This window comes from Malania oleifera, chromosome 9 (assembly GCF_029873635.1).
Source record: "Malania oleifera isolate guangnan ecotype guangnan chromosome 9, ASM2987363v1, whole genome shotgun sequence".
Taxonomy (NCBI): domain Eukaryota; kingdom Viridiplantae; phylum Streptophyta; class Magnoliopsida; order Santalales; family Ximeniaceae; genus Malania; species Malania oleifera.
In genome coordinates, this window is record NC_080425.1 from 94,138,375 (window position 1) to 94,198,292 (window position 59,918).

At 34.9% G+C, this 59,918-nt stretch overlaps 2 protein-coding genes across 2 annotated transcripts; one reads left to right on the forward strand and one right to left on the reverse strand.

Annotated features, from left to right (window-relative positions):
- The first annotated feature begins 23,667 nt into the window (after positions 1–23,667).
- Positions 23,668–38,609, forward strand: LOC131164390 (glutamine--fructose-6-phosphate aminotransferase [isomerizing] 1). Its single transcript, XM_058121532.1, has 11 exons — positions 23,668–24,180; positions 26,273–26,445; positions 28,685–28,796; positions 31,264–31,409; positions 33,299–33,463; positions 35,825–36,185; positions 36,274–36,524; positions 36,604–36,718; positions 36,846–37,101; positions 37,190–37,358; positions 38,355–38,609. Exons 1-11 carry the CDS (start codon positions 23,934–23,936, stop codon positions 38,436–38,438), a joined length of 2,079 nt encoding a protein of 692 aa, XP_057977515.1. The 5' UTR covers positions 23,668–23,933; the 3' UTR covers positions 38,439–38,609.
- A 1,612-nt stretch (positions 38,610–40,221) lies between these two features.
- Positions 40,222–42,299, reverse strand: LOC131164391 (7-deoxyloganetic acid glucosyl transferase-like). Its single transcript, XM_058121533.1, has 2 exons — positions 41,703–42,299; positions 40,222–41,353 (listed from the first exon to the last, which is right to left on the reverse strand). Exons 1-2 carry the CDS (start codon positions 42,217–42,219, stop codon positions 40,419–40,421), a joined length of 1,452 nt encoding a protein of 483 aa, XP_057977516.1. The 5' UTR covers positions 42,220–42,299; the 3' UTR covers positions 40,222–40,418.
- Between the last annotated feature and the right edge of the window lie 17,619 nt (positions 42,300–59,918).

A 59,918-nucleotide genomic window follows, 5' to 3' on the forward strand; every position in this document is an offset into this window, starting at 1 on the left:
ATTGTTAAAGTTCTGTCTGTTCGTTTTTCCCGTATTGTCATGTATTTATTACTATTATAATATGTGTTGATTATTTTTCGTTTAGGGTTTTTGTCAGAATTAAGGTTCACATGTGGGGTTATTATTATGTTGTATATTTAGTGTTTATATCATATGTACATTTATTTTTGATTTGATTTATTTCCATAATTTCCCATTTGATGGTCATATTGGATATTTACATATTAGTATTAGCTTTAAATTGTTTCAATAATTTCACAGCTTGCTTACCCTTTGTATAATTACCTGCTAGTCTTAGGGTTACTTGATTTAATTTGATGAGTAGATTGTTTCCTTAGTTTTGGTAATTTTGTTTATGTATTGATTGTGTGTTCCCATTAGGTAAGCTGCTATTATAATATATAGAATATTATGGTATTACTATTATACTTATATTAGGTATTATCTATTAAGATATTCTTTTTTTTATTTCTAATATATATGGTATTACCTCTTATGATGTCTTTAGTATCTTGATACATATATTATCTTATGATAATTTGTTACTTATTATCCTATTACTATATATTAAAATCTCCCATACTAGTATTTTCCTATAAAAAAATTTAATACAATTTCAAAATTTGGGAGTGTATTTTCTTAATTTTTTATCCCTATGATTTTAATGCTGGGGTATGAGCGTTTGGACTTCACATACCTTTGGTTCTGAGGGAATATGTAAATATTTATATTTTATATATATTTTTGTAATATTTATTTACTTATTTATTTATTTATTCACTTTGCACGTGTATTAATAAATTTACTAGAGGAGTAATTTTAAAGACTTTTTAGATTAACTTAGGGATAATTCTAAATTAATTAGGTACCGTTTGTAAGAACGGACGCGTAGAGGGTGCTCGTACCTTCCCCCCGCGTAACCGAACTCCCGACCCTAGCTCTAGTAACGTAGACCCATTCTACCCCTAACGAGATAGTAATCATCTGTTATAACCACACTAAAAGGTTAGTGGCGACTCCAACATTCCCCATTTTTTCTTGAAAATTAAAACTGATTTTTATTTCGCCGCCCGGGGCACACGCGCTCTTGGACGTCGCGATAACATCATTACGACCTCGTGCCGAAAACATAGATACAGTCTCGTGCCGAAATCATAAATACATGGCCTCGCGCCAAAATCGTAAATACAGCCTTGTGCCGATAATATAAATACATGGCCTCGCGCCAACATCGTAAATACGACCTCGTGTCGATAATATAAATATAGCCTTGTGCCACATTTCAGGTATTTACATTCTAAAAATAACTCATTTATCATATATTCGTCAAACTCAGTATAGCGTAACTCGTATTTCAATATACCTGAAAATATGCTTCGATCGTAAAATCTTTCATATCATGATTCACTTCACATAAAAATAATGTTCATGCCACACATATGCCGTTTAAAGTCATGCTTCATATTCTAAAATCATCATTTCTGACATCTCATACATACATATACATTTTCATCATAATAATAGTATTTTCCAAACATACATTTCATATGTAATATACAAAGATAGCATAAGCTTTTCTGAAAATAAATGTGCTCATAATTAATAATAACATGCATGGAAAATAACTTTTTTAGTTTATTCCCTTACCTGGCTACTGAGAAAGCCCCCAAAATATCCTAGGCTAACCCCCGTACGACTTCCTGATCAATACCCTGAAACTCAAAACTCCCAGTATTAAACATCAGTATTTTCATGCGTACATCAATTTCTATAACTACCATAAAGTCTAATTGGATTTAAAAAGTCTTATCTCAACTTAGGGATGATTTCCAACTCGCTTTCCCCAACGATCCGCTCTAACAAACTTGTAGAGAACTACGCCAGGAGCGTCGTAGTAGCTTCGGATCATCGATCTGGCAACTGGTGGGGCCGAAATCGGAGAGAGAAGGGAGAGGATTCGTAGAGAGAGAGAGAGAGGAGCGAGAGTGGAGTGCTGAAAATGATTAAAAATCCCAATTTTTAGATATTTATACTGTCAGATTCATCGACGAGACACGTCACCTCGTCGACGAGTCTTTCATTAAATTTGTAGACGAGTCCCTATATTCGTCGATGAAATTCAGGCTGCTCCATACCCCCTCTTGGTATTTTCTCGTCGACGAACACAGGGCTTCTTCGATGAAATCCTTAAAGCCTTCGTCGACAAAACCCTGTGCTCGTCGACAAAGCTTGGCAGCTCCCCTTCTGTTTTTGTTTCCATTTTTCCTCTCTCTTTATTTTCTAAATCCCATTTTATTCAGGTCGTTACAACTCACCTTTCTCAGTAAGCCCTCATATTATGTATTCAGGTAAAGCCACCGAGAATAGGGAAGGTCACCTACCCATACAAGTGGTTTCCCTTTATTCTGGTATCCACAAATATTTATCAGAGTACTCGCCTTCCTCAGTAAGCCCTCGGGTGGAGTAATCTACTTTACCCAAGATACCTAATTAATTAAAGTCACACGCAAGCCAACCATATTTGTTTCACAAAACTCCACAAATATAAACATATCACAATCAATCCACACAGAATAAACATATAGTCTTCAATCATACCCACACAGGGTCTAGATCCACATAACATGTTATCGTCCACACAGGACTACTAGCACACACATCATACACATCCACACAGGACTGTTAGTTACAACATACCTGTCCACACAGGTTTGGTCCACATAAGACAAACCAATCATACAACATATATGTCCACACAGGACAAACCAATCATATAGGATATATGTCTACACAAGACTGGCCCACATAAGACTAATCAATCATACAACATATATGTCTACACAAGACTAATCAATCCACACAGGTTACAAAATAAACACTCCGTTCATGGTAAATAGGTAAACAACCTCCTCATACCACTGCCAATGTTTACCTCCCAATATAAACGTCCATATAATGACTTCCTCATACCACTGCCAACGTTATATGTCAGTTATACCAGGTATGATATAACGACCTCCTCATACCATTGCCAACGTTATATCGTAATTTACATGAACCACAACACAAATCAATAACCAACCTGACCAATTAATCACATCCACACAATTACCACAGTATACACAATCATCCAGTATCTGCAATTAACCAGCAAAAACAACCAGACAAAAATCACAACCAAACACTATTCACAATCTTAAGGATTCAACTTTCCACAATGCTCACAATCATTTAATTAACAAGCATGGTTTCAACCACACAATTTTTCCAATACAATATATATAAAATCAATATTTTCAATACTAGCATGTTTCAGAAAAACTATACCTGAATATGTGAAAATTATACTTGAAATTAGTTGTTTAAAATTATTAAAAAGCTATTATAAAATATTTCCCCTTACCTGCTCATTAGGATTCGCCCTAAAATCAACAAAATGAGACCTTGTAATCTAAAAATTCCAAATTCCTCAAATCTTCGTAAAACACCCTTATAATACTTCCTAGGCTCCACATACCTCAAAATAATAATAATACCTTAAATTATTTCACTTACCCTGATTTTGGGATGTTTCCTAAACTTCTCAAATCAAAGATCCGCTCTGCCTATATTGCAGATAATTTTCCTAGGAGTCTCGTGGTAGCTTCTGATTATCGAACCGAGCTAAATTTGGCCTGGAATCGAAGACAGAAGGTATTAGGGCCGAAATTCTAGAGAGAGAGAGGATGCATGCGAAAAATTTCACGCTGAAATGAAAGAACTCGCTATTTATAGGCAGGGGTTCGTCAATGAGACACGTGGACTCGTTAACGAGTCCTAGTACATAGTTCGGTGACGAAACAACAAACTCGTCAATGAATTTCAGTCATGTGAAAACCCCTCTCAGTAATTCCTCGTCGATGAGACATGTGCCCCCGTTGATGAGTGCCGTCGACGAGCTAAGACAGAACACTCATCGACGAGACCAGTTGGTTCGTCGACAATTGATCGCTGTCACCTTTACAAATTCCTTCTTCCTTCCCATTCTATCCTTCTTATTAGTTTAAATAGTTTAAAATTTTCTGGGTTGTTACACTTTGCACTTTGCATTTTAGTTATTCATTTCAAGTCCTCATTCTCTCTTGCTCTCTAATCTTGTGTGATTCAATCCTTGAGAGAATTGTGTGAGGTTTGTTTTGTATTTAATATTTGCTTATTTGAAGAGCATCGTATTGTATTTCCATCATCTTTTTGTAAGGTTCTTTGTGAACCGTTTGGTAAAGGCTCTTGGTGAGCATGGTATGGATTTGTTCCCAAGTGTAGGGATTTTTTCCCGAGTTGTAAGACTTCTCTGCTAATAAAGGAGTATCCTTCGTAGACTGTGGAATCCTTGACTTGGTGCTAAGGCGTGGACATAGGCTTGGTGTTGAACCATGCAAAAATCCCGGTGTTGATCTTTCTCTACCCTTCTCTTTATTTGTCTTGTGCTTGATTTACATTATATCTTGTGATATGATTGCTTGCAATCTTACCAAGAGTTTTAACTTTTGTTAGAAAAGTTCAAAATGGACGATATTTGTGTCTATGGAAAGTTAAGAAAAAACCCCACAACTTTCATGTTGATGACTTTTTCTGATCCGGGGCACTCATTGACGATTGTATGCATCGACGAATCCAGGGAGAATGTTAACGATTGCTGGCAAAGTGCTACTAGTTAGCGAATGGGGGGCCACTAGTCGACGAATGGGGGGCACTAGTCAACAAGTGGGGCTCAATAGTTGACGAGTGACGTCGGGATTCACTCCCCAATGGCTAGAAAATGGCTAGTTCTTAAGCCAATCAAAGGGGGATCACTCCCAACGATTAGATAACGCCTATAATGGCTTTTTGGTTATAAATACAAGTTCTTAGACTTATTTAGTATTGGTTTTAATCATTTTTGTGAAATGTATCTTTTGAATACCAAAACCTAAGTACTTTGTGTAACGCCCCGGATGTCACAACCTGAATAAAAATGGAAATAGTAACAGAAGGAAGAAGTCGACTTCGTCGATGACATCGCACTTTGGAAGGAAAAATCAAGGGAAATCATCAGGAATTCGTCGATGAATACAGGGGATTCGTCGATGAGAGCTTAAGAGAATTCGTCGACGAAGACTGAATTTCGTCAATGAAGAAATACTGAGAGAGTTTTGATCCGACTGAATTTCGTCGACGAGAACTGAATTTCGTCGACGAAATTATTGAAGGATTCATCGACAAATGACATGACTCATCGACAAATTTAGTTCAATAAATATCAAAAATCCGAATTTTTAACTTCACCTTTAAGCAAACTCTCTCCTCTCTCTCTCTCTCCCCTTTGGCCCTCTCTCTCTCTCTCTTATCATTTTTGGACCAGATTTACGTCGGATCGACAATCCAAAGTCACCACGACGCTCCTGGGGAAGTTTTCTCCAAATCTGCCGAAGCGGATTGTAGGTGAAAGTAAGTTGGAAATCATCCCTAAGTTAAGGTAAGGCTTTTTAAGCCAAATTTGGTCTTACGACAGTTATAGGAAATGATATACACGTAGAAATACTGAAAATTTTCAGTTTCAGGGTATTGATCAGAAAATCCTACGGGGGTTAGATCAGGATATTTAGGGGCTTTCTCAGTAGTCAGGTAAGGGAATAAACTAAAGCAGTTACTTTTCACTCAAATTACTATTATTTATGAGCAAACTAATTTTATGGAAATATGTATGATATTTGAATATTATGGAATTAATGCACGTTTTGGGAAAAATACAGTTATTATGTTGAAACGTGTATATATGTATGAGATGCCAGAAATCATGATTTTCAAATGCAATGTATGGTATTATACAGCAAAAGTGTGGCATGAATATTATTTTACGTGGAGAAATATTATGATATGATAATTATATGAATGCCGTACGATTTGAAAAGTTATGGAAATATACAGTATATTATGATTTCGGCACAAGGCCGTATTTATGTATGATTTTGGCGCGAGGCCGTAGTTACGTATGTTCGGCACAAGACCGTATTTAAGAAATATTCGGCACAAGGCCGTATTTATGAAATTATGAAAGATGCTATACTATCATGTACTATATGTTATTAGAACCCGGATGTTAGTTTAGTTCAGTTCAGGAGCTCGGTACCGTAGCTTATAGATAAGATGTTTATGATCAGATTAGTGCTAACCACCCCACGAGGGGGTGGGAGATGGATAGTCGATGTGACTTTCAGTAGAGTGTGGACATCCACTTGGCAGTCCGGACCAGGGTGTGGCGAGCTTATCGTACTTACACACATATTTGACTCGACAATGATCGACCAGCCATTGTTGGGTCCCGCCTTCGGGCTGCACAACCTGTCATGGGGGGTAATATATGACATTAGCTAGCTATTCATCCTGCTAGCTATTCATCCTGAGTATGTTTTCAATATTATCAGTTATAACAGATGTTTTATGTACGATATGACTTATTAGAAATATGAAAGCATGTGATTATTCAGTATGATATGATGAATGTTTATGAAAATATGAAATGTACTGTATATGTATAATTGCATTAAATGTTCATATTGTCACACAGTTGTATTTAGTTTATTTTCCCTTACTAAGAAGTGTCTCACCCCCGAACTAAAAATATTTTTCAGGAGACCCTAAGTGACCAGCGAGTCATAGCCGCCGTGGAGTCACTGATATTACCTCGCTAGGAGGGTGAGTTTTTGTACTAGGGTCAGAATCATTTTGTCTTTGACCCTAGAGTTATTTTGATGTTTATGGGGATGTATATAAATACAGTTATATGATGTTGTAGTAAACTCTGGTATTACATTTTATGGATGGATGATTTAGTTTTATGATTGCTGCTGCTTAGATTTCCGCTGTGATTGACAGGTGTCCCCATTACCCACGGGATCGGGTTGACTTTTCCATTCATCATATTACATTTTATGTTAAGGAATTTAGGGTCTTTACACCGGACCCACCATGTGGAGCCTGGAGTGTTATGAGACTAACATGCGTCTCTGATACCATTCACACAGCGAAAAATAAAATAACCTTAACGAAATATATCAGAGTTCTATATTTACACATGCAATTCCATAATAACTACAACCACATTCTTCATGTTACAAAAACTTGATTAAAATATATAAAACATAAAACTAAAAACATAACTATTTTGGTACCACTCACAAACTACCCTGCCCTGGAGCTATCTAAGCTTGATCGCCTGGATAACCTGAAAAGTTTAAATCATAGACGGGGTGAGACACGTCTCAGTAAGGAAGAAATAGTTTATAAGTGTGTGGCTGAAGTGTTTAATATATAATTAAAATATCCATGCAAACAAGTTCACAATCCACTAGTAGCCAAAAATATCACGCCCATAATCATACTATGGTCAACGTTTTTGTCATCCAATCAGATTCCCACATACATAAATATTTTACTGACAATTCCCAAGAATAGGGAAGTCTACCCGCCCATACAAGTAGATTCCCTCTGCTCTAGTGCTGACACCAGGGCACTCATGTAACGACCCTCAATTTCTAAATATAAAATGTCACATAATAGATAAAATGATCAACCCAAACCCGTTGGTAGCAGGGATATCTGTCAAACACAGCGGAAAACCTAGCAACAGTAAACATAAAATCTCAATATCCAATCATAAAACATAATACCAGAGTTTACTACATCATCAATATACTGTTTATATGTACAATCTCCAAAAAGTCAAACACAACACTAGGACCATACAATAAAATTCTCCTAATCCTAGTTCAACGCTTACTCTTCTAGTAGGGAAGCTCCACTCACTCAACGGCGGCCTTGACCCGCCAGTTTCTCTGGGTTTCCTAAAAATTAATTAAGTTTGGGGGTGTGACATTTCTCAGTAAGGGAAAATAAACTAAATACAGCTGTGTGACAACATGAACATTTAAGGCATTTATACATATATAGTGGATTTCATATTTTCATAAAAAATTCATCATATCATACTGAATATTCACATGCTTTCATATTTTCTAATAAGTCATATCATACATAAATCATCTGTTATAGCTGAATAGTACTGAAAATATACGCAAGATGAATAACTAGCTGGTATCATGTATTACCCCCCCATGACGGGTTGTGCAGCCCGAAGGTGGGACCCGACAATGGCTAGCCGACCACTGTCGAATCAAATATGTCTGTAAGTACGATGGGCTCGCCACACCCTGGTCCGGACTGCCAAGTGGACGTCCACACTCTACTGAAAGCCACATCGACTATCCATCTCCCATCCCCTCGTGGGATGGTTAGCACTAATCTGACGTACATATCTGATCTACAATGTATAGCTACGGTACCGAGCCCTGAACTAAACTAAACTAACATCCTGGTTGTAATAACATATAATACATGAACATACATAACATCTGTAGACACCCTATTTTTGCCCTAGCCAGATAGAACAAGGGGTATATTATTATTATTATTATTATTATTACTTTATTAATATTTTTATTATTTTGCTATTATTATTATTATTATTATTAATTATTGTTTTTAATATTAGTATTATTACTTTATTTACTAATTATTATTATTTTTATGATCATTATTACCATATCTATTATTATCATAAAAATATAAAAAATAAAGAAAAAGAAGAAATGAAAAAGGAAAAGAAGGGGGCGCTAGGGTTGGCAAAAATTTTATAAAGAGGGCGGGTGGCGCACAGCAAAAGGACATAGGGAGAGCCGGGGGGAAGCACAGACCAAAAAAAAAACCTTTCCTTGCAATCTCGTGTTGCAGCAATGGAGTCGTCGGCGTTTGCGCAGTCAACTAGATGAAACCAATCGAGCAGCGATTTCTTATCCGATCAATGTGAAACTTTACGAGATCTTTTCTAACCCTTTCATCTTAATTGTCACCATTCAGATTCTTCTTTTGAGTTTTCCTCCTTCGTGTTAATTTCTTGCACAACCGTATCACCGCCGCAGTAGTGGAGTCATCGGCGTCTACACATTCAACTGGATGAAGCCAATCGAGCGGCGATTTCTTATCCGATCAATGCGAAACTTTACGAGGTCGTTTCTAACCCTTTCTTCTTAATTTTCACCATTCATATTCGTCTTTTGAGTTTTTACCCTTTGTGTTAATTTCTTGCACAGCCGTATCACCGCCACAGCAGTGGAGTCATCGGCGTTGCGCATTCAACTGGATGAAGCCAATTGAGCGGCGATTTCTTATCCGATCAATGCAAAATTTCACCAGGTCATTTTTGACCCTTTCGTCTTAATTTTCACCGTTCAGATTATTATTTTGAGTTTTACGACTTCATTTTAATTTATTGCACAGCCGTCTCACCGCCGCAGCAGTGGAATCGTCGGCGTCTGCGCATTCAACTAGATGAAGCCAATCGAGCGGCGATTTCTTATTTGATCGATCTGAAACCTTACTCGGTTGTTTCTGACTCTCCCTTGTTAATATTTACTAGTTTGATTAATTTCTTTGAGCTTCGTAATTTTATCTTCATCTCTTGGACAGTTTGTCCACACACCCACTACACACACTCAGCACACTGCCTACACGTACACTACACACGCTAAATATAGGCTGTATATTATTATATTTATTATAATATTGTCAAGTTCTTATATTTCTATTATATGATATTATTCATAAGATCTTTTAAGGTGTATATGTTAGTAAGTTAATTGCTTTTTAGTCATAGCATCACTATATATATTTATCTTGAGTTTAGGGTTTTTATTATTGTGGTATTTATTGTAGACATTAACTAGCCTATTCTCGTTATGGTAGGATTTTAATAATTTTCTTGTTTACATATATTTGTTGTAGATGTTAATTGATTTATTGTTATTCTCGTTATTTGTTTTATTATTTATTGTTAAAGTTCTGTCTGTTCGTTTTTCCCGTATTGTCATGTATTTATTACTATTATAATATGTGTTGATTATTTTTCGTTTAGGGTTTTTGTCATAATTAAGGTTCACATGTGGGGTTATTATTATTTTGTATATTTAGTGTTTATATCATATGTACATTTATTTTTGATTTGATTTATTTCCATAATTTCCCATTTGATGGTCATATTGGATATTTACATATTAGTATTAGCTTTAAATTGTTTCAATAATTTCACAGCTTGCTTACCCTTTGTATAATTACCTGCTAGTCTTAGGGTTACTTGATTTAATTTGATGAGTAGATTGTTTCCTTAGTTTTGGTAATTTTGTTTATGTATTGATTGTGTGTTCCCATTAGGTAAGCTGCTATTATAATATATAGAATATTATGGTATTACTATTATACTTATATTAGGTATTATCTATTAAGATATTCTTTTTTTTATTTCTAATATATATGGTATTACCTCTTATGATGTCTTTAGTATCTTGATACATATATTATCTTATGATAATTTGTTACTTATTATCCTATTACTATATATTAAAATCTCCCATACTAGTATTTTCCTATAAAAAAATTTAATACAATTTCAAAATTTGGGAGTGTATTTTCTTAATTTTTTATCCCTATGATTTTAATGCTGGGGTATGAGCGTTTGGACTTCACATACCTTTGGTTCTGAGGGAATATGTAAATATTTATATTTTATATATATTTTTGTAATATTTATTTACTTATTTATTTATTTATTCACTTTGCACGTGTATTAATAAATTTACTAGAGGAGTAATTTTAAAGACTTTTTAGATTAACTTAGGGATAATTCTAAATTAATTAGGTACCGTTTGTAAGAACGGACGCGTAGGGGGTGCTCGTACCTTCCCCTCACGTAACCGAACTCCCGACCCTAGCTCTGGTAACGTAGACCCATTCTACCCCTAACGGGATAGTAATCATGTGTTATAACCACACTAAAAGGTTAGTGGTGACTCCAACATTCCCCATTTTTTCTTGAAATTTAAAATTGATTTTTATTTCGCCGCCCGGGGCACACGCGCTCTTGGACGTCGCGATAACATCATTACGGCCTCGTGCCGAAAACACAGATACGGTCTCGTGCCGAAATCATAAATACATGGCCTCGCGCCAAAATCGTAAATACGGCCTTGTGCCGATAATATAAATACATGGTCTCGCGCCAACATCGTAAATACGACCTCGTGCCGATAATATAAATATAGCCTTGTGCCACATTTCAGGTATTTACATTCTAAAAATAACTCATTTATCATATATTCGTCAAACTCAGTATAGCGTAACTCGTATTTCAATATACCTGAAAATATGCTTCGATCGTAAAATCTTTCATATCATGATTCACTTCACATAAAAATAATGTTCATGCCACACATATGCCGTTTAAAGTCATGCTTCATATTCTAAAATCATCATTTCTGACATCTCATACATACATATACATTTTCATCATAATAATAGTATTTTCCAAACATACATTTCATATGTAATATACAAAGATAGCATAAGCTTTTCTGAAAATAAATGTGCTCATAATTAATAATAACATGCATGGAAAATAACTGTTTTAGTTTATTCCCTTACCTGACTACTAAGAAAGCCCCCAAAATATCCTAGGCTAACCCCCGTACGACTTCCTGATCAATACCCTGAAACTCAAAACTCCCAGTATTAAACATCAGTATTTTCATGCGTACATCAATTTCTATAACTACCATAAAGTCTAATTGGGTTTAAAAAGTCTTATCTCAACTTAGGGATGATTTCCAACTCGCTTTCCCCAACGATCCGCTCTAACAAACTTGTAGAGAACTACGCCAGGAGCGTCGTAGTAGCTTCGGATCATCGATCTGGCAACTGGTGGGGCCGAAATCGGAGAGAGAAGGGAGAGGATTCGTAGAGAGAGAGAGAGGAGCGAGAGTGGAGTGCTGAAAATGATTAAAAATCCCGATTTTTAGATATTTATACTGTCAGATTCATCGACGAGACACGTCACCTCGTCGACGAGTCTTTCATTAAATTTGTAGACGAGTCCCTATATTCGTCGATGAAATTCAGGCTGCTCCATACCCCCTCTTGGTATTTTCTCGTCGACGAACACAGGGCTTCTTCGATGAAATCCTTAAAGCCTTCGTCGACAAAACCCTGTGCTCGTCGACAAAGCTTGGCAGCTCCCCTTCTGTTTTTGTTTCCATTTTTCCTCTCTCTTTATTTTCTAAATCCCATTTTATTCAGGTCGTTACAACTCACCTTTCTCAGTAAGCCCTCATATTATGTATTCAGGTAAAGCCACCGAGAATAGGGAAGGTCACCTACCCATACAAGTGGTTTCCCTTTATTCTGGTATCCACAAATATTTATCAGAGTACTCGCCTTCCTCAGTAAGCCCTCGGGTGGAGTAATCTACTTTACCCAAGATACCTAATTAATTAAAGTCACACGCAAGCCAACCATATTTGTTTCACAAAACTCCACAAATATAAACATATCACAATCAATCCACACAGAATAAACATATAGTCTTCAATCATACCCACACAGGGTCTAGATCCACATAACATGTTATCGTCCACACAGGACTACTAGCACACACATCATACACATCCACACAGGACTGTTAGTTACAACATACCTGTCCACACAGGTTTGGTCCACATAAGACAAACCAATCATACAACATATATGTCCACACAGGACAAACCAATCATATAGGATATATGTCCACACAAGACTGGCCCACATAAGACTAATCAATCATACAACATATATGTCTACACAAGACTAATCAATCCACACAGGTTACAAAATAAACACTCCGTTCATGGTAAATAGGTAAACAACCTCCTCATACCACTGCCAATGTTTACCTCCCAATATAAACGTCCATATAATGACTTCCTCATACCACTGCCAACGTTATATGTCAGTTATACCAGGTATGATATAACGACCTCCTCATACCATTGCCAACGTTATATCGTAATTTACATGAACCACAAAAATCAATAACCAACCTGACCAATTAATCACATCCACACAATTACCACAGTATACACAATCATCCAGTATCTGCAATTAACCAGCAAAAACAACCAGACAAAAATCACAACCAAACACTATTCACAATCTTAAGGATTCAACTTTCCACAATGCTCACAATCATTTAATTAACAAGCATGGTTTCAACCACACAATTTTTCCAATACAATATATATAAAATCAATATTTTCAATACTAGCATGTTTCAGAAAAACTATACCTGAATATGTGAAAATTATACTTGAAATTAGTTGTTTAAAATTATTAAAAAGCTATTATAAAATATTTTCCCTTACCTGCTCATTAGGATTCGCCCTAAAATCAACAAAACGAGACCTTGTAATCTAAAAATTCCAAATTCCTCAAATCTTCGTAAAACACCCTTATAATACTTCCTAGGCTCCACATACCTCAAAATAATAATAATACCTTAAATTATTTCACTTACCCTGATTTTGGGATGTTTCCTAAACTTCTCAAATCAAAGATCCGCTCTGCCTATATTGCAGATAATTTTCCTAGGAGTCTCGTGGTAGCTTCTGATTATCGAACCGAGCTAAATTTGGCCTGGAATCGAAGACAGAAGGTATTAGGGCCGAAATTCTAGAGAGAGAGAGGATGCATGCGAAAAATTTCACGCTGAAATGAAAGAACTCGCTATTTATAGGCAGGGGTTCGTCAATGAGACACGTGGACTCGTTAACGAGTCCTAGTACATAGTTCGGTGACGAAACAACAAACTCGTCAATGAATTTCAGTCATGTGAAAACCCCTCTCAGTAATTCCTCGTCGATGAGACATGTGCCCCCGTTGATGAGTGCCGTCGACGAGCCAAGACAGAACACTCATCGACGAGACCAGTTGGTTCGTCGACAATTGATCGCTGTCACCTTTACAAATTCCTTCTTCCTTCCCATTCTATCCTTCTTATTAGTTTAAATAGTTTAAAATTTTCTGGGTTGTTACACTTTGCACTTTGCATTTTAGTTATTCATTTCAAGTCCTCATTCTCTCTTGCTCTCTAATCTTGTGTGATTCAATCCTTGAGAGAATTGTGTGAGGTTTGTTTTGTATTTAATATTTGCTTATTTGAAGAGCATCGTATTGTATTTCCATCATCTTGTTGTAAGGTTCTTTTTGAACCGTTTGGTGAAGGCTCTTGGTGAGCATGGTATGGATTTGTTCCCAAGTGTAGGGATTTTTTCCCGAGTTGTAAGACTTCTCTGCTAATAAAGGAGTATCCTTAGTAGACTGTGGAATCCTTGACTTGGTGCTAAGGCGTGGACATAGGCTTGGTGTTGAACCATGCAAAAATCCCGGTGTTGATCTTTCTCTACCCTTCTCTTTATTTGTCTTGTGCTTGATTTACATTATATCCTGTGATATGATTGCTTGCAATCTTACCAAGAGTTTTATTTTGTAGAGTAAAATTTAAATACGCGAAAAGAGTCCATTCACCCCCCTGACTTTAAATACTCTTGGGTTGGGGCAATTATCAAAAAGTCTTTGGATTATTGATGATGCCATGAGATGTTTTCATTTTAATGCATTCTCTAATAAATGACTTTTGCTTTTAACGATTAGAGTGTGTATTAAAAAAATAAAGGTACCTTGCTAGAGCCTAGTGGTTTTCTTTATATATTTTTCAATTTATTAAAATATATTATTGCAAAATTGGTGTAGGATGGGAATGGTCGACCTATGTCTTACGGTTCAACCTTTACAAGCACATACACTCGATGCACTGTAAATTAAGAATTTAATTTGTAGTGACCCAAAGAATAATAGCATTTTATTAATAAGAGGGAGAGAAAATAGAACCAGAAACAGAAGGAGACCGTAGACTTCATTGACGAACGCTCCGCGTTCGTCGACAACATTGCATTGTGGAGATAATATTAAATAATAAAAAATATAGGAAACTGCCAAGCTTCGTCGACGAACACAGGGTTTCGTCGATGAAGGCCTTCAGAATTTCGTCGATGAACACAGGGCTTCATCGACGAGAAAGTACCGAGAGGCGGTTCGAGCTGCTCTGAATTTCATTGACGAACATAGGGCCTCGTCGACGAATTTTGTGAAGGGCTCGTCAACGAACCTGGCCCTATAAAAGGCGGGAAACCAAGATATTTTTCATTTTCTCTCGCCGCTCTCTCTCTCTTCTCTCTCTCTCTCTCTCTCTACTATGACTCTCTCTCCCTTCTCTCTTCATTTCCGGCCCCACCAGTCGTCGGATTGACGATCCAAAGCTACCACGACGCTCTAGGCGAAGTTCTCTACAGATCTACCGAGCGGATCGTCGGGGAATCGGAGTTGGAAATCATCCCAAATTCATGGTAAGCCCTTTTAGCCACTTTTTGGTCTCATGACAGTTATAGGAAATAATGTAGGTAGGAAAATACTGATGTTTAGTTCTGACAAATATTGGTTTCAGGATGATTTATAGGAAGCCCTGCGGGTATCAGGCTAGAGTACAGTAGGGGCTTTTCAGAGTTAAGGTAAGGGATATATGCTATGCTAGGAAATTTCTAAATATTATGCAGTGTATTTATTTACGAAAATTATGTATTACAATATGGTGTAGCTTGAGTATACGTATGTAATATGGGAGTATGTTTTATGAACCGTAGTTTCATGATTTTATGTATTTCAGTGCTATGATTACGTGAATTATAGTACCATGATTTTACGGATTTTATTACCATGATTATACGAATTACGGATATAGTATTATGATTATGTAATTCCAGTACTATAATTTATAGAGTTTAAAGCATGCCATGTTTTCTATTACCATAACATACAGAGTATACAGACAGAGCATTTACAGAGTATATATATAGACAGTTATACCGAGGTAGCATTAAGATGCTACAGTTAGAGTATTTACAGAACAGAAAGAAAGCATTATGGTAATTTTGAAAACATGATGGAAACAGTGAAAGAGTATATATGAATATGTATATAGTATCAGACCCTGTTGGACCATACAGTTTACAGAGCACGGTACCGTAGCTACATGCAGCATACAATTTACAGAGTGCAACCGCCTATTCAGATAATAGGTTGTAGGTCGATCGTATAGTGCCCTTGACGTGGACAGGCTCCATCAGATATGGGTGGAGGTGGGCAGATCGACCGAGGGAGTATAGTGATTTACCTGGTCGGCCAGCCAGTGTAGATCCCACCTACATGCCGCACAACCCTGTCATAAGGGGTTAAATCATGACATACAGATATCCACAAGGGAAGTTTTACAGTTATTATTATGTATACTATGATTTACAGAGACAAGGGAATTACTTATGTATGTTAGAAGTATTTTGAATATTAACTTAAATACAGATGTGTTAAATGACATGAAATTGGCAAGGAATATCATGATTTATACTGTATTCATAGATCCAGATGTACATGATTATATGGAAACATATTTTTATGATATAATGACTCACTTGCCACATACTAGTAATAGCATATATCGCCTTACTGAGCGTTGGCTCATCCCAGTTGATTTAATATTTTTCAGGTGATCCAGGTAGGCGAGCAGATCAGGCTCGCAGGTAAAGGGGCGTCTGTAGTGCCCTGACAGCAAAGTGGGTACAGTGGAGGGTTTTCTTGTATTTGCCCTAACTAGCTGAGGGCAATTTTGGGGGATTTAGTAATTCATGTATATATTCTTTTGGGTAATGTGATAGCACTCTGGTATTATACAGGATGGTATATCATTATGTATGGAAATGTTTACTTGTATTATGCTTCTCGCTGCTTAGGATTATGTTATGGTATCAGAGTATGATAATTATTACAGTGGAAAAAAATCATGTTAATTAAGCAGGTCGTTACATAATTACTCAAATATAAACACAATAAATCAAATTACATTTCATGTAGAGACCCAAACCTATATAAGCTGGATTCGTCGACAAAGTCCTTCAGAGCCTCGTCGACAAAATTTAGAGCCTCGTCGACGAGCAAATACCGAGTAGATTAAAGAAATATCCGAAACTTGACCTTGGTGTCGAAGGGATGGCCTCGTCGATGAACCGTGTGGTGGATTCTTCAACGAAGACGCCGTCTCGTCGACGAATTAGACTTGGTCAAAGGCCCTGTAAATATCCAATTTGAGTTGCTTAAGAGCTAAGTTTCTCCCAAAAGCTCTCTCTCTCTCTCTCTCTCTCTCTCTCTCTACGATTCTTCGCCGTTCGTCATCCGTTTCCAAAAATGGAGGGTACTACGTGGATCATAAGAGAAAACTCTATAATTTTAGCGGATCATATCATCGTTTCGGAGATTTTCGGGTTTTTCCCAAAAATCGAGGTAGGGATCTGATCTTAGTTTTGATTGGATATTTGGATAGTAGTAGAAAACATAGTAAGATTATGTTCTGTGGTTTTAGGTTTCCAGGATCCTGGGTTGTCGGTTTGGATCGTTTTCGTACGAAACTTCGTTTTGAGTTTAAGGTAAGGGGAATTTGATTACAACAACATTTTTGGAAAAACCAAACCGCTAAAAAAGTTAGTTTATGTTATTATGTATGATTTAACTGCTTATTTGTTAAGTTCTACAGAGTAGAAATGCTGGTTTTACGGTCTTTGGTAAAAACGAGGATTTCGGCGTATGATATCCATACTTTACAAAAATCATTTATTTGTATTTATACTATAGTAGGAGATGCTTGAATCCTTTACTTATTCATTTAAATGATGTTTACTGGATTTCTATCATTTAGTGGGATTTGGGATTAAACTTGCGTGATATATGTTGAAATGGAAATGTATGAATTTTCTATACTATTGATATAGATTATGAGAATGTAGATCCAATTTGTTATACTAAGTATGTGGAAAATAGAGGTCAGTAATACACCGAGCTATATTTGTAAAAAGAGGTAAATTAAGTGGATAAGCGCCGGTTTGAACCCGATATGATCATTTGAATGTGTGAAAATACTGAAATTCACAGATTACTATATTTTGCTATAAATTGTATATATGATAAATGGAACCACAGCTTGCTACTAAAGGAGTTGAAAGATACTCCAGTAATAGGGGTTGAAAGATACTCCAATGTAAGAAGTTGAAAAAGCTTCAGTAATAGGGGTTGAAAGATACTCCAAATGGTAGGGAATATTCCTCAGCTGGAAGAGTACAGTGCAACCATTCATGTTTAAAATCAGTTTGGGTACATAGATAGTCGGCTAGCAAGTGTAATGAAACCATTGGTAAAATAATAAACCAGATGGAGGCAGTCGGACTATATATAGATACTTGACATATGCTTGTACAAATAGGACATTGTTGGAGATATCAGTGTACAACCCGTGCCACGGGATAAATAGGCAAAACATGTATGACAAGATGGTAGTTGTTCTAATATTCATATGCATGATTTAAATACTTAATGTGCAAATAAATGTTATATGAAACAGTATTATAAACAAATGTTTCAAACGTATGTGTTTGTATGAAAATATGCATATATGCAGTCACACACTGTTGTAACACTTTCTTCCTTACTGAGAGGTGTCTCACCCTATCATATAACCTTTGTTTTTAGGTCCATCAGTACGTCGGTCCTAGTAGCTAAAGGGACTGGGGAGATTATTTTGGTTAGCTTACATAAGCATTGGAATCTTGTATTGAACCTAGATGAAAGTCCTTTTTGGAGGATTGTAATAACAAGATTTATTCTATGTATGAATTTATTTAAATGGTGTGGATGTATTAGTAAACTCTGGCATAAGACTGATAGAAATCCCAATGGATGTTTATGTTTTTCCGCGACATTTACATCGTAATCATGTATGATTTATACCCGTTTGACCTTTGGTTAGGGTGGGTTGTTCACCTATCTTGAACACGTACAGGTATTTTGTATGAGTGAGTGACACCTGGGTCCGTATAAAGGGTCGGGTTGTTACATTTCACACGTTGGAGAATTTTGAAAGGGTGTATGATGCTGTTTTGAAATAAGTCCCAAGTGGTTATTTCACAAATGAATTAAGTTAGATGTATCAAAGATGCTATTTCAATATTCCAAGAATAAAATTCTAATTTTAGCACAACAATATTCCATAATTGATTTCAAGCTAGCAAGCAGAAATATTGAAGTATATGGATACAAAGGTTTATCATATATGAAACTTTAGAAATTATAGATAAGGCTTTAAAAAGATTTAGTAAAGGTTCAAACAGATACTGATTTACCAAAAGATTCAAGGGATGCTAGACGTTGCTCAACACGCAATGTTAGGACTGAAGGAGCCCATGGGTGGGCTTGATACACATGGGTGAACACCAATTTGACCTAAAAGCTCAAGCTAATTGGGTCTTAGGTCCATCCATGTATATAAGCACCCATCATTCACTTTAATTTTCTAATGTGGGATAAACTCACAAGTCGAATTCTCAACAATCTCCCCCTCACTTGTGAGTTCCTGCTTCCCCTTGAAAGGAAACCGTCTCCCTTATGGGATAATTCTCCAACAGTTGCTCAAGTGGGCTTTACCACTGGCATTTTACGTGCCTTAGATTGCATTCCACGTGCCTCTAAACCAATCCTACCTCCCACGTCTTGACCCTATTCGGATCCATCTGCAGCCTAGATGATCCTTATTGGCCTCAGCCATACACTTGGTCCTCCAACTATTAGCACGTTAGGAGAATTAGCTTCCCGTATCGACTTTTATGATGTCGCTTACCTAGAGTTACGAACCGTCGGCTCTGATACCACTTGTTAGGACCGGAGGAGCCCATGGGTTCGTCCGGTCCTAACATGCAGTTGAATCACACCTTAGGTTCTTCGTACAAGCTTTGAAATACCAATGAATGCAGCAATGTAATTGAGTGATGGTGGCTGTGTGGGAATTATATGAAGGTGTTGGTCGTGTTGGTGTATTTGGGTAGAGGTCGAGTGAGGGAGAGGGATAGGTGGAAATGGAGATGCTGGATAGGATAGTGGTTTCCCACCACCTGATCTTCGGGGAGAACGATGTAGCCTCTCTCTACACAATCATAAGGATTGAACAAAGCTTAGACAGGCTTCAATAAAGGAAAACCCTTTTCAATTCAATATCAATATCAAATTAGCTTAACTGCTTTTCTAGGTCTTATAATGAAAATATATAAGCTAACATTGGGGACGGGGGAGACAAGGCAATAAACACACTTGCACTTCCCATACAAGCATGGGGGGCAAAGGAAATAAAGATAGCAACTTACTAGACACACAACTTACTAAGACACATTAAGGACTCTAACAAGTTACTAAGCACATGCAAGCAAGTTGTCTTGCAATATTACATATTAAATGAAAGTCAAAAGGAAGCTTAATTCGTATAGGGCCATCTCGGAATTGAGCTTGCTTGTTTTGGTGTTAAGATGATGGTATTTTCGACTAGGTCGCACCCCCAAGGCAATTGGTTGCACTCCTGATCGAAGTTTTCAAGAATTTTTTAGTATGCAGGTAACTTGGTTGCACCTCATGGTGTCCTGCAAAACATTTATGAACTAAAGTGGACATCTGGAGGTCGTTCACATGTCACCATGTTAGCAAAGGAGTGGACATTGGGAGGCCGTCCATGTGTCACAACATCGGTAAAAGAAAGAGATAAGGCATTTTGATCCCCATAAAAAAAAAAAGGAAAAAAAAGAAGCAAAATAACAAAGTTGTACTGGTAACTGTGATAGATGAGGGTCATTTATAAAAAGAATAAATGAGTAAACAATGAAAAAAAAAAAAAAAAAGAATATCACCAAATAAGTTGGTAGTATTTTTAGTGGAGAAAAGATTGTGAATAAATTATAGATATCAAGTTAAAAAAAAAAAAGTGAGTTAGAATAACTATGATTTTGATTAAAAATTCATAGATAAAGAGACAATTTTCCTTAAATAAAATATTTAGTTATACATATATTTTTATGTGCGAGAATGAAAAGAAGATGGGTAGTTATTTATAAGAAAGTAGTGGGTAGTTATTGTCACAAAGGAACGAGAAAAGTGAAGAGAGGTGAAAAGTGCATAATGGACAAAAGGGAAAAAACTATTAACATTTTCAATTACTTTTTATATTTACTTGTAAATTTTCCAAGGACTAAGTTAATTAGTGTCTAACATTTATAATACTATTTTTTTTTGTCATCTAGACAAATTTACTTGAACACTAATTGCTTCCTCCTAAAATAAGTTGATAGTGGATACTTCAAAAATGTTTTGCACGAAATATAATTATTAAGAACTATTCAAAATTTATTTTTTCATTAGTAGTATGCTTTTAAAAAAAAAAAAAGACAAACGTAATTATATTCAATGTTTATTTTTTTCATTTGTTTATAAAGTTTAATCTATTAATGGGAGGAAGCTATTAGGGAGTTCCAGTGACGAGGCATTATTCCAATTATTAAAATATAATATACATATGTAGAATGTTTAACTTTTTAGTTTTAATTTAGCAATAATTATCATGATAAAGAGTAAATATAATCTGATTATATTTTGGTGCGATATTATTATTTTAAAATAACAAAGATGCAAACATATTTAACAATAGATATAAATAATAATATTATATATGGTGTTTCAATGAATAAATTTGATTATCTATTATATATTATTTTATTATTTAATATATCGTAACTAGGTGTTGCGCTAAGGGAAGGGTAGGATCTTACTTCTTTCTTTAGAGTTTCAGATGGATTCATATTTTTCAATGCACCCGAGGAAAGTAAGTAGCCCCCTATAATGTTCATTTTGCTTCTTTTTTCGCCAAAAGATGCTTTTAGAAAACTGGTTCCCAATGGGCTAAGATCTTTGATTATTGTCCATTGCAATTACAAGGGATGGTGATAATCACAATCGAAGTAAAAAGAATTGGGGTTACAGTTCTTCCACAAGGTAAGTATGTCCCACGATCCTTGCTCATCTCTCAATTGATTGTAACTTTAACTCCACATTAAAGGCAAGTTTTACCCTAATTCCAGACATGCTATGGTGCCCCGAGGTGTGTAGAAGTAGGTTGAGTCTGAAGCAGTCCAACCTAAGTTGTTGCCTTACCTTTGCTCCCACAAAAGACCTAGGGCTTTCAATTGGCCATCTCTCAGATAATATTTGAAAGCCTGCAACACTCAAAAGCCGAGAAACAATGTCATGAAGCCAAGAGGGCAAAGCGCATAGAGCACTGAATTTGAAGTAAGATTCCAATCATTTTTGGAAATCAGATAAATTTCCCATGTTGATATGCACCCTGCTTTAAGAGTGCTTTCTCAGCATCCCCCATTGGCAAAAAATGTAGCCTATAAAACTCGGGTTGATCGATCCTCCATTCATCTGATAAGAGGTGTGGATAATAGATAATCTATATTTATCGGTCTACATCAAACACTAACTTTTACGAAGTGACAACTATGATAATCTATCAATACCAAATGTGGCAGCAGAAGAATAACAATATTCAGAAAATAGTAAACATGTATTTATAATCTCTTCAATAAAATTTTAACTTTTGATTTTAATTCATTTCATACACATAAAAATATAATTAATAATTCAACACCAACTTAATGTTTTATCCTAATTTTGTTCAATAAAATAAATATCAAATATTGTAAATTAAATCATCATTAATCTTTGTTTAAATATATATTTTTTCTATTAATGATTTGGCAATATGACTTTGCAACTGAAGTCAACTGTTTGACTGTGCAACGTCCCTCTTTTGGTTTTTGAAATCATTCGCACTTACACAGCACTGATAAACATAGTTGATTGACACGTGTTTGCCACTTGTCTTCCACAAATTAATGGTTAGTTGCCACGTGTTTGTAAACCGTCCGCAATTGCAGGAAAACCACCAAAGTTAATATTGCCCTTGATTGTTTCGACAAATTACAACTCTACCACAACCCGACTGCTTCTGCCCCTGCGGCCCTGCCCTTGTCCCCCTCTTGCAGCGCATTGTGCTCTTTGACGTGGCAATTGGATGATGACACAATTCACTATAAATTATTCAGTGCAGTTCACGTGTTAGGTGACACGCATAGGAACCAATCGCAAGACACCACATCACAAACTATCATTTATCCTTCAAGTTAGTTATGTATGCCATGGCGTTGGTCCATAACGCATGGCACAATTTGATTGGACGGAACACATCTTTCTCATGAAGCACATCTTTTTCTCCGGTGGTCCAGCACATGTGGGAGACAGCAATATCTTAAACGAAAAAGTATATTTATTTAAATTAACTTATATTTAACAAATCATTCAAAATAAATCCTTAATTGAAGAGTACAATTTACCTCTATTAATAATTTAAATAAAATAATTCGTATTTCATTTTATTAAATTTTTGATAAAGTAAATTAAAAAAAAAATTTAAATTTTGTGATAAAAAATATTTTATCATATTATTTTTACCTTGCGTTTCAATAAAATGTATTAACATTTGCATTAAAACTCACTTTAATACAAAAAATTCTCTAATAAAAGTAAAATGTATTTACAAAGATTCAAAAAATTATGAAATAAATTTTTTAGATTTGCTCTATCCAAAATTTTATAAGTTTTAAATAAATAATTATTTTTTAAAGTTTTTTTAGTAATAACATATTTTAAAAAAAAAAAGAATACATATTTATAAAGTAGGGAAATAAAACACAAATTGAGAAATGCACAAAACTCCACGCAAGAAATAACTGAGATCCGAATCGCTTATTACAGTTTACAAAATCCTAAACAAAAGTCAAAAGTCAAATCTGCCCGCTTCGCCGTCTTCCTCCCTCATTCGATTCTCCCCCCCCTCTCTCTCTCTCTCTATAAAAGTCTCTGCAAAAACCGCCATTGATCGATCTTCATTCAGTTCATGACGAAGACGAAGATCGCAATCAACACAGAGACGATTTGATTACGGGAGAAGTGGGAGAGAGAGGATGTGTGGTATATTCGCGTATCTGAACTACGACGTCAACAGAGAGAGACGGTACATTTTGGAAGTTCTCTTTAATGGCCTGAGGCGTCTGGAGTATAGAGGCTACGATTCCGCCGGAATTTGCATCGATTCTTGCTGTTGTCCTTCTCCTTCTCCTGATTCGAACGGTCCCTCTCGCGATTTTCTGCGCCCTCTCGTTTTTCGTCAGGAAGGCAATATCGAATCTCTCGTCAAATCAGTATACCACGGTATTTTATAATTTTTTTTGTATTCTCCTAATTATTAGATTTAGTTGCGGCATTGGTTTTGGTGATTTTGCCGATGAATGGGAAGAAATGGAAATACAGTTTAATCTGGCGCTTTGTTTGGTTGCTAGGAAATTTAAAAAAAAGAAGAACTAATTTGTGTACTATATAGTCAAAGGATTTGGGGCTCAAGGGACCAAAAACTACCACACGTTGGTGAGCCCGGGTTAATTTGTTGGCCGAGTTCAAACTTGAGATGTTATTCTGTTTTTTCGCGACTCCACGCAACATAAAACAGGAGGGTTAAAATGTTGTTTTTCTGTTTATATTCTACTGTTATCAGAATTTACATGGAGCTTTGTCAGTAGGAAAATGGACAGAAAAGTGAATTTAGTTTAATAGTGTGCTTTCTTCGGTTGCTTAAAATGTTTGGGGGGAAATAAAATTAAGCACAAATCTAATCTTAATTTTGTTTTAAAATTTGTGGCTTAAGTGAACAGAAACTATCACAAGGTCGGGGACTGTCTGTATTTTGGAAGGGGTTTGGGATGGGGGATAGGCTGCCCTTATCTTGTTGCTTAGGCCAAATGGGCCTTCCAATGCACCAAACAAGAAAAAATAAATGAGCCTGGTCTTATTGGTGGGTTGAGTTCAGATGTGTTTCTGATTTCTTGGCAAATCAACACAGCATAAAACAGGAGGATTAATATCATGTTTATATATATAAATGAAGCTTCCTTTGTAATTTTTTGGGTACAAGTACCGAATGACTCATTCAACTACTCGCATGGATGTTTGTGAAAATTGAACTACTTACAGGTCTACCTTTCTTAATTGGTCCATTATACGAAAATGGCAGTTATAGTTATTATTTTCAAAAAAAATTGAATTGGGATCACTCTATATCTTTTTAAATTGGATTCTATTAGATTGCTTGTGCTGTTGTGGTGGTGGATTCTCATCTTCTTTAAGGGTTCTATGCTAGTATGCTGAATGAGGGATTGTATCATTAGGTGCTAAATAAAATCTGGTGGTAATCTTTCAATTTCGGTGGGTTTTTTTAATGCTGTAATATATTAAATTAATTTGATTCGTAAGTGGAAAGCATAGTACACTAAAAGGATCTGAACCTTTTTTTATAAGAAAAAATCATTCATTAAAAAAGTACACAATAGTACAAGCTTTTGGAGATGAGAAATACTCCAGTACTCAGTCCCCTGCCACCGTGGGAGGGGCAGCAGATGCAAGGATTTGAGCTGTAAGTCAACTTTTATTGTTTCTTGTTGAGTATGAGCTAGATTTAGTATAGTTTTAAGGATAAGATGAGTGAAGGCGGCTAAAGGTTAGCAGGAATTGGAGATGAGTCAGAGGAGGAAATTGAGTTTGATAGCGACTTTGTCTTTGGCAATTATTTATTATTAGATGGTAATCAAGCTTCCCATAAAGTTAATTTGTTTTTGTATTTGGAGGATTCTTCTTATGTGTTGGAAACTCGTACTTCCGATTTGGACAAGAGTTCCATTTTTAATACCAATAGAGGTAGTTTTGGTGACGGTTCAGGTCAGACACAAAAGGGATAGAGTTGATGGGGGTTAAAGGAAAACATTGAGGCCCAATAACTTTTGGATAAATGGGTTTGAGACTGACCTTGGAGATCAGGAGAAATTGAGAAAAGGTTGGATGGGGACAAGAGAAAAGGAGGAGAAAAATTGACAATTTGAAATGCTCCAGTAACAATGACGGCAAGGGTTTGAAGAAGAGGTTTTCGAACAAGTTGTTTTGATGTTCATTTTTTTTCCTTTGTGGTCTCAGCTTTGAGGACATATTGTCCTCCTTAGTTTGTAATTTCTCTATAACTTTCTTAATCAGATTTCTTTTGTTCAAAATTAATCTAAACATGTAGCTACTTGGAGGTTTTCATTATGAAGAAATTTTCAATTTTCTAGACCGTGCTTTCCAAAAATTAGAGATTTTTCTAGTTGGTGATTTTTTTGACTCTTTTGCTCTCTGTATTTGAAGTTTAACACTGTAGTTATGTTTTTTATTGGCTAAGAACACATCGTTGGCAAAAATAATGGTGAATTTGGTCTTTCAGATGTTGCTGAAATAGACTTAAATTTGGAGGAATCATTCTCTGTCCATGCTGGAATAGCACACACTCGGTGGGCGACCCATGGCGAGCCATCTCCAAGAAATAGTCATCCCCAGAGCTCTGGTCCAGGAAATGAGTTCTTGGTTGTTCACAATGGAGTTATTACCAATTATGAGGTTCGCTGAATATTTCCACACTGGTTTTAAATTGTATTAATCTTCTCAGTCAAATTAATTTCTGGGTTTTATTGCAATGGGTTTGACTATTTTAAAGGGATTTAGAAGTTGCATCATAGAGGTTGTGTGCATTGGTCTTTGCTGTAGAATGTGTTGTGCACGTTCATATTTAAGAGTACATCTGAATTAGATTTTTTGGCATATTTGAGAAATGTATATAAATTATAGATTATGAGTATTTCTTTATTTTAAAAGGTATGCTCTGTGGGAAGCGTGGATGTGGTGTGGGTAGAAATATGGGTCCAAAACCCTGCCTCTGTACTGCATTGCTTTACCACCCAGTTGTGGGTCACTGACACATGCCAAGTGAAAAAAAATGGTCTTTGACCAGTGGAATAGCCGAAAGTTGTGGTAGAAGGGATATATTTTAAATGGTAGGGACTATAAGGAATAACATACATCACAAAACTTTCATTTTTGGGCTGAACTTAAGTTGGAAAAGTTACAATAAATTTTTTTGAGGAAGCTACTAGAGATTAAGAGGAAAACAGGAGGGTTGAATAGAATTAGAGTGAGAAGAAGGGGCAAAAACAAGTGAGAAACATCCAACTATGGTTTAGAAGAGAAGAGTGAATAGGCAAGAGAAATGAGAGAGACAAGAGGCTGGAAAATAGAGCAAACAGCTCTCATTGTTTTAGTTTATAATTAAATTTATAAAGCTTCATGCAGCATGCTGCAACCTTCTACATAGGCTTATGTGCTGGCCCTAGACACAATAATAAACCCTATACCCATTCCCTCATAGGTTGGACAAATTAACCTTAAGTGCATAAAACAAGTTCCGAAGTTGTTATCTGAAACGACAAAACAACTTCATTGTTGGCTTCTTTGCAGCTTGCAGTTTTAAGTGGGTGCATAAAACAAGTTCCAAAGTTTTTATCTGAAAAAATAAAACAACTTCATTGTTGGCTTCTTTGCAGCCTGGTAGTTTTTAAGGGGTGCCTTTATCAAATCTTCAAAGAGGTTGGAAGGCGTTTCTAGTTTGATTATTTTCTAGTCTAAAGAGTTTAGGATAAGTAGGAATAAGACAGAATATATAAAATGTAATTTCAGTAATGTAAGGAGTAACAATTGAAAGAAGATTAAACTTGATAATCAAGAGATTAATAACACTTATAGATTTAGATATCTTGAATCTATTATGCAAGCTGAAGGGGAAATTGAAGAAGATGTAGTACATAGAATTAAAATAGGCTGGGTAAAATGAAGGAGTGCGTCAGGTGTGTTGTGTGATCATAGAATGCCCGTAAAATTAAAAGGAAAGTTTTATAAAACGGCTATAAGGTCAGCTATGCTTTATGGTTTAGAATGTTGGGCAACTAAGAAATAACATGTACAAAAAATAAAAGTTGCTGAGATGCGAATGTGAAGGTGGATGAGTAGTTTAACATTAAAAATAAAGTAATAATTTAGGCATAGCACTGGTTGAAAACAAGATAAGGGAGGTGTGGCTTAGATGACTTGAGCATTTGAAACGCAGGCCTAGTAGAGCGCATGTAAGGAGAAGTGAGTTAGTTATTGTGTTTGACATGAAAAGTGGTAAGGATAACCTAAAATAACTTGGAATGAGGTAGTGAGGAAGGATTTAATAGCCCTTAATCTAATTGAGGAAAACACTCTTGATCTGGTGAATTGTTTCTTGTAGCCGACCCACACCTAGTGGGACTAGAGGCTTGTTGTTGTTGTTGTACATCCTTTCCTCTTCAATGAATTTCTTCTTTTTATATAAATAAATTAAATAAAGAAAACAGCTTCCAAAACTATCTCTAGATATTAATGAATGTTTTTGTATATATATTTGAATAAAAAATGACATGAATAAAATCCAAATCAAAATTTCTATAATTTTAAAAGATCCTCAAGAAATTCTAGTATTCTGATTATAATTTTTAGTATTAAATTATGTTACATCATGAAATAAAAAACCCCAAAAATCTTGAAGATTCTCTGAAAAACCTAATTAGATTTCTTCCTAACTGTTAAAATTCCCTATCACATCATGAGCACTTTCAACTTGAACCACAAAATTGTTCCTTTATTTTCTTTTTTAATCTAATCTAACTGCACAAGATAAAATTAATCTCTGATTATGCAGATATTCTTTGATGGACACATTTTTTTCATGCTTACATTGAACTGAGCTTCTACTAATGTATTTGCTAAACTGTGAAATCTTCAGGTATTGAAGGAAACACTAGTGCGTCATGGATTCAACTTTGAATCTGAAACAGATACCGAAGTAATTCCAAAACTTGCCAAATTTGTGTTTGACAAAGCAAATGAAGGAGAAGGTAATCTTCATCTTTGAATGTTAAGTAAATGAGATGTTGCTCCATAATTTGAACAAACTTGGGCATTTAAAATTCAAATATCATGATTTGTGCTGAATGAATATTAGATGTACCATCATCAATGATGCCATTGCTTAAGACTGGCAATTGAGAATCCCATGGTTGGTTGGGCTTAAAATTTCTTAATAGATTGTGGTTTGTATCATGCTTAACACATGGATGTTTTTTTTACTTCACCCATGCATGGTTGCAATGTGATTGTTGGATTATGGCATTGTAACAACATCTGTATGCGCATGGATGAGTTTGTGTGTTTATGCCTGTGTCTCTGTGATGGCAATATGTGTAATTTATGTGAACTTTTTTGGAGCTATTATAAAGACATGCATATAGGAGTATGTATTGTATATTTCTTTTGGATAACAAGAATCCATTAGCATCTAAACAAAAGTGCCATAGATGTAGGATAAGATGTCCTCCACAAATTAGCTAATTACAATAATCCTCTCCAAACTGTTTGATGATCAGACAGCAATATTCTCCCTGAAGATCCCAAAAGAATGTGCCAAAAAAGAAGGTAAAAGATTAACCCTACCTCACGTCTGAGAAGTCCACTGAGCTTTGAACATCCTCACATTCCTCTCAAGCCACAATATCCAAAAGATTGCTTGCACTGCACAAAACCATAGATCCCTTCCTGTTCTATACTCTTCCCCAAACCCTGACATCTCACTGATAAGAAACTGTGCACATTTTGTGGAGCCACCCACACTTCACCAAAACAGGAGAAAAGAGCATTCTAAAGCTTTCTCGCCACCTGAAAATGAAGAAAAAAGTGCGCATTTGTCTCATTGGACTTTGCGGCACAGTATACATATATGCAGGCTAAGAGCTTTATAGGGCCTTCTTATTCATATGAATCTTATTGAGATATAATAGTCCAAATGAAAGACCAGAATTTAAAAGGAACCATAGCCTTCCAAACAACATGACACAAAGGAAAAGGACAAGGCGTCACAGTTCTCAAAGGATGAGAAAAGAAAGATTTATAAGAAAAGAGCCTGAATTCCAAAGAATCCCCTAACCAGTCCTGAGCATTTTCCCTTTTGGAGGAACAAAAGAATCCAACTCACTCAGCAAAGGTTTAAGCTCATCAACCTCTCTCATTAGGACAGTGGGAGTCCTGAGAAAGAAAGCTCCCCTCTAAAAAGGAAAAATCTGTTATTGGTGATTATGAACAATGGATAATGTAATATATAATGCACCAACAGCTCCAATGAAGTCTCGCCCACCCAAAACTGAATTCTATTGCCATTACTCACTTTAAAGTGAGTATGAGGAAAGAATAAACAAGCAACTTGGGAAGCGAATTTCCAAGGAGTCATGTGAGAAAAATTGCCATTCCCTCTAGTATCCTTTCATTTTGATGAATTTTATGCTTACTTTTAATAACCTGATGCAATAGGGGGAATTAGCCTGTAATGGAACCTCAATAACCATTTTCCTATTATATATAATTATTGTGTCCTCTTCTAAGAGGTATTTTGGCCCCTTTAAGCATGTTTGATGTTTTCCTACTCCAATATTTGCATTTTAAATCGAGAATTTTTGTAGGGCTTATATGTGAGCCTGTGTGTAAGTATACACTAATAAACATTTGCATTTGTATTTATGTGTACTCTTGTATGTGGAGAGATCATGAGGCTATATTTCCTTTCAAGCTCTTATGGTGTTTTTACAATGTAAGATACATGAACATTTGTATTTCTATGTATCCCTATCTGTTGCATGTGTAGATACACGATTCAGACTATTTATCTTTCAAGTTCTTATGGTGTTTTACTGTTTCAGTCTTAAAAGTGCTTGTCTTCATAAGAATGTGATTTCTTAATCAATAATAGATATCTTACACATGTTTGAAACAAAAGCATCTTGTGTGAAGATCAAGATCTGGCTGCTTTGTGTGGGTTTTTTTTTTTTTTTTGTTTAAATTTCTCTTACATAGGTTGTGATGTAACTTTGGCAAGGGTTTTTCTGAATACTCAAGTCATTGTGATGATCTCATAGGCCTTTGAAGCACAAGCAGTCTTTATCTTGACAATCTAGAGAGAGAGAGAGAGAGAGAGAGCGAGGGAGAGAGAGAGAGAGAGAGCGAGCGAGCGAGCTACTAGCAGGTTAGCCCAGAAAAGCAAGGCCCTTAAATTTTCAATCAACTCTTAGGAGGGCAGGAAGAGGTCATGAACATGCCATTGGTTTATGGGGTTCTACATTGTCATAGCTGTTTCTGTATTATCATAGGATCAAAGTATCATGTGACTTGATGATCAAGCTGCTAAAGTTCTGTTAACTGTCTAGTACTAGGAGTAGTTCTATGTAAAAAAAAAAATCTGTTTTTTTTTTCCCAATTCAAAGGAGTGTTTATTTATAATTTGATTTTCAACAGAAGATTAAACTGTTTATGTTGCAGGTGGCCAGACTGTCACATTTAGCCAGGTTGTCCTTGAAGTAATGAGACATCTTGAAGGAGCTTATGCTCTTATTTTCAAGAGCCAGCATTATCCAAATGAATTGATCGCTTGCAAACGTGGCAGTCCTTTGCTTCTTGGTGTCAAAGTGAGTTGTGTTAAGAATATGCATATGATTGCGACAGCAAAATATTTTAGTTTCAAATGGCATTGGGCTTTTTGCCTAAAAACCATTTCTATGAATTTTTTGTCATTTATACCTACCCTTAATTTGGACCAAGATGTCTCTTCTTCTTACCTGTTAACCCTGGAATATGGAACCTTGTTGGGCTATGTCAGTTTTGTAGTTATTTGCAACAATTTGAGCAAAACATTTTTGATTTTTTAAAAACAATTGATCTGACTTAGATATTCTGAAAAATGTGCAATAATGTGAAAATTGAGCTGAGTGGCCTTTACAAAATACCTAACTATTAGTTTTAAATTATCGTCGAACTTATAAAACATCATTGATCCAAAATCAACACTTGTGTTTGTTTTCCTTTGGAAAAATATTTTGCATGTTCTTTGATCTGATAACAGGAGATTAGTCTTAAAATTTGAAATGAGTGTTACTATTACCGATTTTATCTACATTTGAAAACTAAGGATCTTCTTTTTCTAGTTTCCTATATTCTTGGCTTTATGTTTGTTTTTGAATGGAAAATCATGTGCAATAACTCTCTGACTCTGCTAATGCTACAAATGATGACCCATGCCCTGACTGTAATTAATAGGGGAATGGAAGGAATTAGAATTATTGTGGTAAGAGACCACTGTATCTGAATCAAGTTGTTTGAACCTAAAACATTGAGCATTATATTGTTTCAAGGAGTAGTGATACTGCTAAGAAGATCTTTCTTTTATTTGAAATAGAAAATTTATTGAGAGGTGAGAATGGATTACAAGGAAGTCTGTCGCTTAATTACCAGCAGAACAATTGTCTAAGTAGGTTAAATGATGAAACTCAAAATTTTTCTTGTCAAATTTTAGATCTCCCTGATGCGGACTTGTAATATCCATGTGAGTGAATGAAGGGGATAAATGCATGCGTATGATTTTCCATTCATGATGTATTGGGGTCATGGTCTTAAAATTCCACGAAATTGTCGAAATTCCCGATTCCTATCACCCTCGAAATCGAAATGGCAGTCAATTTCTGTCGAAATTTCAACAAATCATTTGAAATTTATCGAAATCTCGAAATTTTTGCAAAACTTGTTGAAATTTTAACTATACAACAAAATTTCCTTGGAATTCAAATGTGAGAGTTAGGAGTGAAGTGAAATTTTTCTCTTAATTTATGTTATTTTTTTTTTATTGAAACAAAAAGATTGTTAGAAGGGATTTTGAAATTATATGAAAAAATAGACTTGCAACAACATTTTTTATCTAAGCATTCATGTCTGAATTATATTTGTATAATAAATAATAATGATTTAGAAATTTCATTTGTATTAACTGAATAATTTTAAGGCACATTATCTTATACACAAATTATATTACAACTTTTCCACCTCATACACAGCATATGTGTATTTAATTTGTAATATATTAGTCCTAAAACGTATGTTATTACACCTATTAACCATTTCTTAATTTTCATAAAAGAATTCCATGATATACTACTGATTTCCATTATTTTTTCAAATTGAAATCGAAATTTCCGTACTTTTGGAGCTTCAAAATTTGAGTCAAAATCGAAATTTAAGAACTTAATTGGGATCGATAGAAAAAATCTTTATTGGGCAAGTTCAGAGGCTCTTGCGGGATTATTGGCTGAAGATTTGATAATTAGAATTCATGATGTTTGTGGATTTACAAAATATTGTTTTTGTTTAGTTAGTCTATATTGTTATTTTGAGGTTTTTGTGGAAGCATAACCCAGGCATTTGACAATTTATTGTTCATGATATTTGGCAATCTGCTGATTTGCTCAAATACAGACGCACCAACATTTTACATCATCTATTTTGACTGAAATTAACTACATTGCAGGAGCTAACAGGAGATGAGAGCAGTGGAGCATCATTTCATGATGTTAAATTCATCTCGAAGAATGGGCAGCCCAAAGAACTCTTCCTGTCAAGTGATGCAAATGCACTAGTTGAACACACTAAAAAAGTGCTGGTTATTGAGGATGGCGAGGTGGTTCATCTTAAGGTATTATCTTTACTTAAAATCACTTGCAAGTATGGTCTTTCCCTTCTTTGTAGTGTCAATAATTGGTACCCATTATGCATTGGGCTTTCCTTTTTAATAATTGGTACCCATTATGCATTGACATCTTCTGCTTTATCTCATATACCTCACTAATTCGCTAGCTAGGCCTGTATACTTTTTTGTATAAGAAAAAAATATATTAACTAGCTAGGTGTGTACGGTGTGTACCATAGATGTTTAGCACATTTTGGAGCATTTGTCAAAGCCTGAATTTGAATCACAATGCATGATTGGAGAGCATGCTTATCAAACTCATTAAGAGCCATACTACCAAGGCCGTCTTGCATAGAAGAGCACTTTTTGTCTCCATTACAATAAAGCATGTTAAAGGTTTGTAGTTTTATCTTTTTGAGATCCCTCACCAACATCAAATAAGTCTTTAGTCTTTTTTCCCACTGTATCAAGAAATGGATTGACTTAAAAAAATATTCACCTGCGAGGTAATGATGCAATTGGATTTAAAGCCCAAGCCCTTAAGCATGAGTCATTAGAATTAGCCTCGAATGCATTAAGAATGTAAGATGGCTGGAGTCAGTTTGATTTATTTAGTATTTCTATCCGAAATTGTTATTGGAGAATGTGCTGGTGAAATCCTCATACATTTTAGCAGTACCATCTCACTTAGTATATACACACATACATGTGCATACACACACACGCACACGCACACGCACACACACACACACACACACGCATGCGCGCGTGTGCACACACACACACACACACACACATATATTTTTAAAGCTTGATATGCATTGTTGGCCCACAACCTAAAAGCTTAAGCATTTAGGTAAAATGGTAATCGAACAATACGTGCGTGTATTTAAATGGGGAATAGTCACCATGAGTCCTCCACCCCCAAAATTCCACCTCCAAAAAACCCTATCCAACAATAAATGATGTTTTTTGCAAGTTAGATTCTTGTCACAAGAAGACAATGAAAATTTCATAATCAAAAGAAGACAATCTATAAAATACAAAAGTGAAATTTCTACGTCTATAGCCAAAATACCTGGGAGTTGGGATTGTAAGGTTTTCCTCTAGTTGTTTTAGGAAACATACAGAGATGCTTTGTCAGATTAGGATTAACTGTTGAAATCTGTTGGATTCATGAGCAAATAGCTTGTTGCATGTTACCATTAAGTCTATATAACTTATTCACGAGTGCATAGCTTGTTTCTTCTTACCATTAAGGCTATATAGCTTGATATTATATTACCAAACATTTAGGCCTTTGGTTTAGGCTGGCAAACCTCAAACAAGTGAACTATTTGTCTTTTTCTTGTCCTCTTAGCTGGTGAAAGATGATGTCTTGGAAATTTTAAATCATCTCGAATCCTTTAGTTGAAATTTTGTGTGTGGGTATGTAGCAACAAGAGTGTATGATGAAGTGTATTAAGTCAGGCCTATAACTCATGGAGATGCATAGTGAAGTTACTAAATTTGGGTTATCCTACCACTCATGGGAATGTTATTTGTAAATTCAAGGGTGCTGCAAGCCTGCATGCTTACCTTTATCTTGAAAAATATGGTTCCAATATATAAAACTATTTGAGTTACCACCTACAAGGAGAAGAAAAGGTTTCAAAAGTGGCCAAGAATGAATATTGTCGTTAGAGAAAATAAATTGCTATCTACATTCTACAGTATTAAGGCATTTGGTTATAATTCCTTCCAGAGCATCTAAGCATTTAATAAAGAGTTAACAAACTGTTTTTTCCCATTTGAATCTAAGAACATAATACTATTGGTTCAGGTTATATGAGACACTTGAATGAATCCCGTTTTCTTAACAACCTTTTGTTTTCCCATTAGAATATAAGAACATAATAGTATTGGTTCAGGTTATATGAGACACTTGAATGAATCTGTTTTCTTATCACAAATTTTTTCTTTTTTGGCTAGATATTTTGCCTCAGCTTCAGACTCTTTTGCCTTGGCTAGGAAAGTAGCTCCTAAATATTGTCAGTTTAGGTTTAAAAGTCTATTGATGATATTTGGCCATTAGGAAGGTCCAATTGCATCTTTTGAATCTCTCTTCCTCCTCTAAGTTTGTTCTTCTACTGGCTTGTTCCTAAGCTACTGAGCTATCTTGAGCAGATACATTGCTGATGTGCATGTATGCATGCTTGAATTCAATTGTGCTGCTGCTTTATCGTTTGGACACACATTGTGATTCGACTTTAAGCTGATTTTGGCTACTTGGTTGATGTTTTATATTGATAAGTAGTTTCTAGAACTATGAATGTTAATAAATTCATAAATGTTTAATCTGCTAACTCTTGATAGTAATTAATTTAGGACGGAGGGGTTTCTATCCTTAAGTACGATAATGGCAAGGGAAAACATGGTGGTTCTGTTGCTAGACCTGCTTCTGTACAGCGGGCATTGTCTATTCTTGAGATGGAGGCTGAGCAAATTAATAAAGGAAAATATGAGCATTATATGCAGAAAGAAATTCATGAGCAGCCAGAGTCTCTAACAACGACAATGAGAGGGAGGCTTATACGAGGAGGCTCCTGTAAAGCCAAGACTGTTCTATTGGGTGGATTGAAGGATCACCTCAAAACTATTAGGAGAAGTAGACGGATTGTATTTATTGGTTGCGGTACAAGTTATAATGCCGCTTTAGCTGCAAGACCCATCTTGGAAGAACTTTCTGGTAGGTAGATTGCTGGTCCAGTTCATCATATGATTTGTTGCATTGATTCCTTATTTATGTTCTTCTATGCGGCAACTGATAAATGTAGGTATTCCTGTTACGATGGAGATTGCCAGTGATCTTTTGGATCGGCAGGGTCCTATTTACAGGGAAGATACAGCAGTATTTGTCAGTCAGTCTGGTGAAACTGCCGACACTTTACATGCACTAGAATATGCTTTAGAGAATGGTGCACTCTGTGTTGGCATAACAAATACTGTTGGTAGTGCAATAGCCAGGAATACACACTGTGGTGTTCATATAAATGCTGGTTGTGAGATAGGTGTGGCAAGTACCAAGGTAAAAAAATTGCTTCGTAGTATCTTCCTGTCAGTCATGGTGTATTTTGACCTTACCGTGTAACCACTGTGCTGAACAGGCATATACAAGTCAAATCGTGGTGATGGCTATGCTAGCCCTGGCAATTGGGGATGACACTATTTCTAGTCAAGAAAGGCGAGAGGCCATAATAGATGGTCTATTTGACTTGCCAAGTATGTTTCAACTGCCTTTTAACTTTCATGGGGCTTCAAGATGTTTCATTTGCGCCAAAGCATACAACTTTCCAAAGAGGTTTTCCAGTAATTGATTTGCATGGTGATGGTTCATGTTTTTTTGCAGACAGAGTAAGAGAAGTGCTGAAGCTTGACCAAGAGATGAAAGATCTTGCTAAAATGTTGATTGCCGAGCAGTCACTTCTAGTGTTTGGAAGGGGGTATAACTATGCCACAGCTTTGGAGGGTGCTTTGAAAGTAAAGGAGGTTGCCCTTATGCATAGCGAAGGAATACTTGCAGGTGAAATGAAACATGGTCCTTTGGCTCTAGTTGATGAAAATCTCCCAATTGTGGTTATCGCTACCCATGATGCGAACTTCAGGTTAGTTTTGTTTTAGGAATTGAAGTGTTTTTATCTTTGGATTTTTTTTCCCTACTATTGTCTTATGGCATCCTCAATTTTTTGACAGCAAGCAGCAGTCAGTTATCCAGCAGCTTCATGCCCGCAGAGGTCGTCTCATAGTAATGTGTTCGAAGGGAGAGGCAGCATCTGTATCACTTGGGGGAGCCTGTCGAGTAATTGAGGTTCCACAGGTTCAGGACTGTCTTCAGCCAGTGATCAACGTTGTTCCATTACAGGTATTTTAGACCAAGTATTGTTTCGTATCTGTTCAACACTAACCCATGTTTGGAAGCCTTGGGATTTTGAATTTGTGTACATTTGGACAGAACAAATTTGGACAAAATGCAGTACGAAAAACTGTGTTAGAGTTTTGTCCAAACTTACAGAATCTAAATTTAAATGCAAATCCAATATTTGAACTTTATAGTCTCAAACACTGCCTTAGGTTGGAACTTAGAAAACATAGTAGGAACTATTGGTCCAACAGAATTTACTTTCTTATTTGGTTATCAAGTAAAATAAGAAAAGTGATAATCAATGAATAAATATTCAGCCTTTAAATTTCTGTATCATTATCAGTCATATTTAAACAAATTTTCATTGTTAATAGTGCTCGAGATAGGGAGAAATCTAAGTTTGCAGAATGTCAATTCTTTAGAATAGAGCAGTTCATAATATAATAATTTGATAAGTTAAAAGAAAAGACATGTTATCATAAAGTAAATGCAGTACAAAATTTTTTACGAATTCATATCATAAAATAGAGATGGAATAACTCAACTTACATAACAAAAATGTCTTATGTTTATCCTGTCCCATATTGGATGGAGTAAAAGAAAATAATACATTAGTGACTTTTCCTAAAGTGTTAAATTCTAAACGAAGATTTTTATGACATTTTCATTCTATTTGGAGAAATATTCATTCAAAATCTAACTAATTTCTTTCTTATTTTTCTTTTCCATCCTTTCTTTTTTCTTTTCTTTTCTTTTTTCTCTACAAAAATGCTTGATTAAAGAGTGCAAGTCAATATTTGATATATTGGAATGGGATGAACCAGCGGTGACATGGGTGACACTTTATATAATGAAAATATGAAATTATAGTAACTAATTCATTGCATTTTTTCTTAGTAAGAAAATCAGAAATGGGTGCATCTTTTTGCATTTAATTTGTGTTTTCTGAGTGGGATTTCTGTTTGTGATGTATTTCCTTTCGGGCTGTGGGTGCAGTTGTTGGCATATCATCTAACAGTGCAACGGGGCTACAATGTGGACCAACCTAGAAATCTTGCAAAGAGCGTGACGACCCAGTGAAGAATTGTTCTTCTGTAAACCAATGTTGTACCCTCCACTCCTCTTGGTTTTCTAACTTTCTAACCTCAAAACAAATCCAGATGACTCCAGCTTTTGCTTTCTTGTCCATTAGGGCTCTTTTGTTTGACAAACACTGCACCTACAGGGCAAATAATTTCTGAGTTAAAGATCTCTCTCTCTCTCTCTCTCAGCATGCTTTTATTTCTCTCTGTTGATTTCATTGATTTACTTTGTGTTCTCTTTGTTCTTTGTAATGGTTTTGTATGAAATTCAGTGTTGTGGTAATGCTTTTATTCTCTTTGTTGATTTTAATTATTTAGTTTTTGTTCTTTTGTAAGGTTTTTGTGAATGGGTTGATGGCATAACTTGAGCTGTATGAAGTGTAATATTGAATGTTGTTAATGGATTTATCAAGTATGATATGATAATAATCGGTAAATAAAATTACATGAACGGTGAAAATGAATTTAGATAATAATTAGTAAATAAAATTACATGAGGAGCATGAAGTTTGCTGACAGTGTCAGAAAACATTGATAAAAGCTCTAATTAATTGTTTTAAGACTTAATTTGGAGTTCATTTATAGTGCTTTGTGGTTCTTTAGAAAGCTGCACATCATCGTACCCTTTTCAAGTAACTCAAACTATGTTCATCTCTATTTTTCTTTATATTAGGTAATCATTTTTCAAATGTGATGGTTATAAAATTCTTTCTGCTAAAAATTGAGACATCATCATGAAGTTTAATAAGTAATTAATAAAATTGTTGATTGATTAAAGGAAAAGTAAGATGCTTTGTCTGCCATTAATTGGCCATTGGTAAAGTCTCAATCGTCCAACTCAAATCTATTTCTATTTAGATTTGGACAGTACTATGGTTAGTTTAGACAATCTTAAATTATACATATCTAAAAAATAGAATGGCGTGACACGGTGGAAAGAAGTTGGCAATCAAGTAGGAGCATCAGGAGTTTGATCCCCAGTTGGTGTACCCCGGTTGATGCCTTTCTTAGCGAGGTGTCGTGGACTTTGTCTTGGATCCAAAAGGCTCGTTGATGGCAGGAGTTCTCACGTGAAAGAAAAAAAAAAAAAAATAAGATAGCATTTTTTTTGTTGCAAAAATTTAAAAATATCAGATAAATTATTGAACTTCAAATTTTCATGTTTTTGTGAGTGATTATATATTATGAAATCTTGGAGAGTAGAATTTTTTGTATCAAAATTGTACTATTTTTTTTTTAAAATCTCACAAAATCAAATTTAGTGACTAAATCACAAGGCAAAATACAAATACAATCAAATATAACTTCAGATTCTTACTGTACATGAGACTTTCAAAAACAAAGCAAACAGTGACAAAAGATTTTTAATTTATAATTAAAAAAAATTTAAACCAAGTCACTAGTTAAAATTAAATTTTAGGACAAAAGACCTTAACTAAAGTTTGCAAAAAAAAAAAAAAAACTCCTCTACTTGAAAAATACGACAAATCTTTTTTGAGGTTTCAAAAATAACACAAACCTCCCCTAAGATTTGTTAAAAAAAAAAACAACAAATTTCCTCTCAAAATTTTAAGGAAGATTGTTAGAATTTTCAAAATGTTAGGGAAAGCCACTAAATTTTTTGAACCTTGAGGAGAGATAATTATTTTTTGTCAAATCTTAAGAGAGATTTGTGCCTTTTACCCTAATTTTTATGATATTTTTTAGTCAATTAAAAGATCCACGAATCTAACGACATAAAAAAGAAATATTGCTTCCTATTTTAAATTCCTTTCCAACTCTTTTTAAAATAAAAATCTCAAATTTTTATCATTAAAATTCTTAACATTAACCATCAGAACTTAAAAATCAAAACATAAAACTTCAAATATAAATTTCATATCCTCTATCCATTATAAGTCAACATGTTCTTAAATTAATTGTCTTGTTTCAATTTTCTACATAAAATTAGTTGACCATTCCATTCTCCTTCGCACCATTAGGCAGATCGGCTCATCAACCGTATGTCCTCAATCAAACGGTCCAAATCTGCGTAAGACGACCCACCTTCCCTGACACTTTTCCCGGCCAACTCCGCTATCTCGGCCGCCTCCCGGTCGAACTCCTCCCTCCTCACCTCCATAACCTCCCTTACCATCTTCTCTATCACCACCCGATCGCAGGTATCCTTCATGTCCACCCCAACCCTCCACACCTCGCTCACGAACCGGCTGTTCATCTGCTGGTCCACGAAGTAAGGCCAGCACACCATCGCTACTCCGGCAGCAACGCTCTCCACGGTGGAGTTCCACCCGCCGTGCGTCAAGAACCCCCCCACCGCTGGGTGAGCCAGTACCTTCTCCTGCGGCGCCCACTCCACCAGACACCCCCTCTCCCTCACTCCTTCCTCCACCTCCGCCGGAATCTGCCGCTCGTCGTCAACGGCGATGGATCCCGGCCGGCGGACCCACAGGAAGCGCTTGCCGCTGTTGACCAGCCCGTGCCAGAACTCAGTCTCCTGGTCTGCCGTCATGACGGCCAGGCTCCCGATGCTCACGTAGACGACGGATCGCGGCGGCTGGGCATCGAGCCAGGCGGTGCAGGTGACGTCTTCCGCCCAGAGGGTGGCGGAGGGAGGCGGTGGGGAGGCAGGGTGCACGGCAGCGAGGCGGGAGCGGAGGTGGGAGTGGAGGGGGCCGACGGCGTAGGTGTTGGGGCAGATGGTGCGGATTTGGGCGAGGATGGGGCCGTCTAGTTCGTCGAAGGTGTTGAGGATGATTCCGGCGGCGCGTGGGACTTGATGCGCCTCCCTCACCGCCAGTTGGATGATGGGGTCGGAGATGTCGCCGACGCGGCAGAAGCCCGGCAGGTCGCGACGGCGGAGAAAGGATTCTGTTCCCGGTACGTTTTTCACCGGCGCGTCCAAGTCATCTCCTGCATGCAATTGCATGATGCACACAAGTAGAAATTTAGTAAAATGTAAGAAATTTTAGACATATTTTATTTGAAAATTATAATTAATAATCATTAGATAAATTAATTAACTCGCAGTTCATTTTTAAAGGTAATTTGGATTAATTTTTTACCACCAAATAATTATCAGAAATGAATAGACATTTTTAAATTGAAAATATTTTTAGACACTACTTTAAATAATTTTTCGTAATTATAAAAATCTAAATTAAAAAAAAAAATGTCTAAATTATGGCACCGGGTGTAAAACCCAGTAGCTAGTTTTTTTTGGCAACTAAAACAAAATAAAAAAGAAATTAAACAAGCTCACCATCGAACGGAATCTCGCCGGCGGCGATGAGTCTGGGGACGCATAAATAAGCCCAAAACCCACACGGACTAATCGTATCGAAGTAAATAATCGGAACTCCGACCTCCTCCGCCACGTCCACGGCGAACCCAAATATCCCGTCCGCCACGACACACGTGGCCGGCCGATCCTCGGAGGTGAGAATCTCCCTGAGTAGGGGCCCGGCGGTGGCCTCGAGAGACAGGAACAGGTCGGCGATCCGGTCGGCGGAGCGGGGGTGGTCGTCGGGGAGGCCGTCGGGAACGGTTCGGAAGCGAAAGCCGGGGAAGCGGCGGGAGAGGTGGGATGGGGCGGCGGAGTGGCGGAGGAGGCGGCTGTGGGCGTGGACTGTGTTGAGGAAGGTGACGCGGATGTCGGCGACGGAGAGGAGCTCGGCGAGTTTGAGCATGCAGGAGATGGGGCCTTGCAGTGGTAAGGGGAAGATGAGCACGTGCGGAGGCTGTGGCTTTGCGAATTGGGAATTTTCCAAACCCGCCATTGATGCTGGTTTTGGATATTGATTTGGGTATTGATGAAGATGCAGACGAAGATGAGGATGATGGTGAAGACGAAGTTGGTCTGGGCTCTGCTGAGTTCATTGAATGGATATAAATAGATCATTGATTTTTGAAGTGCGTGGTCCGTGGGTTGACTGCCGCTGGTTACTAATTTATTATTTAATTTTATGCAAATTTTAATTGTTTTTTTTTGGGCTCTATTATGTAGGGATACACACTTTGTTTACTTAATGGTTTGGATTGTTTTATATTCTTAACATGTGTTTACAAATGTGTACTTAGTTCAAAGAATGTTGAAATTGTTAAATGCCATTTGTGGTTTAGTATTATTCACGTGATATATAGAATTTTTAGTTAATTAATTTGAGGTTGAGTTTATTAAACATGTCACCAAAATTTCCGAAATTCACATAATTTATCATTGATGGAAGTTTTTTTTTAGGTAATAATGATTTTTTTTCAAATCAATTATAGGTATGTGAATATAAAATTATTAATAAAAACATAAAAGATATGTAACTTGTACTGTGGATTTTATCATTTTGCTTCGAGACAAATGTGAGTAGAATCACAAATGAGCTATCGTCTTCTTCCATTGTCCTAGTACCAACTATAGTGATCACTTATGATAAGACCTTTACCTTTGTGCTCTCAAAACATATGACAGTTGTTTAGTATGAAATTTATAAAATTGGCTATATTAGTTCTAAAAAAAAAAAAAATTCTTGCAATCTCTCGTTTAGACTAAATAATTAAAGTTATACAGAAAAATAAATTTTTTTTATGTTTTTCTAAACTAAGTCGTACGACATGTGATCACAAAAAAAAAAAAGGGTGTCAAAATGCAAGCGAGCATCATCCAATGACAAAAAGGTCCATAATGAGATTATGCATATCCAATTATATAGAAGACCATATCTGATAGGCATATTAACATCATGAATGTCAAAATACACACAATTTCTTAACAATACTCACAAATTCAGAATTGAAGGTGATTGAGATTAAATATGAAATATCTAACTACAAAACAAAATGAGATTGATTTAGAAGAAAGTAAAAGAGAGAGAATTATACAAGAGGAAGTGAATATAACTTGGTGTACTTAATTTACAACTTTGAGATGTATATATGGCTATACAAGAGAGTGAGATTATCAATACTCCCCCTCAAGCTGAAACAAAGATGTTGACAAGTTAAAGCTTGGAAATAACAGTCTATAATAAACCTGGGCCAACAGACTTAGTGAAGGCATCAGAAACTTGGCCTTTGGAGGAGATAAAGTGGGGAGAGATAATCCCAAAACGAACTTTTCCCTGATGAATTGAATATCCACCTCAATATATTTGTCCTCTCATGCATAACTAAATCAGAAGAGAGAGAGATATATTTATAGCAGACTTGTTGTCATAAAACAACAAAGAAGAGTTTGTCACGGGAAAGCCAATCTCAAATAGGAGAAAGAGTAGTCATAGGATCTCATAGGTACCTTGTGCCATAGCACGATACTCAGCCTCTGCAGAAGAATGTGAAACAAATGCCTACTTTTTACTCTTCCAAGAAAGAAGATGATCACCCTTGAAAGTTCAAATACATGAGGTAGATTGTCTATCAGTCTTGGACCTAACATAGTCAGCATCAATAAATACGAAAAGACCTGGTTGTATTCTAGATGAATAGAACAATCTAGTCCAAATGAGGTCTTCACATACCGTAAGATGTGATAGACGACATCAAGATGTGAAGTCAGGGGAGAATGCATGAATTGACTTACTAGACTCACTGCATAGGCCAAATCAGGTCGAGTGTTGGTCAAATAGATGAGGTGACCAACAAGTATTCAATACACTGAAGGGTCTGTCAATAGATCATCAAACTCTGCAGAAAGGGAGATATTCGGATTCAGGGGCGTAGAAGCAGGTCGACATCCCAACATACTAGTGTCCATAAGAGGATCTAGGGCATATTTCCACTGAGAGAGAGAAATGCCCTTGCGGGAGTGCGCTATCTCAATGCCCAAGAAATACTTAAGGGTTCCTAGATCCTTAATGTCAAAGGTGTCCCCCAAGTCCTTTCTAATTAAGCAATTCCATACAAGTCATTACATGTAACAATAATATCATCCATATAGATAGAGATAATGGTGCAAGGACTGTAAACACCCCATTTTTTCTCAGGCCCAATATAATAAAATTTTTATTATTATTAATATTACCATTATTTTTATTATTTTATTATTATTACTATTATCACTATTTATTACTCTTTTATTATTATTATTATTATTATTTACATTGTTATTATTACTTTATTTTTATTTTTATTTTTATTTTTTGCTATTATTATTATTATTATTATTATTATTATTATTATTATTATTTTATTACTGTCATTTAGTATTTTTAACTATTACTATTAGTATTATTATTATTACTAGTCTTATTATTATTATTTTATTGATAGTATCTTTATTATTTTTACTTTTACTACAATTATTTATTATTATTATTACCTTATTGATTTTATTATTATTATTATTATAATAATTATTATTACTAATACTATTTTCATTATTACCATAATAGTAAAAGCAGAAAAAGAAAAGAAAAATAAAAATAAAATCAAAGAGGAAGTTTTTTTTGGGGTTTACAGAATTTTTTTTTTTTTTTTTTATAAGGGGGGCATAGCCAAGCCAAAGGGGGGGGGGGGGGGGGGGCGAAAGCACAAATCAAAGAAAAAAAAACCTTACCTTGTAGTCTCGTGCTGCAGCAATGGAGTCGTCAGCGTTTGTGCAGTCAACTAGATGAAACCAATCGAGCAGCGATTTCTTATCCGATCAATGTGAAACTTTACGAGGTCTTTCCTAACCCTTTCATCTTAATTTTCACCGTTCAGATTCTTCTTTTGAGTTTTCCCCCTTTGTGTTAATTTCTTGCACAGCCGTATCGCCGCCGCAGTAGTGGAGTCATTAGCGTCTGCGCATCCAACTGGACGAAGCCAATCGAGCGGCGATTTCTTATCCGATCAATGCAAAATTTTACGAGGTCATTTCTAACCCTTTCTTATTAATTTTCATCGTTCAGATTCTTCTTTTGAGTTTTTCCCCTTCGTTTTAATTTCTTACACAGCTGTATCACCGCCGCAGCAGTGGAGTCATCGGTGTCTGCGCATTCAACTGGACAATGCCAATTGAGTGGCAATTTCTTATCCGATCAATGTGAAACTTTACGAGGTCATTTCTAACCCTTTCTTATTAATGTTCGCCGTTCAGATTCGTCTTTTGAGTTTTCCCCCTTTGTGTTAATTTCTTGCACAGTCGTATCACCGCTGCAGCAGTGGAGTCATCGGCATCTGCGCATTCAACTAGACGAAGGCAATCGAGCGGCGATTTCTTATCTGATCAATACTAAATTTTACCAAGTTGTTTCTGACCCTTTCTTCTTAATTTTCACTATTCATATTATTATTTTGAGTTTTACAACTTCATTTTAATTTATTGCACAGCCGTCTCACCGCCGCAGCAGTGGAATCGTCGGCTTCTGCGCATTCAACTAGATGAAGCCAATCGAGCGGCGATTTCTTATGCGATCGATCTAAAACCTTACTCGGTTGTCTCTGACTCTCCCTTGTTAATATTTACTGGTTTGATTAATTTCTTTGAGTTTCGTAATTTTATCTTCATCTCTTGGACAGCTTGTCCACACACCCACTACACACACTCAGCACACAACACATGTATATCTTTTGTTTTGTATATGTTTAAAGACTTTTTTTTATTATTTTATTCATTCTTATATTGTATGTTAATTTTGTATTATATTATTAGTATTTTAGAATTTTGGTCATGTTATATATCATGTTAGGATTTTAGTAGGTTAGTTGTAGCATATGTGGTATTTTAAGACTATTATTGTATGTGTATGTATTCTAGAATGTTAGTTATATTAGGTATTTAACAACTTAGGATTTATAAGTAACATCATACATCTAATTTAGTATTTTAGGTAACTTTTAATATAGTGTCTTAAGTAATACTATATATTTATTATTATTATGATACTTTTAGTATGTTAATATATAAGGTATTATTTATTATGGTAAGTTTAATATTTTAGTTAATACTATACATTTGGTGTTTTGGAATCATGCTATTATATTATATATTTAGTATTATGGTAACTTGTTATTTATTATAGTATTTGTAGATATTTATTATTACCATTATGATTATATGTATTATGGTATGTTAGTTCATATTATATATTCAGTTTTATGGTATGGTGGTAGGTTTAGAATCTTGGTAAAAATTATGTATTTATATTTAGTATTTTGTATTGTGCTAGTTTAGTATTTTTGTTTGTATTGTATATATTGATTAGCATGTTGTGTGGTATTCTAATATTCTAGTTTATTATTATTATTATCTTTATTATTATGTTTATTATCCAAAACCTCCCATATTAGTATTTTCCTATAAAAAGATTTTCAAAATTCGGGAGCGTATTTTCTTAAATATTTTATTAATTTCTATCCCTATGATTTTATTGCGGGGGGTATTAGCCTTCGGACTTCACGTACCTTTAAGCTCTGAGGGAATATATATGTATATATTATATTTATTTAGTTATTTATTTATTTTTCATATGTATTTATAAATTAATAAAAAGGAGTAATTTAAAGATTTATTAGATTAACTTAAGGATAATTTCAAATTAATTAGGTACCGTTCGTAAGAACGGGCGCGTAGGGGGTGCTTGTACCTTCCCCTCGCGTAACCGAACTCCCGAGCCTAACTTTGGTAACGTAGACCCATTTTACCCTTAACGGGATAGTAATCATGTATTCTAACCACACTAAAGGTTAGTGGCGACTCCGACATTCTTATTTTTCCTTGAAAATATAACATTGATTTTTAATTTCGCCACCTCGGGGCACACGCGCTCTCGGGACGTCGCGACAAGGACTATAGGAGAGATACCTAATAAAGAAATGGCTTGACTGACACTAGATAAATCCAATAGAGAGAACCACATCATTGAATCTTCTAAACCATGCATGAGGTGATTGCTTAAGCCCATATAAGGAGTGCAATTTACACACCTTTCCAGAATACTCCCTCTGGGTAGAAAAATCGTAAGGGGGAATCATGTAAATTGTATTAGTAAGGTCACCATTCAAGAAGGCGTTCTTGACATCAAGCTAATATAAAGGCCAAGTGAAAGAAGCCGCCAAAGAGATTAGGAGGCAAAAGTAGTAAGCTTCACCACAGGAGCAAATATAGCATGAAAATCCTGACTTGGAATTTGCGTGAAACCCTTGGCCACCAAGCACGCTTTATACTTGTCAACAATACCATCTGCAAGGTGCTTAACTATAAACACCCATTTACAACCCACTGTGTGTGCACCTAAAAGGAACAGGAACAAGATCCCAAGTATGCTATTGATGTAGAGCTTCCATCTCAGTACGCATGGCTACAACCCATTTAGGGTCCTAGAGGGTCTCATGAATTGAGTGAGGTATGATAATAGCATCAAAGTGTCCCAAAAAGGCTTGATAACTCGAGGAAATATCCTAATAAAAAAGATACTGGGAGATAGGGTGGTTAGTAGAACAGGCTAAAGAAAGTCTATCAGGAGCTTGACGAATTCAAGAAGGATAACATGAGGAGGGAGCAGGGGGATCAGGGACTATAGGAGACATACCTGAGCTTGATGAAGATATTGGTAGAGGCTCTAAAGGGCACGGTCAGCAAGTGTAAACCTGTGGAATAAGAGAGATATGGTCCTACCTAGTGGGGGCAAAGGTAGGAGGCTCAGGAGATGAAGACGACATTAGAGAAGAGGGCACTGGTACAGATGGGAGAAAGATAGGCTTAGGTCGAGGAAGTGGAGATCGCACTGGCAGAGATATAAAAGAAGAGGAGTTAGTGTAGAAGGGGGTAGACTCATGGAATGTGACATCGAGAGAGTGATAAGTGTGCCGATCAACAGGATCATAACAACAATATCCCTTAGACATAGAGGAATACCCAAGAAAAATGCACTAGATGGCCTTATCATCAAGCTTGGTTCGAGGACTCCGGTCATGAACAAAGTACAGAGTCCTCGAACCAAGCAGGTGCATCCAAACGCTCTAGGAAGAAGGGAGAAAAGGGACATGTCAGGATGTAGTAGATGAAGTGGAGCAGAATTCTGCAATGCACGATTTAGGGTACGATTGAGAAGATAGGCTGTAGTGAGAACGACATGAGGCCAATAAGACTTGGGGACTTGCTTTCCCCAAAGAAGACAACGGACAATAGACATGATGTCGAAATTTTTGCATTTAGCCACACCATTCTGTTCAGGAGTGTAGGGACAAGTCAGTTGTTAGAGAATACCCTATTGACACAACTCAGTATGAAACTCATTATTAAGGTACGCACGGCCATTGCAGACCTTAAGATATGAACCACGGTATTGTATTGAGTCTTAATCATTTACAGGAAAGCCTAAAAATGAATGAAAACTTCAGATTTGTTTTTCATAAGGTAGACCCAGGTACAACGAGAGTAATTGTCAATAAAGATGACATAATATCTGTAACGACCCGAATTTAAAATGAAATTTAAATGATAAAAGAGAGGGGAATGGGAAACGGAAACAGAAGGGGATCAGCAGGTCTTCGTCGACAAATTTAGGGGATTTGTCGACGAAGGCTTAAAGGATTTCGTCGACAAACACAGGGCTTTGTCAACGAAGAAATACCGAGAGGGGTGTACGAGCTGACTGAATTTCGTCAACGAAGGACTGAATTTCGTCGACGAAATCCCATGTCTATATATATGTAAAAATCTGATTTTTATTCACTTTTAACACTCCACTCTCTCTCCTCTCTCTCCTCTCTCTCCCCTTCAATTTTCTCTCTCTCTGTCTCTCTTTTCGATTTTGGCCCTGCCAGTTGCCGGATCGAAGATTTGAGGCTACCACGATACTTCTGATGAAGTTCTTTACAAGTTTCCCGGAACGGATCGTTAGGAAAACGAAGTTGGAAATCATCCCTAAGTTGAGGTAAGGTTTTTTAAGTCAAATTTGACTTTGTGGTAGTTATAGGAAATGTTGTATGTACGAAAATACTAAAGTTTAATACTGAGAGTTTTCATTTTCAGGAGTGTTGAGTTGAGAACCCTGCGGGTGTAGAGAAGATTTTCTTAGGGGCTTTTCAGGAATCAGGTAAGGGAATAAACTAAGCTAGTTCTTTTTGAGAATATGCATGTATAACTATATATGTAGCATCTGGTTTCAGGAAAAATAAATATATTTATATATATGATTTATGTTTGGAAAATACTGTTTAAATGATGATATGTTGAATACGTGGAAAATTTGTTCAGTGTGGCATGAGTATAAAAATGTTGTGAAATACTGTTTTCTGGGAATGTGGATGGTATGGATTTTTATGATGGAAAATCAGCGTACGGGTTAAAATTTTTATATGATTTGTCGGCGTACGGGTCGTACTATGTGACTATGATTTGCTAGCGTACGAGCTGTGCTATGATTTGCCGGCGTACGGGCCGTGCTATGTGATTGTGATTTGCCAGCGTACGGGCCGTGTTATGTGGATGTGATTTGCCAGCGTACGGGATGTGCTATGATTTGCCGACGTACGGGCCGAACTATGATAAAATGTGTAATACCGGCGTATGGGCCGATGATTTTCATGATATATGTATATGTACAAATTGATATGAATGGTTTGATAATTAATGACATGAGATATTTATGTATCACAGTTTCAGTATATGTTATATGATATCAGAACCTGGTTGGCTTGGTCTAGGCTAACACTTGCACGGTACCATTGCTATGTGTCTATGGTTTTCGTGATCATGATATCTGTGTTAACGCCGCTGTACGGATTGATGTGAGATTGGATAGTCGATATGGTTATTTTCAAGAAGTGCGCTATTATCGCCCTTGGTGTACGGACCAGTCTGGGTAGACCCATTGGACCTACATACTACTGTTTGACTTGGCAGTGGTCGGCCAACCATTGTTAGGTCCAGCCTTTAGGCCACACAACCCAATCATGTGGGGGTAATACATGACAACAGCCAGCTAACCTACTAGGATTGTTTTATGTTATTATTATTATGATATGAAATGAGATATGCTTATGAAAATACAGTATGTTCTGCCGTGATTTTCCACCCAAAAATTCTAAAGAAACTGCAAGCTCATGCTTGGTTTCCCCATTACTGAACCACTCTAGATTTTGTCTTGGCTTGTTCAAAGATTTCAACAAATTAACAATAACATATTAAAAACTTCCATTCGTTCAAAAAAATAAAGAAAATCCATGGAATAATCTCCATCGCCGAATGCCAACCTTGTTCACGATTCTAGTTTGTCCAAGAGCTAAACTCATCCATGCGATTTTTGTGTTCATGTCATGATTCAACATATACAAATAAGAGGATGAAGAAACCAATACAAAGAATCAAGAATAAATCAAAGAACAAGTCTGAAATGCATGCATTTCATGTATACAATCATGAAAATTTTGAATTTCAGCTCTGATATCAATTCGCAAAAGTTTTCAGAATTACATTAACAATTTTCTCAAATAAATTAGTCATGTAAAAATGAAACTATTAATAAGAACATAAAAAATGTATAGCTTTTACAATGGATTCCATCAATTTGACCAGAAACAAAGTTGAATGTATCCGCAAAGAGTTTACTATTCTTCCCTTTGCCTTGTTAGTGACTTGATAGGAAATCACATTGAAATTAGAAAAAAGACGGCAAGATCTCTCCTTGTTTCTTTAATATTAGTATAAGAACACTCTATCTATCATAAGTTCCTCATGCAAACAAGGTCTTCAGATCATTAATCTACATTACGTGCAATACCAAATAAGCTAGCACTAATTATAAAATTCCTTATCTTATATCCCAAATATCTAACATTCATTTAGTCTGAATTTCGTAAAATTGGTGATATAAGTCTACAAAATTCTAATCATTCGACTTCTAAAAATAAGTTAAATTGCATGCGCGTAGCATGTTGAATAAACTCAAGTACCTTAGATAAGTTAATTAGCATAAATTTCAATCATAAGCGATTAAGTATAAATCTTCAAACTACAAATGAATAATTTAAAGGCAGTTCAAATCACATGAGAGCATCAAATAATTTGTATTCAATCCTATTTTACATATATTTTATGTAAAAATAGAAATCCTATCATAAAACATCGTTAAAATTAAAAGCATATATAAATCAATCAAATTAATTTGACTCGCACTATTTTTTAATAAAATTAAAAATTAAACTTAGATATTTAGACCGAATCTCAATTTAATTGATTCTAAATAACTAATCTGATCCAATTCGATTTTTAAAAACATAGATAATGAAATTGAGATACTAGGTCAAATTATTAGACTACAAAGCCTTTGTTGGGGGGTGCGGATTAGGTTAGGTGTGGAAATTTTGGAAGATCTTTTGCTTTGTTTTTTTGGTCTCATTATTTTACTGCCACTTTATTTGAATGTGAAATTTACTTGTCACTATAATATATATGTGTTCATGCACTGAATCATATGGATAGATTCTAAAGGCAGCTCAAAATGTATAGTTTATTACTATAGGGTAGAGGCACATGCAATGCACAACTTTAAATAATACAAATAATTTTTTTAATAAAAATAAAAGGATAGGTGATAGATTTATTAAATAAAAAATAGTAATTTTCCACAAAATATATGTAAAATTATTATAGTTAAATATGTACAGTTATGGAAAATTATATAAAGTTAATGTTAGGTCTTAACAATATAATTATAGTTGCTAAATTTTTTTGCCACTATAATAAAAAAGTTAAAAAGAAGACAAGTACGGGCACTTGAGACAAAAAATAAAATTGCAAGACAATAATGGAACATTAAATAGCCATAATGCTAAAATTTATTGTGTTCATTATTATACCTATATTTACATGCAATTAGATAGAAGTTTATTTAGTCGATATCAAGGAATAGAGAACTATAATTAGAGATTTTAATGTTTTTGTTGAGTTATATCTCAAATTTTGAGGAGTTATTTATTTGAAATCTATTCGGAGGACTTAGCAGTCCACATACGCAAAACCTCCTGTCTACTTCAGCAAAACCTACTGGTTCGCCCCCTCTCCTGGTTATATGATACAATATATTTGAGCCAGAGTGCCACGTAAGTGTATTATCATATGAGGATTTGGGGTTTTTATACAAAGTTATATATTCATATTGTTAACACCAAAGGAGTCTATGGGTGGGCTTGATACACAAGGATGAGCACCAACTTGACCCAAAAGTTTAAGCCTATTGGGTCTTAGGCCAACCATGTATATAAGCACCCATCATCTACTCAATTTTTTTAATGTGGAACAAACTCACAAGTGCAATTATCAACACATATTGTAGCAGAGAGTTGAAGTTGTAAAACAATATTCATTTGATGTAATGGAAATTGCGCAAGGACTATTGGACTTAGCACATTGTTGAGTAACGTAAATTTGTTGTTGTTCTTCTCTCTTTTAATTTTCTTTATCTTTCATATTGGCTATATGTGTGTATGCGTGTAACCTTAGAGTGTAATTTTATAATAATTTCTTTTCTTATAATTTGTTTGTGAAATTAAACTCAAAAACTTTTTTTTAACCTGAAAAAAGAGAAGTGTGGGAGGAAGAATTCAAAGTGAACTGGCCTTTTACCTCTTTTTTTCTTTCTTACATGATCCTAGAGATGTAACTATTATATAGATAATGACCAATCTCTCATTGAATAAGTATGCAACAATATTATGAATTTTTGCCAATGTGATCAAGACATGATTTTCAAATTTATTCTTGCATACTTGAGTAGAATATATAGTCATGCATATTGTCATATTTGGGGGAGAACTAAAAGAACGGTCACCATACTACATTAACACTACATTCACGAATGAATCATGAATTTATCTAGGATAGTATTGAATTAAAGATCTCATTGAAAACTTATAGCAGCTTGCCAAACAAAATGCTAAGAGAAAAAGGAGCACATGTATGACTGACATAAATACATAATATCTTATTGGATTCAAAAAAGCATAGACTTCAAGTAATTTTGCAAAGAAAAAACTATTCGAATAAAGCACAGAAAGAAAACATAAGTAGATATAGATAACCATTCAGCAACCACCATACTGCATAGTTAACAATTCATGTCTTGGAGAGTAGCTTGGCATTGCTTGCCCCATGGATGGTTCAACTCTATCAAATAAGTTGGTTCCTTCTACAAAATTAAGGTTAGTAGTAAAAGACAAAATTAAGCCTAAATACATTCACCAAAGGTTGTGAGAACTTTTAAAATATTGTGGCCATATCCATGGTTTGAAGACACTTGGGTTAATTAATTAGATAATCGATCTGAAAAATATATAACTTACCAGAAAATATTTGATTACTGTAAGCTAAACTTAATTGGTAAATGTTTCTCTAATGAATAAGGTGGTGATCAGATACAATGATAAAGAAGCATAATTACTTGTCAAAGTTGAGTGTTAGATAGTCCATTTGTGTCAAGATGAGGAGAGAAAGCATACATTTGGAAGTGTAGTATAAGAAAGACACTTTAATACTTAACTATATATGCACAAGAGACTTCACATACCATGTAATCAATTTCTAACCAATTTATCTCTACAAGTTGTCTCTATTTGAATATAAATTATCAAAAAAATCCTTACAACATCATATCATAGCTTGACTAATTAGGGTTTCTTTTTTGGATCATAGTGTAGCCCAAGGCTTAAGTGGTCCAAAGTGTATTCAACCTACTTTTGTTGCATGTTTCATGTCTTGACCGTCATATAGGACATAACTAGGGACTTGAATTTCAACACAAAAGGGTTTGGGTAGGATTTACTAGACATTATAATACATAACCAACAACTAATGGATGAAAGATAATGGTGAATTCAAGTTCTTTGACATGTGTAACGATTGAAATAGTGAATGCATGTGAACTATTCAAACATACATACAATGGTTAGGTGTTGAAATTTTTTTTTTTAAATAATCCTTTTATATTTTAGTGTAAATTTTGTCACTATTATATGTTTATGCATATGAAGTACATACGCTAAATCACATATATAGACAGATAGATAGATTAGTATCTCATTTTCTAGTCATGTAATTGAAGTCTTAAATTAGTATTTTTCACTCAATGTGTCCTATAAAGGACATATCAACGACTATAACAATCCTTTTAATTACAAATAAGAAAAGACGAAAAAAAGCTCATTTCTCCTCCATTATTTAATTAGAAAGTTAGTGCAGAGAGAAACATGAACAAGGAAAACAAAAATGTTTGCAGCAAAACTCTTTTTACAAGACTACTTTTTTAAATTGCGTAAGATTGTTTGTCTTTTTTGAATAATTTATATCTTCTCACTTTTATTTTGTTTGGAGGTGCAGGGGAAGCGGCGGGGGATGATTATTTTTTTCTTCTCTACTGCTCCTCTCTTTCCTCTTCATTTATATAAACCAGCAAGTAGAGCATCTTAAGGAGAAGTAGATGACACTCTCAATCAGGTGAATTGGCGGAAAAAGATTCATGTAGCCGACTCCACCTAGTGAGACTAAAGGCTTGTTATTGTTGGCAAAAAAAGACAAAAAAAACTTAGTGAAAAAAGCTATTAATGACACTTAAAAATTTGTCCCTAATGTTGTGTTTGGAAACATGAATTTTGGACCTTTAATTTAATAAATTTTCAATAAAATTTTGTATTATATACTATCCAAATCCAACACAATTTCAAATCTAAGATTTTTCCAAATATTGGATAACAACCAATCATTAGTACTGATGAATTTGAAAATCTATTTAATAATTTACTATTAGTGACAATTTTCATATCTATCAGTAGTAGTAGTAGTAGTAGTAGTAGTAGTAGTAGTAGTGTGTGTGTGTGTGTGTGTGTAAGGTTTGGATTAGTAATAAGATTGTTCCTTCCTAAGGAAACAATTTTTACATACAAATAGGGCTACGAAAGACTATGTACATTGTTACGATCCTCCGAAAATATCCTTCTTCTTATGTACATATAAAGATCTCAACTTTTAATGTAATTTTAATAAAATGTTTTATTGTTATATAACTCGAACTTAATTAAAAAGTGGAGGTCACTTAATCAAAGGCACTTTGAGAAAGTGAGAAGCAATAAAAGTGAAGGGTCAACTTTTGTTTTCTTAATTTTTAATTATGAATCTTATTATATCTTTGATGATGAAATCAAAGCATTGAAAATAATACTACTCTATGCATAATTACTGTCATTGTGAAACTCCATGTAAGGGAGAGATATAAGAAAATTAAAGTCAAATTGATACATATGTGTTCATGCACTGAATCATATGGATAGATTCAAGTTAGCTCAAAATATATAGTTTATTACTAGAGGGTAGAGGCACATGCAATGCACAAATTTAAATAATACAAATAACTTTCTTATAAAAATAAATAAAAATATAAGGATAAGTGATAGATTTATTAAATAAAGAATAGTAATTTTCCACAAAAAATATGTAAAAGTATTTTAATTAACTATGTACAATTATGAAAAATTATATAAATTTAATGTTAGGTCTTAACATTATAATTACAGTCGCTAAAATTTTTTATCACTATATTAAGAAAGTAAAAAAGAAGATAACTATATGAGCACCTTAGACAATTTTGTACATTGTCCGACCATGACTTTGTGCTTAAGCCTTCTTTAAATATTTTTATTAACTAAATTTTAATTTATATTGACTCAAGAGTAAGAACTCATTTCGTGCAGTATTTGAGTCGAATTCAAACTTCACCATTATGAAAACGAGTACTATTGGATTTAAAGTTATTTTCTTTACAAAAGTATTTCCAACTTATGAAATTAATATGGTATACTTTACAAATTACATTTTAAAAAATGTAAAAAATAACACTTGAATTATATGAATAGTATTTTACTATCACTCATGGGGTACTAGTGTTTGTATGTGTATATGGACATATTCTTGAGCCACAAGAACCATTCGCAATGCAATGGTAACAACAAAAAATAAAATTGCAAGAAAATAGTATAACATCAAACAACCATAACATTAAATTTATTATGTTCGTTACTATACCTAAATTTACATGCAATTAGATAAGAGTTTAGTTAGTTGCTATCAAAGAGTAGAGAAATATAACAAGAGATTTTAATGTTTTTGTTGAGTTATAGCTCATATTCAGAGGAGTTATCTACTTGAAGTCTATTACAAATGGGAAGGCTTAGGAGTTTGCATCCACGAAACCTTCCTATCTACTAACACCAAATATTGTGGTTCGCTCACCATCCTCGTCGTATGGTACAATACATTTGAGTCAGGGTACAATGTAATTGTATTATCATATGGAGGTTTGGAATTTTCATATAGAGTTATATATACATATTGTAACCGAGAGTTGAAACTGTAAAATAATTTTCATGTAGTAGAAATTGTACTAGGGCTTTTGGACTTAGGCATATTGTTGAATAACGTAAATTCATTGTTCTTCTTCTATCTTTTAATTTTCTATATTTTTTATATTGGTTGTGTGTGTGCGCATAACCTTAGAGTGTGATTTTATAACAGTTTCATTTCCCATAATTTGTATATGAAATTAAACTTAGAAGTTTTTTTAACATAAAAAATAAAAGTGTAGGAAGAAGAATTCAAAGTGAACTAGCCTTTTACCCCCTTTTTTTCTTTCTTATGGCCTTATACATGTAACTATTATATACATAATGACCAATCTCTCATAGTCTCATTGAATAAGTATGCAACAATATTATGAATTTTTACCAATGTCAAGACATAACTTTCAAATTTATCCTTGCATAATTGAGTAGAATATATAGTCATGCATATTGTCATATTTGGGGAGTATTTAAAACTAGTCACCATACTACATTAATGCTACTTTAACGAATGAATCATGAATTTATCTAAGATGGTATTGAATTAATTATCTCATAAAAAATTTACAATAAATTTCCAAACAAATGTTAAGAGAAAAAGGAGCACAGGTATGGCTGGCATAACATCTGATTGGATTCAAAAAAGTGTAGGCTTCAGGTAATTTGGTGAAGAAAAAACTACTCGAATAAAACATTGAATGAAATCAAAAACATATATAGATCACCATTCAACAATCACCATACTACATAGTTAACTATTCATGTCTTGGTAAGTAACTTGGCATTGCTTGCCCCATGGATGGAATAACTCTATCTCTCTCTCTAAATAAGTTGGTTCCTTCTACAAAGTTAAGGTTAGTAGTAAAAGACAAAATTAAGTCTACGTACACTCACTAAAGGTTGTGAGAACCTATGAAGGATTGTGGCCATATCCATGCTTTGAAGACACTTGAATTAATTAGAAAATCAATCTGAAAATATATAACTTACGAGAAAATATTTGAATAATGTAAACTAAACTCAATTGGTAAATTTTTCTCTAATGAATAAGGCGGTGATCAGATATAATGATAAAGAAGCATAATTACTTGTCAAAGTCAAGCATTAGATAATCCATTTGTGTCGTGTTAAGGAGAGAAATCATACAATTGGAAGTGCAGTATGAGAGAGGTATTTTAGTACTTAACTATGCACTAGAGACTCCACCAACTCTCCTTTATTTTTACTAACTTATGCATTAGAAAGTCATCATATAATCAATTTCTAACCAATTTATCTTTGGAAGTTGTCTCTATTTGAAGATAAATTATCAAACAAATCCTTACAACAGTGCGTACGTAGCTTGACTAATTAGGGTTTCATTTTTGGATCATAATGTAGCCTAAGGCCTGAGTGGTCCAAAGTGTGTTTAACCTACTTTTGTTGCATGATTCATGTCTTGACCGTCATACAGGACATAGCTTGGGACTTGAATTTCAACACAAAAGGGTTTAGATAGGGTTTACTAGACATTTATAGATAATCAATAGCTAATGGATCAAAGATTGACGAATTCAAGTTCTTTGACATGTTGTAGTGATTAAACAATGAATGCATGTGAGCTATTCAACATACATACAATGGTTAGGTGTAGAATTTTTTTTTTCAAAAAAATAATCCTATTTTATTGTAATGTAAAATTTATCACTATTATATGTTTATGCATATGAAGTATATATGCTAAATCACATTAAAAAAAAAATAGATAGATTAGTATCTCGTTTTCTAGTCATAGTGTAATCGAAATCTCAGATTAGTGTTTTTCACTCAATATGTTATATAAAGGACATATCAATGATTGTAGCAATCCTTTTAATTACAAAGAAGAAAAAATTAAAAAAAAACAAAAGAAACTCGTTTCTCCTCCATTATTTAATAAGAAAGTTAGTGCAAATTGAAACATGAGCAAGGAAAACAAAAGTCAATTATGGTTTGTAGCAAAACTCATTTTACAAGACTACTTTTTTAAATTGTATGAGATTGTTTGTTTTTTTTTTTTTTTTTTGAATAATTTATATCTTCTTCCTCTCATTTTGTTTGGGGGATTAAGGGAGGGCACGTGGGATGATTATTCTTCTCTTCTCTACTTCTCTTCTCTTTCCTTTTCATTTATATGAACCAGCAAGTAAAGAACCGACGAGGAGGGGTGAGTTAGTTATTGCTTTTGACATGAAAGGAGATAGAGTAGGTCTAAGATAACTTAAAATGAGGAAGGATTTCATAACTCTTAATTTAATAAAGGAAAATACTCTCAATCGGGTGAATTGGAGGAAAGGATTCATGTAGCTGACTGCACCTAGTGAAATTAAAGGTTTGTTGTTGTTGTTGTTTTATATGAACCAATAAGGGAAATGGAAATAAACTCATTTCTTTGCCCTTTATCTTCTTTCCACTTTTCTTTAACCAAAAAATCTCTTCAACCACTAGCAAAAAAAGAAAAAAAAAAATTTATTATTAGTGAAAAAGCTATTAATGATGTCTGAAAATTGTCACTAATGTTATGTTTGGGAACATGAATTTTGGACCTTAAATTTAAACAATTTTTAAAACAATTTTGTATTATATACTATCCAAATTCAATACAACTTCAATTTTAAGACTTGTTCAAACATTGGGCAACAACCAATCATTAGTGACAAATTTGAAAATCTCACTAATAATTCACTATTAGTGACAATTTTCATATCCATTAGTAGTAGTAGTAGTGTGTGTGTAATGTTTGGATCAATGACAAGGTTGTTCCTTTCTAAGAAAACAATCTTTTTTACATAAAAATAGTTGTACAAAATACTGTGTACATTATAACGACCCTCCCCTTATTATTGGAAAGTAAGGAATCTTACTCTCTGAATGTGTCCTTTTTCGTATGTGTATACAAAGATCTCTAGTTCTAATCTAGTTTTAATAAAATTAAGGAAAGACATAAAATAAGTGATGAACTACTATTATTGTTGTATAACTCAAACTTAATTAGTAGAGATCAATTAATCAAAGGCTCTAGAGAAAGTGAGAAGCAATAAAAAAGTGAAGGGTCAACTTTTGTTTTTAAATTTTTTTAACAAATTTTATTACATATTTGATGATGAAATCAAAGCGTTGAAAATAACACTATTCCATGCATTAGTGTCATTGTAAA

Bases quoted from the DNA above. Each gene is read 5' to 3' on its own strand.
- LOC131164391 (XM_058121533.1), bottom strand. From the start codon at position 42,219: ATGGCGGGTTTGGAAAATTCCCAATTCGCAAAGCCACAGCCTCCGCAC. The intron at 41,354-41,702 runs GTGAGCTTGTTT...AATTGCATGCAG, and splicing joins CGGCGAGATTCCGTTCGATG to GAGATGACTTGGACGCGCCG.
- LOC131164390 (XM_058121532.1), top strand. From the start codon at position 23,934: ATGTGTGGTATATTCGCGTATCTGAACTACGACGTCAACAGAGAGAGA. The intron at 33,464-35,824 runs GTATTATCTTTA...TAATTAATTTAG, and splicing joins GCGAGGTGGTTCATCTTAAG to GACGGAGGGGTTTCTATCCT. The intron at 36,719-36,845 runs GTATGTTTCAAC...GTTTTTTTGCAG, and splicing joins TGGTCTATTTGACTTGCCAA to ACAGAGTAAGAGAAGTGCTG.